The sequence below is a fragment of the Lagenorhynchus albirostris genome, chromosome 10 (assembly GCF_949774975.1).
Source record: "Lagenorhynchus albirostris chromosome 10, mLagAlb1.1, whole genome shotgun sequence".
NCBI classification, from domain to species: domain Eukaryota; kingdom Metazoa; phylum Chordata; class Mammalia; order Artiodactyla; family Delphinidae; genus Lagenorhynchus; species Lagenorhynchus albirostris.
Genome location: NC_083104.1, coordinates 63,201,096 through 63,270,746, shown reverse-complemented (window position 1 = coordinate 63,270,746; position 69,651 = coordinate 63,201,096). Strand labels below are relative to the sequence as shown.

Genomic DNA, 69,651 nt, shown 5'->3' with positions numbered 1-69,651 from the left:
TTTCTGCATCTATTGAGATGATCATGTGGTTTTTATTCTTCAATTTGTTAATATGGTGTATCACATTGATTGATTTGCATATACTGAAGAATCCTTGCATCCCTTGGATAAACCCCACTTGATCATGGTGTATGATCCCTTTAATGTGTTGTTGGATTCTGTTTGCTAGTATTTTCTTGAGGATTTTTGCATGTATATTCATGAGTGATATTGGTCTGTAATTTTCTTTTTTTGTAGTATCTTTGTCTGGTTTAGGTATCAGGGTGATGGTGGCCTTATAGAATGAGTTTGGGAGTGTTTCTTCCTCTGCAATTTTTTGGAAGAGTTTGAGAAGGATGGGTGTTAGCTCTTCTCTAAATGTCTGATAGAATTCACCTGTGCAGCCATCTGGTCCTGGACTTTTGTTTGTTGGAAGATTTTTAATCACAGTTTCAATTTCATTACTTGTGATTGGTCTGTTCATATTTTCTTTCTTTTTTTTTTTTTAAACATCTTTATTGGGGTATAATTGCTTTACAATGGTGTGTTAATTTCTGCTTTATAACAAAGTGAATCAGTTATACATATACATATGTTCCCGTATCTCTTCCCTCTTGTGTCTCCCTCCCTCCCACCCTCCCTATTGTTCATATTTTCTATTTCTTCCTGGTTCAGTCTTGGAAGGTTATACCTTTTTAAGAATTTGTCCATTTCTTCCAGGTTGTCCATTTTACTGGCATAGAGTTGCTTGTAGTAGTCTCTTAGAATGCTTTGTATTTCTGCAGTGTCTGTTGTAACTTCTCCTTTTTCATTTCTAATTTTATTGATTTGAGTCCTCTCCCTCTGTTTTTTCATGAGTCTGGCTAATGGTTTATCAATTTTATCTTCTCAAACAATCAGCTTTTAGTTTTATTGACATTGCTATTGTTTTCTTTGTTTCTATTTCATTTATTTCTGCTCTGATCTTTTTGATTTCTTTCCTTCTGCCAACTTTGGGTTTTGTTTGTTCTTCTTTGTCTAGTTCCTTTAGGTGTAAGATTACATTGTTTATTTGAGATTTTTCTAGTTTCTTGAGGTAGGCTTGTATAGCTATAAACTTCCCTCTTAGAACTGATTTAGCTGCATCCCATAGGTTTTGGATCGTCGTGTTTTCATTGTCATTTGTCTCTAGGCATTTTTTGATTTCCTCTTTGATTTCTTCAGTGATCTCTTGGCTATTTAGCAACGTATTGTTTAGCCTCCATGTGTTTGTGTTTTTTACTTTTTTTTCCCTGTGATTAATTTCTAATCTCATAGCATTGTGGTCGGAGAAGATGCTTGATATGATTTCAATTTTCTTAAATTAACTGAGGCTTGATTTGTGACCCAAGATGTGATCTATCCTGGAGAATGTTCCGTGCGCACTTGAGAAGAAAGTGTAATCTGCTGTTTTTGGATGGAATGTCCTATAAATATCAATTAAATCTATCTGGTCTATTGTGTCATTTAAAGCTTCTGTTTCCTTATTTATTTTCATTTTGGATGATCTGTCCATTGGTGTAACTGAGGTGTAAGCCCCCCAGCATTATTGTGTTACTGTCGTTTTCCTCTTTTATAGCTGTTAGCCGTTGCCTTATGTATTGAGGTGCTCCTATGTTGGGTGCATATATATTTGTAATTGTTATATCTTCTTGGATTGATCCCTTGATCATTATGTAGTGTCCTTCCTTGTCTCTTGTAACATTCTTTATTTTAAAGTCTATTTTATCTGATATGAGTATTGCTACTCCAGCTTTCTTTTGATTTCCATTTGCATGGAATATCTTTTTCCATTCCCTCACTTTCAGTCTGTATGTGTCCCTAGGTCTGAAGTGGGTCTCTTGTAGACAGCATATATATGGGGCTTGGTTTTGTATCCATTCAGCCAGCCTGTGTCTTTTGGTTGGAGCATTTAATCCATTCACATTTAAGGTAATTATCGATATGTATGTTCCTATGACCATTTTGTTAATTGTTTTGGGTTTGTTTTCGTTGGTCCTTTTCTCCTCTTGTGTTTCCCACTTAGAGAAGCTCCTTTAGCATTTGTTATAGAGCTGGTTTGGTGGTGCTGAGTTCTCTTAGCTTTTGTTTGTCTGTATAGCTTTTGATTTCTCCATCGAATCTGAATAAGATCCTTGCCAGGTAGAGTAATCTTGATTGTAGGTTCTTCCCTTTCATCACTTTAAGTATATCATGCCACTCCCTTCTGGCTTGTAGAGTTTCTGTTGAGAAATCAGCTGTTAACATTATGGGAGGTCCCTTGTATATTATTTGTTGTTTTTCCCTTGATGTTTTCAATAATTTTTCTTTGTCTTTAACTTTTGCCAATTTGATTACTATGTGTCTCGGCGTCTTTCTCCTTGGGTTTATCCTGTATGGGACTCTCTGCACTTCCTGGACTTGGGTGGCTATTTCCTTTCCCATGTTAGGGAAGTTTTCAACTATAATCTCTTCAAATATTTTCTCAGGTCCTTTCTGTCTCTCTTCTCCTTCTGGGACCCCTATAATGCAAATGTTGTTGCCTTTAATGTTGTCCCAGAGGTCTCTTAGGCTGTCTTCATTTCTTTTCATTCTTTTTTCTTTATTCTGTTACACAGCAGTGAATTCCACCATTCTGCCTTCCAGGTCACTTATCTGTTCTTCTGCTTCAGTTATTCTGCTATTGATTCCTTCTAGTGTAGTTTTCATTTCAGTTATTGTATTGTTCATCTCTGTTTGTTTGTTCTTTAATTCTTCTAGGGGTTTATCCTTTAATTCTTCTAGGTCTTTGTTAAACATTTCTTGTATCTTCTCGATCTTTGCCTCCATTCTTTTTCTGAGGTTCTGGATCATCTTCACTATCATTTTTCTGAATTCTTTTTCTGGAAGGTTGCCTATCTCCACTTCATGTAGTTGTTTTTCTGGGTTTTTTAATCTTGTCCTTCATCGGGTACAAAGTCCTCTGCATTTTCATTTTGTCTATATTTCTGTGAATGTGGTTTTCCTTTCACAGGCTGCAGAATGGTAGTTCTTGCTTCTGCTGTCTGCCCTCTGGTGGATGAGGCTATCTAAGAGTCTTGTGCAAGCTTCCTGATGGGAGGGACTTGTGGTGGGTAGAGCTGGGTGTTGCTCTGGTGGGCAGAGCTCAGTAAAACTTTAATCTGCTTGTCTGATGATGGGTGGGGCTGGGTTCCCTCCCTGTTGGTTGTTTGGCCTGAGGCAACCCAGCACTGGAGCCCACCTGGGCTCTTTTTTGGGGCTAATGACAGATTCTGGGAGGGCTCATGTCAAGGAGTACTTCCTAGAACTTCTGCTGCCAGTGTCCTTGTCTCCAAGGTGATTCACAGCCACCCCTGGCCTCTGCAGGCGACCCTCCAACACTAGCAGGTAGGTCTGGTTCAGTCTCTCCTGGGGTCACTGCTCCTTCCCATGGGTCCCAATGTGCACACTACTTTGTGTGTACCCTCCAAGAGTGGAGTCTCTGTTTCCCCCAGTCCTGTCAAAGTCCTGCAATCAAATCCCACTAGGTTTCAAAATCTGATTCTCTAGGAATTCTTCCTCCCATTGCCAGACCCCCAGGTTGGGAAGCCTGATGTGGGTCTCAGAAGCTTCACTCCAGTGGGTGGACTTCTTTGGTATAAGTGTTCTCCAGTCTGTGAGTCACCCACCCACCGTTATGGGATATGATTTTACTGTGATTGTGGCCCTCCTACCATCTCACTGTGGCTTCTCCTTTGTCTTTGGATGTGGGGTATATTTTTTGGTGAGTTCCAGTGTCTTCCTGTTGATGATTGTCCGGCAGCTAGTTGTGATTCTGGTGCTCTCACAAGAGGGAGTAAGAGCACGTCCTTCTACTCCGCCATCTTGGTTCCTACCAAGAGAGCTGTTGGAAGATATTTAATTACAGTTTCAATTTCATTACTTGTGATTGGTCTGTTCATATTTTCTATTTCTTCCTGGTTCAGCCTTAGAAAATTGTACCTTTCTAAGAATTTGTCCATTTCTTCCAGGTTGTCCATTTTATTGGCATACAGTTGCTTGTAGTAGTGTCTTATGATGCTTTGTATTTCTGCAGTGTCCGTTGTGACTTCTCCTTTTTCATTTTACTTTTACTGATTTGAGTCCTCTCCTTTTTCTTAATGAGTCTGGCTAAAGGTTTATCAATTTTGTTTATCTTTTCAAACAATCAGCTTTAGTTTTATTGACATTTCTATTGTTTTCTTTGTTTCTATTTCATTTATTTCTGCTCTGATCTTTTTGATTTCTTTCCTTCTACTAACTTTGGGTTTTTTTTGTTCTTCTTTTTCTAGTTCCTTCAGGTGTAAGGTTAAATTGTTTATTTGAGATTTTTCTTGTTTCTTGAGGTAGGCTTGTATTGCTATAAACTTCCCTTTTAGAACTGCTTTTGCTGCATCCCATAGGTTTGGATCATCATATTTTCGTTGTAATTTGTCTCTAGGTATTTTTTGATTTCCTCTTTGATTTCTTCAGTGATCTCTTGGTTATTTAGTAACGTATTGCTTAGTCTCCATGTGTTTGTGTTTTTTAACTTTTTTTTCCCTGTAATTTATTTCTAATCTCATAGCATTGTGGTCGGAAAAGATGCTTGATATGATTTCAATGTTCTTAAATTTACCGAGGCTTGATTTGTGACCCAAGATGTGATCTATCCTGGAGAATGTTCCATGTGCACTTGAGAAGAAAGTATAATCTGCTGTTTTTGGATGGAATGCCCTATAAATATCAATTAAATCAATTTGGTCTATTGTGTCATTTAAAGCTTGTGTTTCCTTATTAACTTTCTGTCCGGATGACCTGTCCATTGATGTAAGTGAGGTGTAAGTCCCCCAGTATTATTGTGTTACTGTCCATTTCCTCTTTTATAGCTGTTAGCCGTTGCCTTATGTATTGAGGTGCTCCTATGTTGTGTGCATATATATTTATAATTGTTATATCTTCTTGGATTGATCCCTTGATCATTATATAGTGTCCTTCCTTGTCTCTTGTAACATTCTTTATTTTAAAGTCTATTTTATCCGATATGAGTACTGCTACTCCAGCTTTCTTTTGATTTCCATTTGTATGGAATATCTTTTTCCATTCCCTCACTTTCAGTCTGTATGTGTCCCTAGGTCTGAAGTGGGTCTCTTGTAGACAGCATATATATGGGGCTTATTTTTGTATCCATTCAGCCAGCCTGTGTCTTTTGGTTGGAGCACTTAACCCATTCACGTTTAAGGTAATTACCGATATGTATGTTCCTATGACCATTTTGTTAATTGTTTTGGGTTTGTTTTTGTAGGTCCTTTTCTCCTCTTGTGTTTCCCACTTAGAGAAGTGATTTTAGCAGTTTTTGTAGAGCTGGTTTGGTGGTGCTGAATTCTCTTAGCTTTTGCTTGTCTGTAAAGCTTTTGATTTCCCCATCAAATCTGAATGAGATCCTTGCCAGGTAGAGTAATCTTGGTTGTAGGTTCTTCCCTTTCATCACTTAAATATATTGTGCCACTCCATTCTGGCTTGTAGAGTTTCTGCTGGGAAATCAGCTGTTAACTTTATGGGAGTTCCCTTGTATGTTGTTTTTCCCTTGATGCTTTCAATAATTTTTCTTTGTCTTTAATTTTTGCCAATTTGATTACTATGTGTCTTGGCATGCTTCTCCTTGGGTTTATCCTGCCTGGGACTCTCTGTGCTTCCTGGACTTGGGTGGCTATTTCCTTTCCCATGTTAGGGAAGTTTTCAACTATAATCTCTTCAAATATTTTCTCAGGTCCTTTCTGTCTCTCTTCTCCTTCTGGGACCCCTATAATGCAAATGTTGTTGCCTTTAATGTTGTCCCAGAGGTCTCTTAGGCTGTCTTCATTTCTTTTCATTCTTTTTTCTTTATTCTGTTACACAGCAGTGAATTCCACCATTCTGTCTTCCAGGTCACTTATCCGTTCTTCTGCTTCAGTTATTCTGCTATTGAATCCTTCTAGTGTAGTTTTCATTTCAGTTATTGTATTGTTCATCTCTGTTTGTTTGTTCTTTAATTCTTCTAGGGGTTTATTCTTTAATTCTTCTAGGTCTTTGTTAAACATTTCTTGTATCTTCTCGATCTTTGCCTCCATTCTTTTTCTGAGGTTCTGGATCATCTTCACTATCATTTTTCTGAATTCTTTTTCTGGAAGGTTGCCTATCTCCACTTCATTTAGTTGTTTTTCTGGTTTTTTTAATCTTGTTCCTTTATCAGGTACAAAGTCCTCTGCATTTTCATTTTGTCTATATTTCTGTGAATGTGGTTTTCCTTTCATAGTCTGCAGAATTGTAGTTCTTCTTGCTTCTGCTGTCTGCCCTCTGGTGGATGAGGCTATCTAAGAGTCTTGTGCAAGCTTCCTGATGGGAGGGACTTGTGGTGGGTAGAGCTGCATGTTGCTTTGGTGGGCACAGCCCAGTAAAACTTTAATCTGCTTGTCTGATGATGGGTGGGGCTGCGTTTCCTCCCTGTTGGTTGTTTGGCCTGATTTGACCCAGCACTGGAGCCTACCCGGATCTTTGTTGGGGCCAATGGTGGATGCAGCCTGCCCACCAGCCACTCCGTGACCCCGGCTTCCTGTTCCTCTGGACCCCGGGAGCAAGGGGGCAGCTGGTGGGGGTGGGGTGGGAGGATGACATCACGGGACTGTTTTTTAAAGAATGAGGCTGCCAATGATCAGGCCGAATGCCTTGGGTTCTAGGAGGAAGGTACTGATGAGGATGGGGTACCCAGGGCATCTTTCAGGGTAGCATTGGAGTAAATAAAATGGGAAGCTCATGGAAAATGTCCTGTGCCCATAAGGGGATTTTTTTTTTACTATTGAGTTGTATGAATTTTTGTATATATTTTGTATATTAACCCCTTTATCAGATACATGATTTGCAAATATTTCCTCCCATTCAGTAGGTTGCTTTTTCATTTTCTGAAGGCTGCAAAGGAATTTTTGTAGTTTGATGTAGTCCTACTTGTTTATTTTTACTTTTGTTGCTTTTGGTGTCAGATTCAAAAAATCATCAAGACCTATGTCAAGAAGCTTAACACCCTATGTTGTCTTCTAGGAGGCTATGGTTTCAGGTCTTACATTCAAGTCTTTAACCCATTTTAATTTTTGTGTACAATGTGAATATTGATAGTAGTCTAATTTCATTCTTTTGCATGTGGTTGTCCAGTTTTCCCAACACCATATATTGAAGAGACTGTCCTTTCCCCACTGTATATTGGCTCTTTTGTTGTAAATTAATTGACCAAGTATATGTGAGTTTATTTCTGGGCTCTCTATTCTGTTCCATTGATCTGTTCTTCCAAATTCCGTACGGATTTGATTACCACAGCTTTTTAATATGGTTTGAAATCAAAGCTGGAGGCACCATTACTCTTAATGCATTTTCCATAATTAACTTTATAATGTTTCATTTCATAAAATGTTAAGCATGAAAGGGGCTTTAGGGACTTCCCAGCCAATTTCAGCCACCACTTACCAAGAAAATGCAAATAGTCGGAGGAGTGTATCTTTCCCAGCCAAGGTCACCCACCAAGGCCTCCTCACATCCAGTCCAGACCTCATGAGTTTCCTTCCAATTTACACTTTCCTAAATATCACTTGGCATGTATGTTCCGAAGTTTTTACAGGGAATGTTAAATATTTACACAAAAGCATAATGGAGAGGAGAGAGCAGCTGGTAGATCTCAGTGGCTTATCTTCAGGGAAAGCCAGGGGGAGCCTTAACCTAAATGGAAAATTCATTAGCAGCAGCCCCAAGAACCTTGCAGTGACGCAGCCTATGTACAGTTCTGAAAGGGGCCCCTTCCTAGCCGAAAGCCTTGATGCCCAGGCATCCCAGGCACACATCGCACGTCCCTTCCCCCACGTCAGACACCACCAGCTGCTTGAAGGATACTGTCACATTTTGTTCTGCAAGATCCCCAAGAAACCTCCTGAGACATGGCCTCTCACCACATCCTGGGTTTCCACACTTTCCACTCTTAGTTAACTTTCATGTAGGTGGTTTAGAAGGCGGCGGCTAAGGCCAGCTCCCTCCACTGAGGGACAGAAGGCTCACAAACAGCCTCAGGGAGGAGCTGGTGGCAGGGGCAGAGGCAGCCTGGGACCAGGAGGAAACCGCTTGTTAATCCAGGAGACTGGATGGGTTAAGTTAGGGCCAGTTGTGTTCTAAGTGAGGGTCTGGGCTCAGCCGCAGCTATTTCCACCAAGGAAAAGGCCCTCTTTGCTTATCTCAGTGTTCATCGTTCTGTTCCCAAAGCCCTGAACCCTCAGCTGAGTTCAGGCAGGAAAGCTTATGAAAGGTGGTACTTTCTGTCTTGGATATAGATAGGGTGCCGTTATTTGGTTTTCAGATAAACACACATTCGAATTGAAGACCAGTGTCATTTGAGACTTAGAATTGATTTGTGTCTGAGGTACAGAAGTGATCTAAGTCCTTGTTACTTGACGTGGCCCACACACCAGCAGCGTCAGCATTACCTGGGGGCCTCTTAGAAATGCAGGAACGTGGGCCCCCATGTCAGGCCCACAGAGCCAGAGGTGCACTTCAGTAAGAGACATGTATGCAGATTAATTTGACAATGACCCTGCCCTAGGATCGTTCAGTTAAAAGTAGACAAGCAGATGAAGCTGAGAAAAGTGGGTGGACAAGATGAACTAGGGGTTGGGGGTAGTAGAGGGATGTGAGTCCAAAGACATGGGTTGGAAACAGTTCTCTGCAGGGCCTGCTGAGCCAGTCTGAGCAGGACAGCACCCCAGTGCGCACACAGCCCGATTTACCTGTAACTCACCATGTGACCACTGACTTGGCACAGCGACAGTTTGGAGTAGAAGAAAAATTCACTTCCAGTGGTCATTTCTCCTCTCCCCACAGGGGTTGACAGCTAGTAGGGAGGTGAGGCATCTGTTTTCATCACTATGAGTCTTTCTAGAAGGAGCTGAGGATCATGATGAAGAAATTATTTCCTGGCATATCTGGGCTAATTAAAAAAAAACCACCCTCACCACCATCCGTTTAGTTGTAGAACTCACACATTCAAGAGTTTTCACAATGCCAATTCCATTCTTTTATTTCCTCATACCACAAACACTTTACTGCCTTTTTACAAACTGAATTTACACAAGCAAATTGCAAAGGAAAACCAGGTGTTCTTTAATCCTCCAAAATGAATGTATGAAATATAGCACAAACCCTAGTATCTATACACAAACAGGTTTAGCTGAAGCTTATGGCCATTTCTTAAAATTAGCATGACAGTTTAGATATTTATGCCTGTAAAGTTTGCATAATCTACTATACATAGTTTTTTCAGAAGCAGTTTTAAGACTTTTAACTAATTGGGGAAAAAAAACTTCAACAAAAAGCTCTAACAATTCTGTGAAACTTAAATTATTTACAATTAAACATTTAGGGTCCTGATTCACAAAACTTAGTGCATATCATGATTAATTTATGAGTTTCACAGAGAAGGTAAGTAGTATGTAGAATAATCCCCAGGTAAAATCTAGAATGAATGGCTTTTAGAAGAATGTCTGTAATATGCTTACTGGAAACTAGAGAAAAAGTAGCAAAACAGAAACTTCAGCAGCTGCGTTTGATTTGAAAATTTAAGTAGATAGCCGCAATCAGAATAAACAGGTGACCACAACAGAAGGGCTGGTGGCATTTTTGACATTACTCTTGGTATGTACAAGAAGAAAAACAATTCTCCCCTTTTTCCATAAAAAAATTACCCCCAATAATCACTACACGTGAACTCAGAGTCTTTCTCCAGAGTTGTCTTCAAACTTGATGCCAAAATTAGCAAACGTCGACAGAAAGTACTGTCAGTTCAGTGGGTTCTGTTTAGTGGGAAAAGCTTGGGACAGGGTTACCGAGGGGTTAGCTATTCCAATTACAAAAGAATCGTCATGGATAAGGTGCCGGAAATCTAAGCTTCCCCTCAAAGCATTTTGGTGGATTCAATAGTGATTTCATGTATATGCCAAAGGAGATGACTCAAAGAAAATTAGCAGGACAAACTGTTTTCAAGGTGAAGTGATAGATTTCAGTGAATCAGGTCCAGGTAAAGTCTTTTAAAAAAACCCCCAAAATTTACAGTAAACATTTTAAACTCTGGAATGCAGATATAGTTATCAGTAAGTTACATTTACAAAACCGTTTCCACAGTAGTTGCTCCAGAGTCAGAACTGAAAAATGTACAAGCCAGCTCACAAATGACTTTAGATACAGTGTTATTAAAATACATTGTTAATCATAAAAATACTTTACTATGTACATGTACACTGTATAAACTCTAGATTTGCCTAAACCCACTTCTGCCGAGCAGCGCAAGAAACAGTGCAGTGCTATTATCTGGTCCTCACACCATGCACACGGGCTGATCCTGCGGTCAGTCCTTCACTAACACGGTGAAGCATTTCTCCTTCTGCAGGACGTCTAGTTGGAAGAGTCAGTTTTACTTCCACTGTACCTTACTTTCCTAAATGCTGGTCCAAGTAACTCTGGGCATTCACATAATTCATTTGCGATTTGGTTACACTTTAAAAGAAGGCTGTAGTTCATCTCGTCAGTTATTACACTGTCTTGCTTGTAGTCTGGATGGTTTGCAATGAACTCCCTCATCCATCTGGCAACTGTCATTAATTCTCCTGAAAAAAAATTTTTTTTTTGTAACAACTTAATGGTAGTGTTTTTTTTTTGTTTGTTTGGTCTTTTTCTTTCGTAAGTTGACATTTATTGGCCCACATAATACAATCCTGAAGAAGAATCAGTGTGGCCTTCTGGTGTAGCCACATGGCAGGGGCCAGGAACGAGCTGTATTACGTGGCTTCCTCCTGGGGAAGGGTTTCATGTTGTAGGCAGGCAGTGAGAACACACACATCCCACTGCTATGGGACCTGTTAGATGCCACCCACATGGTGATGCTGTCGGCTCTAAGACACGGGAGCCAATGTGTGTGGACTAGAGCCCGAGTTCTCCCATCTGGCCAAGTCCTGCCCATGCCGGTGTCACGAGACTGCCCCGGGACAGGAGGGCCCCCGAGTTCCCCAGAGCCATCTGATCAAAGAGGCGGAGAGAATAATGAGAAGTAGATGCATGAAGACAGAAACTGGCAGATACAGCATTTGGGGGGTGGGGTATATCCTTTGTGGATCTGGAAATTTTACAGAAGCCTCAAGCAAAATACAGATGCCACTGCTACTGTCCTCTTAGTCACGGCTGACAGCTCCCCAGCCACCATGATCTCAAAGCTGAGAAAGTGGGGTTCCAGGGCACCCCTGTAGGGAGGCAGGCTGGAGGGCCACCGTCTTAGCTGTGCTATCAGTTAACCTGAGGACTGGCTTAGACTCACTGTGCAAAGAGCCCAGGGTGCCTCACGACACACACAGTCGGGCATAAATGTCGAACAGGCAATCCAGATACTGTATTTCGTTGCCTAAGAGGTCATCGGCTTAAAGATGCAGCGTTATTGTATGAACCAGTAAGAACAAAAGCACTGCTAATCAAACCGCGACTGTCAAAGATTACAAGGTGCATCCAACCGCCGAGACGGTACAATGTGGGAAAGTTCATTGATTTAGGATACCATGTACTTTAATAAAAGACTGCTTTAAAAACTGAATATTGTAAGATTGTGAGGTTCTGCCTACGTTAAGAGATTTTTAAAAAAGCAAAGTGCAGAATGCCATACCGGATGCTCTCTTCTTAATCAGCTTCAGGTAGTTCAGAATACTGCATCTGGTGTCCACGTCCACCTCCATGTTTTCCAAGTAAGAGTTCAGGATGGGGATCAGCCCGGGGAACATGCCTTCCTGCAAGAAGCGGGGTGCGCTGTCAGCCGACTCCCCGGGGGCGGGGGGTGGGGTGGGGGAGGGGCGGGGTAGCTGGGGCGCGGGCCCTACCTTGCCGTTGATGATGGTGTCGATGGTCATGAGTGCGTACTCCTCGGCTGCTGGCTCGGTGCTGCCCGTGGTCTTGCTGCGGCCGTCCACCATGGCGTTGCCACCTGCCAGAGGGGCGCAGAGGGTGTTAGCGGCCCGTGTGGCCTACAGGGACGCTAAAAATGCAAGAGAAGGCAGTACCTTTGCAAATATCTTTTCTGAAATAAAACAATCCCTGCAGGACGGCATCTCGCTTCTGTGCTACTTTCATGTTCTCATCAACCTGAGGGAGGAAAACCATCGCAGCCAAGTGAGAACATTGCCAAAGTCAGGGCACTCCCGCTCCGGCGCATTTGGGGGCTGTGGTGCCTCGCTCACCTCGCGGTCTGGACCCATCTGGGAAGAAGCCTCCCACAGCCAGCGCTTGCTGGCGGCCAGATAAGACTTTGCACTGTCATGTGGGGCTGTGTCCCTCAACCCCAGACTGCTGGGATGTGCTTTTTAATAACAATGGGGCAATTCTAAGAGAAGCTTACCTTAAAAATCAATGCGAAACTTACACTCATGTAGGCCGCCCACATCTCGAGGTCCCTTGAGACACCCTGGGATGAATCTATGGCATTGGGAGGTCAGGGGCCTGGTCCCTCCTCACAGCCCAGACTCACGCTCCTGCCTCTCCTGCCACCTGGAGTTGAGGGCTGTGCCCTCCCTGCCTCTGGGGCTTTGCTGCCTCATAGGCGGGCTGTGGGATCTGGAATAAGGTGACCCCTCCCAGGGCAGGTCACCGATGCTGCCTGCCCACCTGCGGCTCTGCCGTGCCCACTCCCTCAGGAGACCCCAACCCCTATTTGTGAATTCTCCATTTCTCCAATGACTTTTTAAGACCCTCAAAGTAGAGCTTTTAAAACTTTTTAGTAGTAGTCCCTTATTTCTATAATGAAATCTTAGGGGACTCTCCATATTCAAAACAGACACAAGTCAGAGGTCATGTTGAAGAGGGATGGTCAGTACAGAGTCTTTGGTTACTTAGCTTTGCCCCCTCACACTGATCAATTCCTATCATTATTTTGTTTGTTTTAAGGCACATATGACCTTCGGATTAATCTAGATACAGGAACATATTCAAGCAATCTCAAATTCTATCATGGCTAGGAACATCTGGCTTCATTTCTAATAACGTTTGTATTTTTCTTAGTCTTGACAAAAACTCACAAAGATCATCAGTTTTAATTTCTGCTTTTATGAATTCCTTTTAAAAAGCTGTAATTTTACTACAGCTCTTTAGATTCTTATTTAGTTACTTAGGTTTATTTTTAATATTTCTGTTTATAGTACTTAAAGCTGTGATTTTCCCTTAGAAATTATCTTTGCTGGCATCATTTTCCTAAACAATCTATAATTCTAGTTTTTTAAAAAAAATTTTATTGAAGTATAGTTGATTTACAATATTGTGTTAATTTGTGCTGTACAGCAGTGACTTACTTATACACATATGTATTCTTTTCCATTCTGGTTTATCACAGGATACTGAATATAGTTCCCTGTGCTATACAGTAGGACCTTGTTGTTTACCCATTCTATATATACTAGTTTGCATCTATAATTCTAGTTTTGACTTAATCTAGAACCTACTAGGAAAACGATTTAAAATTTCCAATAGTTAAATGTTTCCTGAACATTTTCTTGTTCAACTTTGGTGGGAATGTATCCTATACAGTGTCTACTTCTGAGAAGTGAAAATTTTCCTTAATTAATTTTTGTTATTCTTCCTCAGGGCATTTAAAAAAGGTGTGCCATGGTATAAGATTTGTGATCAGGCGACACAACCAAGCTTATTAACTGTGTCATTTAATTCCCCTGTGGCCTTTCTCATCCTTTGATTATATGGCCTGTCAGTTACTGAGTAACACGCCAGAAACTCTGCTAAGTGACTTACTCCACGAACCCCACATGGCCTTACGACAGTCCGTGTCTCTGTTCTACACCTGCGGACTGGGGCACTGAGAGGACAACTAACTTGTCCAGGTGAAAAAGCTAGTAAGTAGTGCAAGTGATTTATGAATTGAGTGCTCACCCGGAAGCCACATCTTACCCACCGTACTACAGTGCCTTTAAATTCTTCTTATGCTGCTAAGAAATGTTTGCTACACTTTATGTTAAAAAAAAGAAAATGGCTCTAATGTTATCTTGAAAAGAGTATATAAAATTGTTTCCTGTATCTCATTTAAGACCTTCTCACATTTTGTCTGTTAAGACTTTGCCCTTCCTGAATTGTTAAAAGGTCATATGGAGCTCTTTACTGTCAACATCTGTCCTTCTTTTAAGTATATCTTATGCAAACAACATGGACCATTACATTGCTATTTTATATCACCCGTTTTAGCTTTTGAATAGGAGAATTTAGTCTATTCAAATTTGTTTTCATCTTATTTTACCACTGTATGTTCTCTGGACCATAATGTCTTATCACGCCCATGGCCCCAGACCCACTTTTGTGGTACCAGGAAGCTTTGTTTTTTTTCCCACCTCTTTAGCTAGGAGATTAGAGGCGACAAATCCTATTTCTACACTATTAGTGGTCTTTCTTACTTTTAGACAAGTAGTTTTGAAATTCTCTCTCCAAATGTTAAGCATTAAGAAGTATCTACCATTCCCCTCCTTCCACTATCCCCTTGCTAGATAAGATTTCTGGCTTAATTTAGCCCTAATTTGATCTTTTTTGTTAGAATCACTTGCAATTTAAAGACTAGTTTGGCTGGCATGGTTCTAATTCTTTACCCTTCGGATTCTGTAGACCTCTCGCCATCTCTTCTAGCGTTTAATGTTGTAGATGAGAAATGATATCAATTGACTTTCTTCTCCCTCTTGGCAGGAAGTTTAGGTATCCTAATTTCCTCTCCTGTCTGGACAACTGATCTTCTCTTTGAGATTCAGAAATTCCTAGACTTGGGTTCTTCTTTGAATAATTCTGTCTCATCCTCAGTGGACTCTCACTCAGGGGAAATTCTATTTCTTTATTTTCTTTATTGTATCTCACATCTCTTTTGTATAGACTGTTCTCTTCTTCTAAATTTTGATACAAACCCTGAACTTTCCAGAGAAATCCTCTCATCCTTTTTCCCATAATCTCTGTTTCTTTGCCATCCTGCTGGGATGAATCTCAGTTTGGTTCCCCTGAATCACAGACTTTGATCTTCAACCACACCTGCTTACTGGTAAGCATACTGAGTGTGGCTACCACGTCCCTTGTTTCTGAGAACTCTTACTTTCCAAATGTTCTTTGGTCCACAGGGCTTGTTTATTTAAGATGTGACCTTTCTCTAGAATTTCTTCGAGGGCACTAATGAGAATTTATTTTAAAATTCTTTCCAGTTTCTACATTAACTGTGTTTTGGGACTTCCCTGGCGGTCCAGGGGTTAAGACTCTGGACTTCCACTGCAGGGGGTGCGGGTTTGATCCCTGGTCAGGCAAGTAAGATCCCACATGCTACACGGCCAAAAAAAAAAAAAAAATTAACTGTATTTCACTGAGGATAATATACTCTGCAGGCCCATGGGCTCTTCTCTTTAAAAGTTTTCAATTTTATACTGACTTTCAGACATCTATATCTGACCCCAGAACAATGTGGGTCCACCTATATGAGGATTTTTCCAGCAGTAAATACTACAGTATTCCATGATCTGCTGCTGGTTGAATTCTCAGATACGGAGGAACTGACTATAAGTTACACGCATGTCAAGTGTATTTCATAAACTGGCAGATCACGTGAACCCTCCTTACGTGCGTTCATCTCCCCAGTGGCTGTGTGTGTGTGTTGGGACAGGGCAGCTCTGCTTCTCTTCCCTCCAGCCCTGAGCCCCGGCAGACCCTCACTCTGCCCGGCAGCCTTTCCCAGCCACTCTCTGTGCCAAGAGACCCACCGGCCAGGAACCAAAGGTCTCTATACTCACTTGGCTACTGCCCCGCGGCCCCCAGCCTTGCTGCCTCACAGCCTGGAACTGTTCCAAGGCTCTGCCGGGAAACTGCTTCCAGAAAGCTCCTTCTTGATTTTTGTTGGGCTGAGGCTGATTCAGATTTGTTTTTCCAGTAGTGCAGCGCCAACTATGTTCTTCAGAAACCTCTCCAGTTTGGTTCCATTCCCTGCACTACCAAAGTTACGCGTCCCTCCGTCCTGAGTCTAATATCGTGATCGGCCTGGGACTGGACAGGACAAAACCCATTTGTGGGAATCCCTCCCGCCATCATCTTGAGTCAAAAGCCTCTAGAAACTAGAGATTGTTCAAATGCAACCCTAAATGTCTTCCAAATGGGCTGAGTAAGGAGCTACTATTAACATTTTTTTCCAGGAGTCTCCACCAAAACGGTACCAAAATCTATAGCATAAACTTAGGTTTAAAAAGAAGAAAAAAAAAAAAAAAAGGGTGGAAGGAGAGCATTTTATTCTAAGGGAGGAACAATCATAAGTGAGGTCAGAGTTGAAACAATTATTATACATAAATGAGCAATGGATGATAACCTACAGACACCCAACCCTACACTGAAACTCGTCCTTACCTTTGACAGCGGGATGAGAAAGTCCAGTTTGTAGGAAAGGATCACCCTGGTAAGCAGCACCACGAACACCACGTACGCGGAGTTCTCGAAGTCTGTCAACTGAACCTGGACACGGGGCCCGAGACATTAGGGGCCCACCATGCAAACAGCTCCTCCCTGTGAGGCCCCTGAGGGTCATGTCTTTCCCAAGCATCTCCTAACCTCCCACCTGGGTCTGGAAGCCTCTGCCCACAATCTATTCTCAGAAGCAGTCCTCCCGAGCTGCTGCACTTGCATGTAACACGCACACATGTGATCTGTGCTGCCTTCCAAGTAACCCGAGCTTCTGACAAGGGTGCGGGTGGGTGGCAGGTGGCTGGGAACGGGTGCGTCCAAGTCGGTTCCTGCCGACGGGCTGCGTACCTCCATGGGCCGGAATTCCACTCTCCATCCAATGTCGGAGTTTGGAGGAGGAGGTTTAAATCGCATTGTCTGCCAATTTGTGGACTGAATATTCTGTATTCAAAAAGCAGAGAATAAAACCAATTTTCCAGTAAGGCATTAAGATGATTTGATATTTAATACGTGAAGCAGACTGTTTACTGTCCATACCAAATACTCTTCAATTTACAAATACAAAAAGGTACAATTTAAGATTTTCGTGGAGCGTGACCTGCTAGGGAGACAAAACAGCAAGTGCTTAACGGAAGTCAGGCGACACGACAGCAGTCCTGAAAGAAGCGGTCGTGTTATTTTCCTGTGCCGCATATTTGCATTTTTCATCGCTATGAAAATAAGAGAAAATACTGGATGAAAAATGCAGAACCGGAGAGTAAGAATCATAAAATAAGGGTACTTGAACCAATTTAAAGTCTTTGCTGCACTGGGTCATGGAGGTCATAGAAGGCTTCTACTGTCATCAACTCTTTGCCCCTCCAGACAACGGCCTCCACCCTGGATAGTGAAGTGCAACACCTTCAAAGCGGAGCAGATACCTCAAAATGGTCGGACTCGTTGGCATCGTCCAGGTGGATTTTCTCTTCAAACAGAGTCAGCGGGTCTCTAATGAAGAGATGAGCCACGTGCTGGGCCAGGAGATGATCGATGCCTGCAGAGAGAGGTCACACCACTCACATCAGAGCTGTTCTCCATGCCCAGAAAGACGGCAGGACAGCTCGGGAAGTCTGAAGAAAGGGCATCTAGAAGCTTAGGAAATGGCTGGGCTGTGCAGGATTCTCATGTCTCCCAGGATTTTATCCTATGGAGTGTGTTCGCTCCTTACACAACGCCCGTGGGGGCAGAGCTGTGGACCAAGGGACAGACCCCCAAAGTCAGCTCCTTTTGCTAAAAGTCAAGATCTCACAAGTATCTGGAACTTGAAACTTTAAGAACAAGCAGCCTCATGAGAAAAGTTAAGAGACTTCACACTAAAAATAGAAGCCAGGCCAGGAGTCAGCAAAGGAATTTAAAAGGGCTTTGAAGAACTAAAGGCTTACAATCAAATCTAGACAAAAGGAACAGAGGCTCACCTTCCTGCAACAGCTGTTCATAGATTTCTTTGTGTTTCGTCAGGTCGATGTCATTATATTTCTCACCGCACTCAGATAAGTAACTGTCTATTGAATCATATCGGGACTTACTGATCCTATAGTGGTTGTTCTTCAGCGGCTAAAATTGAAAAAAATACAAATGAATGCCATATAAAATGATGTGGAAACAAACTAACGCCCCAAATAATTATATTAAAAGCCTATATACTATATATGTAATTACATAAAACTGTCCAACCTGAACATGAGATCCCGAAAAAAAGCTAGTTAATCCTGAAAAGTATTAGAAAAATTATATTAAAAAAAAATCTGGAGACAATTTAAGTAGTCTGTTTTCTGACATGACTTAAATATATATATATTTCTTTTTCTTTTTTTAAAGTGGATCACCTTCATTCTCATCAAGATAGGAAAATGCCAATGTTGAAAGCAAAACTATAAAACTATAATGTAAAAAAAAGCTATTAAAATGATTTCTGCTTTAAAGTTTATTTCTACTTAGAAGGCATGTTCAACAATTTATGAACAATTACACAAAGAGCAGAGCATCAATAGGGCAGCCCAGTCGAGAACATCAGAATCACCTGTGAGGGCTCCTTTAGTAACATGTATGTCTAGGTCCCAGTTCTGGACATACTTACTCACTGGGCTAGGGTGGGCCTGGGTACTTATTTTTAAAGATCTCTATAGGTGGTTCTGAGGCACAGTCTTGGTTGGAGAGATGCAGTTCAACATGCAAACAAGAGGCACAAACCTACCTCATTAGGCAAACCTAACCCTCTGTAACAGGCCAAAGAACCTGACAACAGATGACACTTTCCACAACAGAGAGCACCACAGACAAAGCACTCACGTAGCACCAAAAAGCTTTCTGGTAAAAACAGCCATCAGCACTGACTCCCAAAATATAGAAAACTTGTACTACTAATTTTAGAAGGTAAAAACAAGTACTGGTTCCAACAAATGATGAAAATTAACTTGAACACCCCCCCCCCCCCCGCCAACCAAATCACATTTCCTACATTCTCACCCCAAACACACATTGTGGAGCCAAAGACAGGTTGATAACCTGTCAGCTTCTTCCCATGTGTGACTAACCCACTCAGGATAAAAATTTAAGGGTGACTTCAAAACTGTAAGCAGTGACAATATCCCCATTTTACCTGCTGGACTTAAAAGACTATTAAGGAAAATCACTCCCACCTCCAGTCCTCTCTCCTCCCGAGTTCTATCATCTACAGATGCAGAAATCACGCCCCAGCGACAATCAATGTCTGACACATAGCCTCGGTAAAAAGGAGACGCAGCGCTCAAAGCCATCTAAAAACAAACAGAAGTCAGCACCTGCAAGTTCAAAGTGTCATTTACATGCTGAAAAAAGCTTCATGCAGTTACCTCTGGTCTGGAAGAATCAGTTTATGCAACCCCTACAGATTTCTACTACATCTACTGCACCTGCCTTCTCATGGTGAAATACACCAGAAGTGACTCCAATCCTTGCCTCTGATTCTTTTAAATCATCTTCTCTATACCGTGAGGACAGGCGGGATGGGAGGGGGAAAACGGCTACGCTCAAGCTTGACACTTCAACACAAAAATGCCTTACTGGCAACGGTAAACTCTACAGCTTAGACTCTTATCCATTAGCTCTAAGTCTGCATATTATTCATGTTAGTTCAGTTCTAAATGAAGTCTTAACTGGACTTAAATAGTACATGGTCAGCAAATTTTGCACGTGCAGTCTTTATTTTATACAAAGAAGTAGTTAAAATTAGGTGTGATTTCTACTTACGACAATTGGGCAGATAGTGGCCAACTGATCATAAAGGTATCTGGCCTCAGATATGCTGCAGGCTTGGAACGTTACCTGTTTAAGAATCCCAAGTTATTAAACAACAAAACAAAATCAGTACCATCCTCCACAAGGAGCCAAGTCTGAGAAGGAAGGTGGTTGGTCATGGCATGTGATGGTCATTCCGTTGATGACAACATTGAACACAGGAGTTTTAAGAGCTGTCTCGGATGAATTTTGCTAGAAAATGGCTTTATTCCTGTTCACATCTACTATAAATAAGAACTAGATTAACAATGAAGTTCAGCCAGGCGTTTCCTCTTCCACTGACTTATTTCCTTCTACAGCTGCCCATCCACATCTGTGGGCTTGTATACATTTTGGTACAAAAGGGGGATCTGGAGATGCGAAGGATGGGTTTCAGAGTTCACTGGTGGCACAGTGGGAGATAGCTCGGAAGGGGGCAGGACTGGAGGAAGGAAGAGAGGGCAGTTAAAACACTGCAACTGTCCAGGAAAAAACTGAGGAAGTCTGGTGGGAAGAGGCACAGCAGGGCCAAAGCAGGCCTGGTGATCAGTGGGCACAGCGGAGTGAGGAGTGACCTGGGTTTTGGCCTGGGTGCTCCTCGGACAGATGGGAAGCAGCGGCGCCAAGACACAATGGGCTTATGAGGCCAAGGAAGAGCGGAACAGCCCTGTAAGCGGCTTGGTCTCCAGGGCTGGGGCCAGGAAGAAAAATCCGAGCTGGAGAAGTATTTGGGGAGTAGGCCCAGATGATGTACTAAGAAGGGCAGATTGCCCAGGAAGCCCGCACAAGACGGGTAAGTAGGACTTAAGAGTTAGGCAGAGAAGGAGATCACGTAATTGATTAGTGCAAATCCTCTTAAAGCAATTACCCAAAAGAAACCAAAAAAAAAAAAAAAAAAAAGTGCTGCCCTCTGCAGGGCTGGGGCAGCGGAAGGGGCAGGGAATGCAAATTGTGGTTGTGTTGGCACATTTGTAATAACTGCAAACTGGGAACAGTTCTCATGTTCTGCTGTTATTTAATAATGACAGTTTGGATTTTGTGTTGGTGCAGTAAATAATTTAAGTGCTTAATAGTTGAACTAGCAGCTGAGTGAATGTTTACTATTCTAATCGCAACCTGTTAGTTCCAGTAGTTTTAGCCAGGTCTCAACTTTGTTTTTTTTGTTTTGTTTTGGCTTTTGTTTAAATGGCAGAGGACTTCTGTTGGAGACTCAAGGGTCTAACCGCTGAATTCATGGCATTTCACGTCAGTGTGGTGACTGACTACAGAAAACGATGATTCAGACCATTTACTGTGTCCTGACTTTCCTACCATTTCTGTGTGAATTATTAAGTCAGTGCTATATTTTAATTAAAACATAATGATAGGTACCCAGCCATTACAAATTAATTCAACACACGGAGAAGAGCTGTGTCACAGGTGTAAAGGAGCAAGAATGTCAAAGGTGAAAACAGAAATTGAGAAGAACTGACAGGTCACTAATAACCCAAACCAGGGCAGTTTCTGCCAAGAGGTGGGAATGCAGAAATCAGCTTGTCTGTGGGTAAGAGTTAAATGAGAAGTGGGGGAGATGGCGAGCAGAGTATTTACAGGCTTATCTGCTGTGACCCCACCCCTAAAGTGTAAGCCCTAGGAGGGCAGGGGTCTGCCTTGCGGTTCTCTATCCCCAGTGTGTAGGACAGGGTCTGACACCCACTTAGTCCTTAATATTTATTAAGTGAATAGAGTATCTTGAAGGAAAGAGGGTGCTAAAAAGGAGAACACAGGAGCAAAGATAAGTTTTATTTTTATAAAATGGTGGGATACTTGAAAAGCTGACCCTATAGCCCAAACTTATATGGATTGAGATCAGGGATACCTAAATGTTCCCCCAAGTGTTTTGACTGCTGAATGCTTTTGAACATACATCTCTTAGTTTATTTAGGTCCTTTTTTGAGTTACTCTTAGCTATTTTAGAGTCTGTTATTTTTGTTTTTAAGAAGATCCTATGACAAGCATTTTTTCTTTTCAGGTTTTTGATTGGCTTCTCTTAGATGGCCTAGTATATACTAGACAATTCACAAGCAAATTCTGAAAAAGTCAACCCTAGAAAAATATGCTTAAGAAAACTGGCAATTGGAATTCAATAGCCGAGTTAGAACAGTGATACGACTTAGTTATTCTAAGTATATTTAGTAACTAGCTTCTTTACCCCAGGGCTGATTGAGCCATTGAGACATCACTGTGGTAAAGGCTTTAATGGGGGAAGAAAAAAAAGAGTTCTTAACACCTTAAAAAGATATGAATATATGAACGGTTTTGGATTCTGGTATCCTTTTAAAGTATCATATAAAGTATCATATATCCTTATAAAGTATCATATCATATAAAGAGAACCATATAATGGTTCTCTTTAGAAATATTTGGAATTAAGATAGGGAAGCAGATAAGGCAGTTAAAAGTCAACAGGTCTCTTTTTTATGAAGTGTGTCCATCTGGAAGGAAACTCATAGCCTAGGTTTGTTTGGAAGACACGCTTCATGCCACCTATATAACTCAGGGAAAGCAGGGGAAATGGTATCCTTGGCCATGGTTATTTGAACACACTTAGCATGTAAAAATCTGACTCTGGCATTCAATTTTGATTATACGTAGTTGTAAAATAAACACATCCAAGATACATGTGCAAGAAGGTGTGTGTCTGTGTGCAGCTGCCTGAAATGATGGGATGCTGGGTCCCCAGCCGTGTGGAGGGCAGGCAGACTGAGGGCTGGGGGTGGGCTGGGGGGTGCTCATGTGGGGTCAGACTTCACACTGCTCCAATCAGCAAATAATCAGAACTGGATAAAATCTCCTTGGATAATAACAAGAGGCCCTCTTTTTTTCTTTTGAAAGTTTCAGTTTGAAACTTCTAATTTTGTGCCACTTTTACTTCTGTTCTAACATGATTTTAAACAAAAGAAGCAATGTCACCAGGAAACTGATGAGGGAAAAAAAAAGAGAAAGTATGAAAAATTGATGTTAGAAACCTAAATATCTAAAATTTGTCCAGAACCCAGTGTCGAAGCCATAGGATTTTCTTGGGGGGCGGGGGGAAGCCTATCACAATATGCATGAACTTATTAAATGATTCCTGCAAAGTCCCCCACCAAGAGTCAAGAATTTGAATATAGTTGAAGTACTTTTTGTTCTGTACAGTAAGATGCTCAGTAACCTTAAAAAACAAACAAAAACTTTGAAACCATTTTTTTTTGCCTTATTGTAATAAGTAGTTTCTAGTGTTCCACTTAAGAGATAAAGCAGAGATTTCTGTGGTGATTGATGGAATTTGTCTCATTTACCATATACTTACATTATCTGTGCTAAAGACTTTTAAGTGGAGTATTGAAAGTGGGATGGCTGGACACACCACTGAGAAAAAGAAAACAACCTTAAACCCATGACAAAGCTTAAATTGGATGGAAAACTGTATCTACAAGCAATAAAAATGTAAACTACCTACCATTAGGACGTATTTATTTGTGTAAACACAGTGTTTCAAGGGAAAGACTATCCCTTTGGAATGGGGCAACTGTGCTGTCCATGGCAAAACACCCTGGTTTAATATTAAACCAAGAAAAAGAGGCAATCGGTCCTTCAAGAGCACTGATAGATTTTAAAGCTGTGCACTTTAAGTTCTAGAGCTTAATGGTTCTCTTTAGAAATATTTGGAATTAAGATAGGGAAGCAGATAAGGCAGTTAAAAGTCAACAGGTCTCTTTTTTATGAAGTGTGTCCATCTGGAAGGAAACTCATAGCCTAGGTTTGTTTGGAAGACACGCTTCATGCCACCTATATAACTCAGGGAAAGCAGGGGAAATGGTATCCTTGGCCATGGTTATTTGAACACACTTAGCATGTAAAAATCTGACTCTGGCATTCAATTTTGATTATACGTAGTTGTAAAATAAACACATCCAAGATACATGTGCAAGAAGGTGTGTGTCTGTGTGCAGCTGCCTGAAATGATGGGATGCTGGGTCCCCAGCCGTGTGGAGGGCAGGCAGACTGAGGGCTGGGGGTGGGCTGGGGGGTGCTCATGTGGGGTCAGACTTCACACTGCTCCAATCAGCAAATAATCAGAACTGGATAAAATCTCCTTGGATAATAACAAGAGGCCCTCTTTTTTTCTTTTGAAAGTTTCAGTTTGAAACTTCTAATTTTGTGCCACTTTTACTTCTGTTCTAACATGATTTTAAACAAATTAAAGGTTAAAACCAATACTGTTGTTAATAAAAACAATTAAAGAATATTAGCTCAGAGACAGACCTAGAAGCAGCCTTAATATAAATCCTTCTTTCAGCTGTTGAGAAAACCGAGACCAGAAGAAGGAGAGTTACCCAAATACCTGAGAAATCACAGCTAAAGCCCAGACACAGGCTTGTGGGCAGCCCGATGGGTTCCTGCTCCCCGCTCCAGGTCCCCTGTGTGGTGGGACACCATCCCTGCCACAGGTGCCAGTAATCTGATTAGATCCAGGGGAAGTTTTAACCAAGTCATTGAGAGAAAGGCTATTCTACAATACCTCCTGTGAAACTTAGCCAGGGGTAAGGCAAACATGGGCTGCGAAATATTTATTCTTTTTATAACACTAGATGGCCTTGCAGGAAAATAAAAATTTAAAGTCCAAATAATCCTTCCCTTGGATCACAAGCTCACTGGAGTGCATCCAGAATTCATTTTCAGAAATGATAAGATTTGAGCAATGTTTACAATCTCAAAGCTAGTCACTAGATGGCAGCAAAAATGAGGCACAGAGAGAACAGAGACAGTGACTGCGGAATATTTCACCTTTTAAGTTCATTAACAACTATGTCTTCGTAGTGAACTGTAGATTCCGTCCAGAGACAACTTCCAGTGAATTTACTAAGATAACTTCATTGGTTTTCAGAAAGAAGTACTAGCTACTATTTCAACCTGATTAAAATGTGATTTTTAAAAAGGAAACATGCACATATAAAAAAAAGAAGTTAATAAATAGAAACGGATGAGGACAGCTTGCCTCTCTGGATATTTGAAATGATACCTGCAGACAGCAATTGCCCATCCCAAAGCCCATAGCATCCATGTAAATGTGGTCGGGCTTAGAAGCCTTTGCTGCCTCATCATCCTCAGGAAATGTTTCTACAAATGGAGATGGTGTATTCTTGTCCTTAAATACTGCAGTATTAATTGAAAAAAGAAAAAAAAAAGAAAGAAAGAAAAGAGCAGGAAATGGGTGAGAGTCAAGGATTAACAACAATGGGGGGGGTCCCCTCCCACCCGCCACCTCTGTAGACTCACTTGGGACGTTGATGACAACCTTTTCTCCTCTTCTGTGCCGGATGTTCCTGGTGAGGGTACTAAAAAACAGACAACAAATGTCCTAAGTTGGTCACCTAAGAACCATCATGCAAAAGAAGAATTTGACAATATGCAAGTACATGGAATGAAATCCTCCCTCAAACTAATCCTCTAAGACATCCCTACCAAAAATTCATGTGGACCGAGAGACTGAGGGGATTTCCTGAAAGAAGGCTTTGCATTAATACCACGTCCTCTGGTTCTTGTTTGAGAATGTCATTCTCTCTCCTGCCCAAGCCCTGATCCCCGGCTCCGTGTGACTCACCAAACCAAGCTCAAGTGTCCAAGGTCTGCCGTGGTCTAGCCTCACCGTATGTTTCTAACATTTTCCATGCTAAGTCCAAAGACTTGAGCCAAACTGTGGTACTCATGTTCCCCGGGCATCTCTGGACCCCAGAACCTCATCACTCCCTCCACCCATCCTGCAGCATTAATACTATCCTCCAGCCTGCGATGTCTGATCCAGAAGCCCCTAGGCAAGCTGTGGCTGTGAGCACTGGACGTGCGGCCAGTCCTAATTAAAATGTGCTCTGAGGGTGAACACACAGCACATTCTGAAGACTTGGTACAGAAATAAAGTAAAACTTATTAATAATTAAAAAATACTGGTCACAAGTTGGATCTATAGAGTTAAATAAAATACACTATAAGTCCACCTTTTTCACTTTTTTAAGGTGGCTACAAAATTACTACTAAAATTACACGTGTGGCTTGCACTATGGTTTTACTGGGCAGTGGTGCTGTCAACGGTGTAAATGCCACCTCTCTCAGGAGGCCTGCTTTTGACCCCCTCAGTCAGAAGCACCTTCCTCTCTCTGGTGTTATCATCTTTGGACACCTGTCATAATCTACCTTTTCTTGCAGCTGAATATCTCCACCTTCCCCTTGGCACACTATAAACACTTGATGTCGGAAACTATGTTTATATGTCTTTATCTTCCCCACGGACTCTGCACGTAGCAGGTGTGCAGACCTGTTACAGGAATCAACACTGAGAAGTCACAGGTCCCTAACTCTAGGTCAGGAGCCCGGGTTCAGGATGACAGGTGAGACTCAAAGGTCCAAAGCTGAGATCAGACTGAAGCAACTTGAAACCCTAGAATTAAAACTACAGACCAACAGACTTAGGAGTTAGTGGAACAGAAGGTAGAGCGTGGCTACTATATACACAGGTATTGTACACATTTTACCTTATTGTCAAGGTATATGGAGTGGGATGAGAAGACCACAGATACTGGCGGTCATTTTCAGAGGAGGAAAAGGTAAAAATGATGACAAGAAAGCTTCTCCAAACAGGTGTTAACAGAACTAGGATTGAAATGCATCTGTGGCTAAGTGAACAACGTTAGGGTCACTTGGAAAACAGGCAGATCCAGCCTGGAAACAAGCAGCACCAACCGAGCAGCCTTGGGGGACCGAGAACAGGCGTAGCTGTGGGTCTGTGGGCTCCTCTGGTTAATTACCACAGGAGCTGGAGTTCAGGAACCGCTCAGTAATGACTCCGGGAGGGACACTGCACCCCCAAGGCAGGGATCCAGGGATCTGAGTCATCCACACACTTACCTGAAGCGCGGATGCTTGTTTATCGCTTCATCAGGAAAGAAGAGGGACTTGGAAGCTCCTCCTTCCACTGGGTTGGGCTTGAACTCGGGCAGTGTGAACCCAGGGCAGCCTAATCTACAAGAAATTGAAGAACTAAAGAGATAGAATCTGTCTTCAGGGATTAAAAACATGCATGTGTAACGTTGCCTTTTTCACGGGTCCGGCACACAGGTGTTCTGCAAACACTGTGCCCCTCGCAGCCACGCCTTTGCAGTCTGTCTTGCTCACCAAGCTCTTCTCTTGTGACTGCAGCCCTTTTGCCGATTTTATCAGAAGCCTCCATCCACTCAGGGTCTGCAGAGTGCTTACTTACGTCCTGGCTGCCTTGGCTGTTTCCCCCACGTGGTTTCTGAGGCATCTTCCTTTACCAGCTCTGACCCCTGCACACCACCACCTCCCCATCAGCTTGGTTCGACTTGGGACAGGCCTCCTGCTTCTTGCCTCTGCCAGGCACCTCATGATTCCGTCCAGATCAGGCAGGTTCTCTGCCGGTGCCCCTGTCCACCCCCAGGATCTCCCTCTGGAGGCTGAAACCCAACCCTATTATCTCACTTGACCTGAGGAAGAGCTTTAATTCCAACAGAGAAACAAAGCAGGGTGTAGATCGGCAGTGGGAAACTTCTGGCTTGGGGGCCAAGACTAGCCGGTGCCTTATTTTCAACCTCACCTTTTATAAAACTGGCCGCCCATGTTCGCCTTGTGAACAAAAACTGAACTTGCCGATCTTATCTGGAAAACAGCCCCAGCTATGATGGGGCTCCTCAGAGTTCCTGCAGCTCCGTACATTATTCACTGACAGCCTGCAGCCTTAGGAAAAGCCCTTGCAGAGAGTGACAAACTGAGATCTGGGGGTCTCTCTGCTGACCGGAATCAGGCTGGAGAAGCACGTGTGTACTTGGCAGGAAGCGGGCAGCCAGGACTCAGACCCGCACCCCCAGCCCCACTTTTCCTCCAGGCCAGCACCGTCCCACGGAACCTCTGCAGGGATGGAAATGCTCACGACCTGCACTGCTCAGGTGGGTACTGAGCAGGTGGAAGGAGGCGAATGAGACTGAGGAACTGAACTTCTCATTGTATACAAGTCGGATTGATTTAAATGTAAACAGTCACACGACCACTGTTTGGGTTGCTAGGCCACACTACAGTTGCACCTGTTTACGGAAAGAGAATCACCCTGTTTACACTGAAGAAACTGAGTCTTGCTCTCCCTCTTGATCCCGAAATAAAACTTCCCTTATCATTTAACTGTGGATGTGAGGTGAGGCTTCTACAAACAAATAATTTTTATCTTTGTTTTGTTTACAAATCCAAAAATACCCTCTCACCATAAAAGATATGGTTAGGCTTTTAAAAAAAAATTAGATTTTTAGAATAAAACTTATTCCTAGCTCAACTCTCTTCCCTTCATAATAACTTAAGAGAAGGAAAAAGATACTTCTCTAAATGTCTGATGAGTTGCTTAAATAAGGTTTCAACTATTTATATGTGACCATGGAGATTTTAAAAAACAAAATTCCCTTCAAGTGTCCTAAGACCAGTGGTGTGACTGTGAATGCCTATGTTCATCGTGGACATTTATCAGGAAAGAAAAAGAAAGCATAAAAATAGTTCAGAGTGTTCCAGGCCACGGATACCAATCCCCAAAGTGCTTTTGAACTTTGGGGAGGTAAGCATACTTTGCCACAGTCTGACAGATATCTAGCAGAGATAACCAGATTTACGATTTGTATGCAAGAATGCATACAGGTCCTATGTATAACTGTGTGATATTTACGTACCTCATACTAAGCTAAGGACAGAATTTCACTGTTCATATTTACCTTATATTTACTCTTATGAAATTTTAGCCATAACTAGATTTGATGACAAATCCTAAATCTTTTCAGCACAATCCAAACATGACCCAGTGACTCCCTTGTTCTTTGTTAATATGTATCAACAGACCCTGGGAGCGCTGATGCCATCCCCCCGTCGGGGGGCCCTCTGATCTGATCTGGGGGTAACGCACATCCTTCCTTGTGCACTGCTCCTTCCCCTCAGCCTGCGGAATCTGTGGCCCTCGGGTCCTTCCACAGTCCCCCCCGGCCACAATCACCACCGGCAGAGGCTGGCATATGACTCTGCCTGCAGCTCTAATGTTACAGATTCTACCAGACACAGTGTGATGAGGATGAACTGTCTGCAAAGCATGAGAGCTGTGGGGTCAAGTGCTGGGTTGTGATCTGCTCTCTTGATACCCGGATGCTCTGAAATGCCAGCCATGCACGTTGACACAGGGACTAACCTGGGAAACGAAGTGATTGTGCAGAGGGCCTGGTTTTCCCCCAGCAGAGATGTCGCTTCCTTGCGGCGCTTCCTCATGTTGTCCTCGACGGTGTTGAACTCAGACATGGTCCCTCCGTACGGCTGGCCAGGTGTCCCCTCGATCATGTAGCTCCCATACTCTGGTCTCCAAAGGGTAGGGTGGCTACAGAGGAGAAAAGGTTTCAGTCCATCTTATTCTTCGCTGCAGTCTGCTCCATTTTTAGTTTTGAAAAAGTTGCTTCCAAAAATTTAGAAACGACTGGGTATACAAGAAGCCAAGAACTCTTTACAATTCCCAGTGGCTGTTAATCTTCCACAGCTTTTCAACTACATAAGGGTTACAAGTGCTGGGTCTAAAATATTTATAAGTAACTGAGACACACACAGGGCATGCGCTGTCCAAGGCAAGCAAGCCTGTCCACTCTGCGGGGAAGGACGTGGGGATTTAAGGCCTCCTTCAGTTTAAGACTGGGTTCCAAATGCAAACCCAGCCTCCCAAAATGCAGTGGGTAGAAAAATGAACTGGAGGTACATGCCCCCTTCACCTCTGTCTACTGAAATAAAGAAATATTTAAAAAATATCCTGCCAGCCAAGCAAAACCCATCTGCAAGTTTTCTCTGACACCATGGTCTGTGATCTTGGTAACTGCCAATTTTTTAAAAAAATATTTAAATAGTAAACAAACTTTATATTGAGTTTACTCTTCTAAGTGCTTACTAACGTATTTCGAATGTCTACACCCTAAGAGGTAGGTATTATTATCCCTGATTTACAGTTGAGGAAACTGAGGCACAGAGAAGTTAAGTACCCCACCTAAGGGTACCCAGCTATTAAGCAGAGGAAGCAGGATTTGAACCCAGGCAACTGGGAACCAGAGCCAGAGCCCTAAACTGCTGTGCTCTCCTGTCTCCTGTATGTGGGAGGAGAGATGATATTCCAGTGGTTCTAACAGTTTCAGAAACTCTCAAAGAAGCCTTCAGTACATCAGCTTACTTTGGGTTTGTCCTTTCCCCCTTTTCTTGCAGAGTTTCAAGAAGTTCCTCTCCAGACAGTACCAGTTGGGCTTTTCTATTTTCATGATCAAAAGATACCAACATGTATTCCACCTATTGAAAATAAAGGAGAGAAAGATGAACATTCCTCCAGACTCGTGCTTGATGCGACCTTTAGGAAAAGTAGGGAAACGTGAAGGTTGGAAAGGATGACAGTGTCCTGAGGAGTCACATCTGCTTACACAACGGTGCTTACTGAGTGAGGTTCGCATAATGCAAAAACCTGGAGAGAATGGCCAACAGTGGCCTTGTGGGAGGACAAGGGCTCTTACGTGATTCCGTCTTCCCTCGTTCTACTTAACACCTTATAGGAAGGTCAGGATGCCCATTCTGACAAATTGTACTTCGAGAAAGAAGTATTTCAAAGCCAGGATTCTGTAAATCGCAGTTGCACGTAGTAGTCGCATTTTACAACGTATTTCCTCGGTGGGCTTACTGTAAGTTTATGAAAGGGGTTACCTGAGCGTTCTAATCAAGGTAGATTATCCTTCCTCACTGGTAGGTTATTTAATCATCCCACTATGAGCCTCACTACTGGACAGTTAAATCAAAATCAAATACACCAATGTAGAGGTATTAGTTTAGGAGTTTCGGCAATTTTGTTTTGGTTTTTCAGGAATAATTTAAGACCACTTCCCCACTCTGAACTCATACAGAATTTACAATGCAAGGTGCACTAGTGCATTCATAACAATACCTGGTGGAATTCTGATAAAAAATCAAGAGTGAAATACCAAAGTAAGACTTTTCTGGGCAGAGTACAAATAGAACCTGCATTTGTTTTCCCTGAAATCGCACGCTGTTAAGTCATGATAGTTGCTGTTAATAACGAAGATTGTGACTCACTATTCACGGTTAATATAGACACACATCATCCATAGGTAGGTGCAAAGACTGGAGCTGGATCAGTCAGGCAAACACTTGAGAGCACCCTTCGCACACGACCCCAAGACACGGATGGCAAACTTGTGGCACGTGGCAGACCAATCCCCAGAAAGTACATCGTTTGGCTTATTATAAAAGAGAAAGGCAACAATACATCCACTATCTACCTTATCTACCTGACATTTCACATGTAAATCCAGATCCCAGCCTTAAAAACAAATCAAAGCGCAGAAGCCCAGCAGGAGGCCTGGGTCCAGAGGGGCTGGGGCTGGGCAGCCCCCCTTTGAGGGGGGCTCTGGTCTGCAGACCCACCGTCGCAGGTGGAAGGCATCTGAGTCAGTCCTCCCTATCACAGAAATAGTACCATTCAAGAGACTGGTTTGCCCTTCAGTTAACAAATATAAAAGGGGGAAAAATGTTAGTAACCATAGGGAAATAGCCTGGCAGCTTAGATGACAACAAAAATAAACTTTTGATGAATTTTTATTAGTTGTTGTTATGGACTGAATGTTAGTGCCCCCCACACCATTCTTATGTTGAAGCCCTTAACCCCCAATGTGATGGTATTTAGAAGTGAGGCCTTGGGGGGGCAGGTAATTAGATCAGGAGAGTGGGGCCCTTGTGACGCGATTTGTGCCCTTATAAGAAGAGACGAGAAAGATGATTTCTCTCTACTGTGTGAGAACACAGCGAGAAGGCAGCCCTTTGTAAGCCAGGAAGAGGGACCCCACTTGGAAACCAAATCTACCAGCACCTCTGACCATGGACTTTCCAACCTCCAGAACTGTGAGAAGTAAATGTTTGTTGTTTAAGCCACCCAGTCTGTGGTATTTGTTACAGCAGTCTGAATAGACCGAGAGAGTTGTCTTACTGATGAGTTCAAGTCATCAGCGCTGAGGTGAAAACAGCACTTAATTTGGTAACAATCTAGTTCCATAAGACTCAGAAGCAGCTACAGGCAGTTCCCTATTTAGGGAGATTGTACTTTGAGAAAGCTCCTGTCAATTTCTGTGTACATTAGAAAAAAGGAATTTTCAAATTCCTTTGAAACAATGTTATACAAAGGTCTCTGGGTCACTTCTCTAAAGTATTTAACTTATCATGCGTCTGACCTCTGGAGACAGGGAACCCATCACTGCGTCCCTGTGGGACAGTGAGGTCCTACATTGCTTCCCAGGCACTGGGATGAAGACTCTGGCCTCCTTACACCCTGGAGAAGGGGTTGCAACCAGGTGGTCAGGCCGAGGAGGGGGAAGGTGTGGGGTAACTCAGCCCAGGAGGACTGGGCTGCAGGGCGGGGTCTGCAGCCACCCTAAAGAAATTCACAATTCAGGATTCAGGGCCAGCTCCTCCATTCCACCGGCCCAAGCAGTAAGCAGTCTTGACTTCGGATGGAACCACCCATTGCATCTAAGAGACCTGGTTTTCTCCTTACACCGACTCCTGAACAAGCCCACAGCCATCTTGTGATAAGGCTCTAACTAGCTGATGACCCATCAGTGCTGAAACACAGCGTCCTGCTGCCTCCACACCCTCTGTCCTTCCACCCAAAGTCCTGTGGTCGGCAGGTGCTGGGAGCACTGTACAGAGCCAGGTGGATGTGGCTCCTGCTGTCAAGCTCACAGGTGGCTGAAATGACAGCCAGTAACTCAAGGGAGCTAAATGGCCTGGGGCACGTGTAACAGGAGGGTCTGGTCCCACCTGGGGTATCAGAAGGTTTCCCGGGAGGAGGGTGGCCAGGCAAAGGAGAGGGTTGTCATAAATACAGCCCCCACTCCTGACCCCTGTGCTTCCCCTGACCACCACCCTGACTGCAGCGTAATCACCTGGTTGGCTGCCCAGAGATGCAGATAAACTGGGCCCACCCCTGGAGACCATGTCACAGTAGTCCCGCCTCTAGACTGTAAACTGTTTTAAAGCTAGTGACTGTGCCTTCTGCCCAGAAGATGGTTTCCTCACACAGCCAAATACTAATGACCAGTATTTTTGAGCACTTTCAACCATCCAGTTGGATGGTACCCATTTCCGCATCTAGCAAGATACTCAAGCCTGGAGCACCCAAAGGGGTCCTAGAACCAATGGTGATGCTACTTGGTTTCAAAATCACTTGTAGTGATTTAGGGAAGACCTGCGTGGCAAGACCAGAAGAGCAGCTGTGCCTGAAACAGTGGGTGAACTTGAGGTGACCACCACAGGTCCAGGAACCCTTTGTATATGGTGACATTTTAGACTATAACTGTTGAAATGTTATTTTAAACTGCTCTTTTTTCCCCAAAAGGAAACGTTTTCGTAGTTTACTCTAAAGTTACATCAGGGAACTATACTCAATATTTTGTGATAACCCATAAGGGAAAAGAATCTGAAAAAGAATATATATATGTGTATACATATATATGTATGTGTATATATATGTATGTATAACTGAATCACTTTGTTGTACACCTGAAACACAACATTGTAAATCAACTATACTTCAAAAAAAAAAAAAAAAGAAACACACAGGCCAAAAATAAAGTTACATCAAATTCTTATAATATCTGCTATATTCTGACTTTTCCCCCACTATGAAATGCCATTTCATACCACAGAATAACACAGGGTGCACACCAGGGAAGTTTACACAAAATAAATGTGGCCTTGCCCTGGCCTGGTCTTCCTCCAGTGTCCTAGACCAGGACTTCAGCTAACAGAGCAGGAGGTTTTTATGCATAATACATCAATCTCAATTTTAACACTGCGTAAAATGATGAATTTCCTATACGATTACGTAAAGTAACTTCCTTGAATCATTACCAAAACAAATTCTTCACATGCCAAGATTAGTAATATGAAGCCTCAGTGAAAAATTTTAAGATTCAGGAGACAGCAGGGAAAATTGTGATGAATCTCATAAAGGGGACAATGACACCTTTCAATAAAGGAAAGGAAAAAAAAACACCCTCTCCTTTATGGTAGACACTAGGCACGTGTGACCTTTTTAGATTTAAAATTAAAGTAGGGTTTCCCTGGTGTTGCAGTGGTTAAGAATCTGCCTGCCAATGCAGGGGACACGGGTTGGAGCCCTGGTCCAAGAAGTTGCCATGGAGGAACTAATAAGCCCGTGTGCCACAACTACTGAGCTTGCACTCTAGAGCCCGTGAGTCACAATTACTGAGCCCATGTGCCACATCTACTGAACCCGTGCACCTAGAGCCCGTACTCCGCAACAAGAGAAGCCACCCAATGAGAAGCCTGTGCACCGCCATGAAGAGTAGCTCCCGGCTCGCTGCAACTAGAGAAAACAGCAACGAAGACCCAATGCAGACAAAAATAAAATAAATAAATTTATAAAAAATAAAATAAAATAAAAGTAAAATAAAAATTTCAGTTCCCAAGTCCCTAACGATACCGCAAACAATTCAATTACTGCAGGAAGTTGTACTGGACAGCACTGGACTTAAACCTGAGAGAAATCACCTCTTGGAATTATATCTGGACACACTTACTGATGCATTACTGCTGGTGCAAAGGAAAGCCCCGCATGCCAATCTGCTCTTTCATGTCCTACAAATGGTGTGAGACATTTACTTTCTGGGCCTCTGAATTGACACTGGCTGATTTTTTTTAACCATGCCACTATACTTCAGGCGTGTGTCAGTTTTCATTTTCTGATGGTTACAAAGACCAGGCTAAGTCACTCCTACCTTATTTCTGAACCAAAGTAGAACCCAACCAGTCTGCTCCCACAAATTAACCTCACAAAAGAGAGCACATCACGTGAAGTTACCAAAGGAGATGTTTGCTGTGGCCACCAACACGGGCACTCTGCAACTTAGAAACCTAAGCCAGAAGACACGTCCTCCTAAAGAAATAATACTGTAAATATAAATAGTTCTTATTTACCTCAAAACACCTGCAGGTTAGTACTATAGCTTCTGGGTTCTGAGGACAAGTGAATTCTTTGCTTCTTTCCTGAGAACAGGGTCCTGGTCACCGCGCGGCTGACAAGAGAGGGTGTCTTGGACCAACTGCTCTGCAGCGCTTAGGTGGGGAGGGGGCGGTGAGGGAGTGAGAGGTCAGGGCCCCTGAAGGACTCCCACGAGGTAAAGGAGAACTCAGGGCTTCAGCAGGGCTGGCTCAGGGCCCCAGGCACTCCTGGAGCAGGTGACTGACAAAGCAAGCTAGGTCCCTGTAAGTGTGTTTAGAGATGAAGTTGGTCCAAATTCAGGGACCACCATCGAGAGATAAGAAATTCAGGGCTTTAGTTCTTAGGAACTGGTGATAGATTAACCCACCCAACAAAGGGAGGGTGATGCTTTCTAAAGAGACCTAGATCCAGTGCCGAAACAGGACGTGCAACTCCTAAGTCACTGCTGTGCTCAGAGGGGCCCTTGGGCCCCCAGGGGCAGGTGACAGCGATTTCAGACCTCCAAGTCCAATGCCATTCCACCACAGTGAGGGTCTCCTTCATAACCGCATCTGAGGGTGCCTGGATGCTGAGGCAGGTCCCACCAAGAGAGCAATTCTGACCTGCTGAAGACAGGGTCTGCAGGATGCAAGACGTGCTAAGACAAACCCCTTCCTGCCATACCTGGAATTCACGGGAAAGGATTACAATTCACGGGAAAGGATTACAATCTCTGTTTGAGATAAACCAGAGCTCCTGACTTGGGGCTCTGATGCTGGCCCACTACCTGCGGCCCGGGACAAGGTCCGCCTGGCAGCATAGCTATCAAGTGAGGTCAGCCTCATCCCCACAGAGGCTCATCCTTGTCTGCCCTTTCACAGGGCTAGGCTGCCAGCAGAAGATTAGCTGGAGAGGCCGCAGGCACATTGCTAAACCTGTTAGCATTTGCCCTGCGGACCGAGAAACTGACCACCCATCCTCGACTTTTCAGATCTGAAAGTGTAGCTGGCATTTCACTAGGAGGGAACCACTGATCATCTGGTAACCCAAAACACCGAAGCTTGCACTTGTTGCTCGAGACCTTTATCAAAGCAGCCCACCTGCCTTGTTACCCCACCCCACACTCTACTCCTTTCCCTTCCACCTCCAGCCTCGCCTCGGGTTGGAGCCTAGTTTGAATCTTAGTAACATCTGTGTTTTTTTCTTTTATAAAATGAGGATAACGCCTACCTCAAGGGGCCACTGGGGAGGAGCACACAAAGTAATGTGTCAAGTGCCTAAAGTGGTAGTTGAGTACACATATCCTCAAGTGTTAGTGATGATTTTCTAGCTCTCGGGCAGGGACACACGTATTGAGGCAGAACAGTGTCTTTTAAGTGTTCTTATGGGTCCATGGTGGCCTGTAATCAACATTACCAAAAGACGTTGAAATGAGTAGAATACATACCAGAATATGTCATTCATGGAAAAGAAGTACTATTTCACCCAAATACTGTTTCGCGCTGTGTTTGTTTCAGGCACTCGTGGTCTCAGTAAAAGGAAAGACTTCATGCAGAACACCGCCAGCTCTGCAACAGTGGGCACAGGTCAAGTCACCCCCCCTCCCGGACACTTTCAAATGGCTCAAACTCAGCACATCTTAGCACCCTCACCACGTGTGCCGCCCCTCCACTCCAGCCCCGCCCCCCAGGCTGCACCCATACAGGCCTTCCTTCTGCTTCTCCGCCAGTCAACCACTCCAGGGCCTGGACAGCACCGCTGTTCTCTGCTTGGAAAGCTCTGACCGCAGCCCCTCAAGTAGCTGGCTCCTGATGGGCTCTAGTCACGTGCTACCTCTTCAGAGCAACCTTGGCTAACCCCCAACACTAGGACCTCTCTTGTCCCATGCCCAGGAGTGCCACCCACACTAGTGCCTTGTGGAGTTGTGGAAGTGGTTACCCAGGCCAGAGCAGTCTTAATTTCCCCTCTCTCCTCACAAATATTACAATTATGGACATTTGGAACATGTCCTAATCTAACAAAGTGTCCCTTCCAACCCTAAACTACTATGTCATTAAACTCTTCCAGAAGTTCTTGTGGTATAAAACCATCCATTTTTCTTTCCCTCTCAAAGATAAGACAGTACACACACTGCATTGCCAGGAAGGGAAGTTTTTTCAAATGCATCGTCTTGCTACCTAAAGCTCACCCCTTCTAAGCACATGATCTCTTAAATTGTATGCATACATCAGTGGAAATCTTTCTAAAATTGATTACATCCTCTTCTGCTACAATAGGAAGATACTAAACATACTTCCACTTTTTTATTAAGGCTTCAGACTCGGGGCAATTTCATTTCTTTAACAGTGCCTGGGAGGCACAGGCTGCCGTGTCGAGATCTGCTTTTCCAAGCTGCTCTCCGACTTGGTCTCTGATTGCTGCCTCGACTGATTTTTTGTAGTTCATCCTGAACCGTGGAAGGAAATGACCAGCTTGCAGGAATTGTGGACAAAGTGAGCAATCTCCGGGTGAGGGCTTGAGACAGGCTTCCAGGAGTAAAGTGCATGCACTCTGTACCGAGAGGGCTTTTGCCTGCTTCCTAGTTCTCGCTGTCTGTGTTTTGGGGCCGGCAGCTCCTGAGCCCTGGACACCACTCACACAGCCATGGAGGGAGGACCACAGGCAGGGCTGCTGCCGCATGGTGTGTTGGACGATATGCCTTCCAAGTGCCCGACTTGCGTAAATACGTGAACGCTTTAGCGGGAAATGAGGGAAGCGCTCCCAAATAACCTCTTTAACGTTCCTCTGAGGCTTACAGTGCTCAGTGTATCCTTTCAAGCGAAAAAACTTTTTAAATTAAAAAATGTAAACTTTCATGGAGGCTCTTGCCTTCAGGGTTTGTTTTAACTCTGCTAAATCATCATCCAGTACAAAAAAAGGGAGGTGTTAACTAAATCCAAAGGACTGAAAAAAGGGCCTGGGGGATGGGAGACAAGACAGTGGGTTTGTGTGAACATTTATGTAATCAGGAACATCTGGTTTGGGGGTTCTTTTGTAATCTTGTTGTGGAAATAAGTTTAATTACTAAATCCTGATCATAACAGACGCAAACATCTAAGAACACAGCAAGCTCTCCAAACAGTGTCCAACAGAGTAGAGCCGTGGCCATATGAATGCTGCAAAAATATACCAACCTAGATAACCAAGTTTTCTGGACACCTATAAAAGATGTGCTCTTTTGGCTAGAAGTCTGACGCTTATTTATGTTTCCTTAACTTCTGAAACATCTGAAACAATGTCTGAGAAACCCAGCCCTTAAGTGGAGGAGATGCAGGGTCATCATTCTAAATTACTCAGTCCTTTATGATCAGTTTCAGTATACAATCCCCGCGGCTACTAAGTAACCAAAATGCATATGCTTTCCCAATTCAATTCTGTTTCTTTCTGAAAATCGTACCAAGATTTCAAGGACCCTACAAGCTGTGAAAACATGCATGGGCTTTGAGCCATTTATTTTGGCTGGAAACCAATTTTTGCTCTTTTCCCAAGTTCTAGTATGTTCAAGATAGGTTGCTGCCAAAGCCTACAGTCCCCTAACCGGCCAACTCCGGCTTCACTTCCGTTCCCATCCTTGCACTCCTCTCGAAAGCCTGACATCCTTCCTGCCCCCAGGGCAGTCCTACTGCCCCCATTGGTCCTTCTCCAGATCCCACACACGTCCAGGTCCTTCTGTGTGTATCACCAGGGTTCGGAGGGGATGGCCATGCTTCCTCTCTGGGTTAGTCATCTCGCTCTCCTCCTTGGTTTTAACCCCATCTTCAGGCCCGTGGCTGCCCTGCCACACACACAGCCAGCTCAGATGTTGCTCCAGCTCCCTCTGCACTGTCTACCCCGCATCTCCACTGTATGAGCACTGGGCTCCTTCACCTAGGAGGTCCCAAACCAGAAGATCCAAGCAGTTCCCCAGGAACTATCCCCACAGGCTACACTCTCTCCCCTCCCTCAGTATCGAGGTAACCTCTGCAGTGGGAGCTGCCAGCCTCTAGTTACCCTCCCAGCCCGTTTTCCCCACCACCGCCGAAGACACCCAGGATTAGTCTCCCGGTACGATTCCTGGACTGACAATACCACGTCTCCTGGCATGGTCCATTACAAAGGACCTTGACATATATACACTAATATGTATAAAATGGATAACTAATAAGAACCTGCTGTATAAAAAAATAAAATTCAAAAATTCTAAAAAAAGATATATGTATAACTGAATCAATTTGTCGTACATCTAAAACTAACAATATTGTAAATCAACTATAGTCCAATATAAAAAAATTAATTACAAAAACAAAAAAACCCCCAAAAACAAAGGACCTTCGACAGCCTCAGCCTCTAGCCACTCCCCTTGCCCTGCTCTGGTCCCACACCACGGCAGTGATCCTCAACTTCAGGCACTTCACAGTAGCACGTCTGCACACACCCTTCCCTTGCGCTGTCTCCCTTTGAGATCCTCCCAGAAGGTCCCCCACTCCGCCCCCCATCTCTAAGACTCCCAGGATCTCCAGGCAGAGAGTAAACTCCTCCCCTCCTCTCTCCAGCCTGTCCCCTGACCCTGCCATGCCACTGGAGTTCTTCAAGGGCAGGGAGCTTCTCCCTTTTCTTGGTTTCTCTCTTCAACCCCATTACCTACCACAGGAAGTCCTTGATAAACAGGAGTCACTCAATAAATACTTAAAAGTCATCCATCATGGAAATAAAGCCTTTAGTGTTTGCCACACGTAAGTGAAGCTTAAGTCTCAGTTTTTCTGAAGGAAACAGTCTGCGATAATATCTTGTTTTTATTTTTTTTTAATAGAAACATTATGGGGTTCAAACAGGTTTACTTAGGAAGTTAAGGAAAAGGTTTTAGAAACCTAATATCTATGGGTTTGTAATTAGATTACTTTTTCAGTAGCCAGTAAAGTACGTTCTCTTTGAAAAATCCTAAAACCCAAAAGGTGACGGGATAAGGAAACGGATTCTACTGTCTCTTGTACACATTTCCTGATTTTTGTAAGTTGTGTGGCATTTAAAGCATTCTGAAACAGTCAAATTGTTAAAAGATACAATTAGAAACATATAAAAGCATGCAATTCAAAACCAAATGATAGAATTTTTTGATTATTCTTGCAGATGAGGAAATTGTGGTCCAAAGAATTTAAGTTCTGTATCTAAGATCACACGACCGTTTGGAGGAAGACTTGCGGCTGCACTCCCATCTTCAAGTTAGTCCATTCTTAAACATGTATGCAAACTTCAAAATAATTGTGTTTTCACCAAATACCCAGTCATAGGATGATAACAGTGGTACTAAGTGATGAACATTATAGCATAAAGGCAAAGAAAATCCTGACTTAAAAAACTTGGCTATATCTAGGCTGCTGGAGATATAACCATGAGGATAGCTAGCCTTTGGACAAAGTTTACAGACAAAGGAGAGCAGAGCTCAGAGAAAAGGTAGAAAGACTTCCACTTCTGTTCAAGATGGAGTAATAGCGATCAATTTCACACCCCCCACCCTGAAAAAAAAAAAGAGAAAGAGAGAAAATATATAAAAGAATTTTCAAGACACTGGACACCAGATAACAAAGGGCAGAGATCCCCGTGACAGGAGGGACAATTTTAAAGTGAGTGAGCCCTGCAAATGCCCCAGCTTCCTGCCTGGCGAGAGGCACTAGACCATGGGCAGGGAGGTGAAGCAGAGCCCACAGTGGGAGTGGGGGTTTGGTGGGGGGAAGGACTCCCTGAATTGAAGAGATAAGAGCTGAGTATCTGAGGAAACCAAGTAATTTTGAGGTCACAGGACCAAGTACCAAAGAGAAGAGAGCTGCACAGACAATTCCGGAGATCTGCAGAGGGTCCCCCCTTAAGGACTCGGTAGTAAATCGACCCACACGTGAGAGGTGAGGACCCAAAGCTGGGACAGGGTGCCTTCCCCCTCCAAGAATGGAATAACTCCTAGTTCAGGGCATTGAGGAAGGTACCCCTGAAGGCCTTGCCTTGGCAGAAGAGAATAATTAGCCCTAAAGTGACACTCTTCCGGACCTGCTGAATAAATTGTAAAAGCAAGACCTGAAAGGATCAAACCATCTCCAAATAACTATATTCCAGAACAAAGCTTAAGAATACGTTTAGGAAAACGCAAACATCAAGCACCCAACGAGGTAAAATTCACAATGTCTGGCATCCAATCAAAGACTACCAGGCATGTAAAGAAGCAGAGAAACCTACTCAAAATGTAGACAAAAAGTCAAGTGAACCTGACTTTAAATGACAGCGATGATAGAATTAGCAAAGACATTAAAACAGTTACTAGAACTGTATTCCCTATGTTCAAAAGCAGTATAGTAAGGTTGCAGGATACAAGATAAATACACAAAATCAATTTTATTTTAATATATTAGCAACAACAATCAGAAATTATAACTTAAAGAATAATACCATATACAATAAAAAAATATGAAACACTCAGTGATACATCTGACAAAAGACATGAAAGACTTGTCCACTGAAAACTACAAAACACTGATGAGAGAAATTAAACAAGTGGAGAGATATACTTGTTCATGGGCTGGAAGCATCGTTAAGATGTCAATTCTCCCCAAACAATCTACAGATTCAACGCAACCACGGTCAACATCCCGCTAGGGTTTGTTTTGGGTAGAAACTGCCAAGATGTTCTAAAATTCATGTGTAAATTCAAAGGACCTAAAAGAGTCAAAATGAGTTGAAAAAGAGCAAAGTTGGAGAGGTAAGACTACCTGATCTCACAGTTTATTATAAATTATAGCAATAAAAAGTGTGGTATTGGCATAAGGACAAATAGAGCAATGGAACAGTACAAAGAGTCCAGAAATGAAACCACACATAGACAACTGATATTAGACAAATGTGCAAGGGCCTTCGGCAGTGGAGAAAAGATAGTCTTTTCAACAAGTGGTGCTGGGGCACTGTGCAAAAGCAACCAAACCCCAAAATCCATACCCTGCATCATATACAAAAGTGAACTCCAAAAGGATCATAGACCTAAATGTAAACCTAAGACCATAAAACTTCTAGAGGAAAACACAGGAGAAAACCTTAGATAATGAAAGATTTCCTAGACAGAAACACAAATTCTATGTTAGAGGCTCAGATAATATTCTGACATCTTTTCTCAAGATATGGGGCCTTACACTGAACATTACCTAGGTTTCTCCTTCAGAATGAAGCTACAGAGTTCTATTTAGTACATTTGCTAACACCACTGCTAGACATTCCTAGAAGTGGTACCTTTAGAAGTGATATCCTGGACATTCCTCTTCACAAAGAAGAATTCAACAGTGATGTGGTGGGGTCACAGTAACTTGTTCAGGAGTCCAGAAACATGTTCTTAGGGGAGCCACGTGTGCAGAAGGAATAAACATTTTCCTCCCATTGTGTTTTCGCCATATTTAAAGTACATCAAAACCTCTACGTATCCAAAGACCTCTACAAACTAATCCTACCTGTTCACCGCACTGACAACACCACCAGACACAGAACGCTCACACACCAATGCTATTTCTCACCTTTCTGCCTTTATTACACTGTTCACTTGCCTGGAATCCTTCCCTTCTCTTTCCTTCTCTTCATATAAATAACGACCCTAATTCTCTAGGGCAGCTTCCCAAAGATGGTGTCTGAAGCATCACAATCACCTGGGGTGCTGTGTGTCTCACACGTCTGCAAAGGGCACAAGGGAACATCTGGAGGTGATGGAAGTGTCATATGTACACAGATGTTTCCTATTTCTTTGTTTTGACTGTGGTTGCAGATATCTGGTTGTATACACTTGTTAGGAGTCATTGAGCTCTATGTTTAAAATGGGTGCATATTATTGTATGTAAATTATAATTCAATGAAATTGGTTTAAAAAGAAAGCCCACATAAAACTATATAACACGAAATGAACGGGGGAAAAAATCCCAAACTGAGGTGGACACCAGAAGTGATAGTCAAGCTCACATTTAAGCCAAGCTTAAATTCTTAGCCTCAATTCCTAATACACAGTTGACCCTTGAACAATGAGAGGGTTAGGGATGCTGACTCTCCCCACAGCCAAATATCTGCATATAAATTTTATGGTCTGGATCATGTGGTACTCTAGTACGTTATTTATTGAAAAAAAATCCATGTATAAGTGGACAAGTGCAGCTCGAATCCATGTTATTTAAAGCTCAACTGTACACACAGTCAGTTTTCTGGTTCCCTAACCTTCAAAAATGAACCTCTTGGTTATAAAAGGTAATTTTGAAAAAAAAAGAAAATCACCAGAAAGCTCTAACCATATTTCACTCTTTTTCCTCGATTTCACCACCGTGCTTTAGACACATCAGTAAATGCGGATAAACTGATGCCCACAGTGACAGCAAGAGACAGAAAGATGCAGCAACTGTGCTTCGTGTGCAGAGAGCACACAATGACCTACGGAATCTTCATGAATTCTCAGAGTAATTTTTGCTCAGTACCTTATTCTAAGAAGTCATTGTCAAATAATGCATTTTAAGAACACAATTTAGATTCTGAAATGCAGTTTAGAAATACCATAAACAATTACTAAGCTAATGGAATACAATTATATCTGAATGGGCAAATTTCAGTTAAAAACCGGCAAACATGGAATGCCTCATTCCCCAATAACCATGGCTATTTAAATGATATATTTTAAATGAGATATCCTGGGTATTTAAACATTCCCAAGTGAACATTTATGAGTCTTACTTAAAAGACTAGGCACTTACTTGTAAACCATTCCAACAACATTATCTCATTTAATCTTACTAACTCTATAAGGAAGGTATTACTCTCCCCATTTTACAGATGACAAAACTGAGATAAGCACTTCGTCCAAAGCTACACAGAACCTTCAATTAGACTCAAATGACTATGCTTTTGTCCATTCTAGATTTATAGCTCAGGATGTTATTTTTGCTATAGGATCATAAGCTTACTGATTAACAAGCTATGCATTTTCTAATTAGTCATGTAAGCATTCTTAACCTACACAGGTAATTTGAAGTTCAAACTATGAATGATATGCCAGCCCTTTATAAATCCCATCTCAGTTCTTATTGGTTTTACACATGATAATAACACACTTATAAATATTAAAGATGAATATTTCTCTCAAAGTTCTCATAGATTTATCTGCTCATTAGAGCACAATTGACTTTCTTGCCTTTGAAAGCCAAAAAAGAAAAATCAGAAAAAATGTTTCCTTTAAAATGTTTTTCTGACACCTCTGTAACCTGGAGAGTTTGAACTCTGTAAAAAGAGATTTGATGAAATCTCATACATTGTAAATATTCCAAAATCTGGTGTAATGTATTTAAGAAGTGGACCGTGGAGTCAGACAGATTTCAATTGTGATAATGCCTCTGCCACTAAGTAGCTGAAGAGCCTGGCAGGTAGCTGACACTAGAGGGATATTAGGAAGCATTCAAGAGTCGAATTTACTGCCACATTTGCAGTGTTTATAAACTTCCTAGGTTTGTCTTTTAATGTGCATACTCCAACTTACAAAATCTGTACCTAAAAAGTTGTGTGTGGGCTGTGAAGAGAGAAGTGCTTACCTTTTTGCATAAAAGAACGCTTAGCAGGAATCAGGGCCCCCAGGAACACCCACCTCACCTCCCCCTCACCCCCATCTGGGGCAGCATGAAATATCTTCCCAGTACCTGGGAGTTAGAACTTCGACTACCCACAGTTAACAGCATGATCAATGGGTTGGGACCAGCCACACTAAAGGCGAAACTCGCATTTGTAAGCTGACCTGGGAATCTGCCTGTTTCTAAGGTTCTCACAGGAAAATACTTCTGAATTCCAAAAAGCCAGCAGACACACACTTGTACAATACAACCATTTTTACCACAGTGACTGGTGGCAGCCTTCTCTTCACTCAGCAGTCTAAAGATGATCCCAGGCGAGTTTCAAAGAGGAACAACCCTCTCATTTTCCAAAGGAGGAAACTGAGGTTCACAACCACCAAGGTGGTTGGCAAGCCTTGGAATACAATACAAGTGCAACTCCAAATCCAAGTTCTTCCTGATAAATACCACCAGAGACAAATACTGTCCTAGCGCCAAGCATTTCCAAAGTGGCAGGCTCTCCTTCCAACCAGATCTACAATGATAGGTTTAGGCTGCTTTTTTTCCTTTTTTAATCCGAGTCCATGGTCCTGTAAGCGCAACATCAAAACTTCCACAAAGAGCAGTATTTTGGTATCACGCTGACCCAGCCCAACATATCACGTCCCAAACACCCCTTTCTGTCTGGTGGGGCCATCCTTCATCTCCAGGGCCACGGCACCCACCACACCCTTCTCCACTTTTATCGGCCCAGCCTGATTCTTGGTTGTTTCCTAGGCTTCTGCATCCAAACAAGCTCACTTGCAGGCTGATTCTGCCTGCAGACTTTTACTCAGTAGACGTGACAGGGAGTTCCCACTACGCGCAAGGATCAATGCTAAGAGTGTTAACGGCCTGCTCTTTCTCAGAGGCTCACCTCGTCAGGGAGGCCTGCCATGATAAATGTGGGACTCTGACTTTCAAACCCCGTAACTGCAACCACAGTAAGAAATAATTTACATGCACCCAATATACCACCCCTACACACACTCTCAAATAACTCTAGTTTGACATAATATTCTCACTACGTGTGATAAACCAATACTCTTCATCCTACCCCATTTCCATTTTTAAAGTCTCGGAGAGAAAAAAATCTAGGGGGAGAGGAGAGATCATAAAATACACACAATGCACAAATAATACACAGTAGTCCCTCGGTATCCACAAGGGACTGGTGCCAGGACCCGCCAGAGACACCAAAATCCGCAGAGGCTCAAGTCCCATAGTTGGCCTTCCATTCAGCATCTGTGGATTCAGCCAACTGTGGATCAGGCTGTATTCACTATCCGACAAAAAAACCTCGTATAAGTAAACCTGAGCAGTTCAGACTCTAGTTTTTCAAGGGTCAAAATGTCAGATGCTGTAAAGAAACAACGAATTTCAGACTTCTAAAATCTTCTAAATTTATTTCTCAACCCACTAATGGATCATGATCTCCAGTTTGAAAAGTAATTTTCTGTAACATAAGAGTGATTACCTTTACATGATGCTGGAGGAACAGAAGCATCAGCAAATGCTTAGATGTGAGACAACCCCCGTTCCCCCACCCAAGTCACATCGCTGTCCAGAGATGTAGAGGTACCACAACGGAGAGTTAGCCCCTGTTTGATTTACAGAATCAAACTGGGGGAGACCAAGCTTTCAATGAAGTCCTATTCCAGGAGTAGGAAGAGTGGGGCTTTTTCCTTAACCACCGGGGAAGTCTTCACAATCTCAATTCTTCCCCTTGGGTCATGCTGCTTATTTCCAAGAGGACTGTCAATACTGGCAGGCAGGAATTTTATTCTTTTTGAAAATCTTACACTCTACCCAGACATGACTGAAGCAGAATTTAAAGTAATAATAAATAATCAGTGGGTTATTTTTTAAATCTAAGATAACTTTTCTACTCCATGGTTTCTGTTAAACAGTAAACTCCCCATTCCAAAGGACACGGGTTTGTTAGCGGAAAAAAAGGAAAGGGAGGTGTGGGAGAGAAAAAAACATCTAGAGGGAACAGAGGATAGATCATAAAATAAACACAATACACGAATATATAAAATGTCGGATGCTGTAAAAAAAAAAAGTTTTAGTCTAAAACTGAAGAATCATCACCAAACATACTGTACCCCTCTTCTGTCCAATAAAGTATGGCAAACCACTTACGATAGAAATGTGAATTACTAGTCATGATACTTTTCTAGCTTACAAGAGCACAATTCCTTCAAATGACAGGCAGAATTATTTTCCAATCATAGAAAAACTAACTTTTTGCAAGGAGAGAGATTCGGCACTGGTGTAGCAGCACCTTGACACTTAGGTAAAGAGTGATAACACTGACAAGGAGATAAATTATTTACACCTGAGCAAGCCATGGAAGGCAAAAGGTAAAAACACGAAAAATATAAACGAACCTTTCCAGAAGTCATTTGATTATTTGAACTGTATATACACGTCTTTTTTAAAAAAACAGGAAGGAAAGGCATAAAACGCTTTGGCAGAAAAGACTTTAAAACTAACAGGAGGCAGTGCTTTCCAAATCATTCCAATAAACAATGGTTCAATATTGAGAATCTAGAGGCATTTCACCTCGAAGCAGCACACATGTGGAAGCACAGATTCGGAAAGTTTATATACTAGATCTGGGCCATGGAAAGACACTAACAAATCCTAATTTTGAAGCTCTCAGAGTTCCCAGTTAGAATTAAACCAAGCCATGATTTTTAAAATTTATATCTATAAAGTGGTGGTCGTGGGGTGGTTGATGAGGAGAAGCTGGAGGTTTAAAAGGCACCAGGATGAGGTGGGGCGGAAGCGAAATCCTGAAGACCTGATTCCTAACAGCAACCGGCCTTCTAGGACAACTTTAGTCCCTTTCACGTTAATGGCATTTTGAGACGGGACCGTGGGTCGATAGGCGGCGGGCAGACACCCCAGCCTGAAAACTCCTCCAGGCACCCAGTGTCACACTTTTGCACGCTCACGCCCTCCCAGCGCCTACTCCGCACTTGCTGAACGGAAACGAACCTCGAATGAATGAATGGGAGAGAGAAGTCCGGCCAAAGGCTCGGAGCACGGCCCTGGACAGCGCTGGACGCCCGCGGGCTCGGCGGGGACCCTCGGGGGCGCGGCGGGGACCCTCAGGGCAGCGCAGGGCGCGGACCGAGGGCGCAGGGGCCTCGCCGAACAAAGGGGCGCGGGGCGGCGGGGGCCGGGCGCTCACCTCGTCGCCCCACTTGAGCACGTCCTTGTGCCGGTCCTTGACGGCGTGGTAGATGTGCAGGAACTGGAGGATCCCGTGCAGCCGCACGTGGTCGGCGTGGCGCTGGGTCTCCTCCCAGCTCAGTGGCGAGCCCTGGGACAGTAGCCCCATGGCCGCCCCCTCTCCTCGCCCTCTGGGCCGGCGGCGGCCGCTCCGGGCTCCCGGCGCGCGGCGCGGGCCGGACACTCAGCTCCCTGCGGAAGGCGGCGGCGGCTCAGCCCCGAGGGGGCGCCCTCGGGCCGCAGCCGGCGGAGGAAGGGTCCGGTCCGCTCCGGCTCCCCCGCGCGAGTTCCTCGCCGCCCGGGGGACCGACCCAGGGGCTGGGTGTACCGCGCGGACGGAGGCTGCGGACCGGGGGGGCGGGCTGGACGGCCCTCTGCCCGACGGCCTGGCCCCTCGCCCGCTCCGGCTCCCGCCCCGTTCCTGCTGCGAGGCGGCGGCGGCGGTCCCCACAGCCCCGGCGCAGCGGTGGCTCCCGCTTCTCTTTGCCGGTGTCCTGCACTACCTCCTTCCTACTTGTGACCAAAACCTGCGCCGCTGAGCATGCCCAGTGCTCCCAACCGCTCGCCGCTCCCCAGGTTGATCCGCCGCTCCGGATTTTATACACTGCGGGCTTGGGGCGGGGAAAGGAGGCGGTGCGGCCGAGAAGGCGTGGCCGAGCACCCGCAGAGACTCAGAGGATGTGGGGTAGGCGTGCGCAGGCGTGGTTAGGGCGGAGTCCAAGGGGAGGGCCTCACCAGGCCGGGGTCGGCCTCGCTTTAAGCAAACGCGATGTGTAAAAATCCGTTTTCTCTAATCCAAAGAGAGAAACTCTGCGTTGGGGAAGAAGTTTGATTATTCGAATAAATGAAGAATCCACTATATTATTTTTTATGGAGAGAAGCGCCTCACACTTATAAAACCAGGGTGAGAGCAGCAGGGTGTGGCAAGAAAATTTGTCTACAGGTTTTTAGACGTGTACATATTATAAGTATTTGTGTAGTCTCTAACTATTTATTTGATGACATATGTTCTTTGGATGGCACAGACACCGTTCACTGCAACCAAAGGAGCTTTGTCAACATTTCCATAAGGATCGTTAGACGGAATCATCTCCAAAGTATATCCCCCATCCAAACCTAGGATTCAACCATCAAGTGATTAAAATGATGCTCATGTGAGCTTACCACGGGGTGGGTTTTAGAAACAGCTGGGGTTAGCCTTATCCTGGCAGGAAAGGGAAGGAACGAAGTACCTCGCCCCCAAGTAGTTGTTCAAAAAATATGTCAAAAGAGCAATGAGATGACAGATCAGGGGAAAAGTGACAGCAACTAAATCATATGTATACTGAGACCAGAAAGTGTGTACTTACTGTGCCCTCTTCCCTCACACCACAAAGTTAACATTTAGTGACCACTTAATGACTGACAAATGGGTACATGATCGTAGAAGTCTCTTCTCCCACACCCTTCATGTTGGCTGTGCCCATCTCAGGGCTTGGGGACATGGATACCCAAGGTCTGGCTGTAATGTCCACAGGGGTGTATGCGTATGTGTCTGGAGTGTGGGTGGGGATGTGAGGGGGTTTGAAGCTCAGTAGATGGGGTTTCAATCATCTGTTTCAACAGCCAGGATAAAAAACAAGCCTCATTCTACTTTGTCCACAGCCCCCTCTTCCTTGTACCCTCCCCACCAACCTCACTAGACCTGTGCGGTCCTGGCTTTCTGCTGTTTTTTCTGCTTGGAATTCTTCACCTGACACAATCCTGTTCATTCTTTGAGTCCCAGTTACTCCTCTCTGTCTTTTGGTTGCACTTGTTCATGTCACTATTTCTACGTTATGATAGAATCATTTAAAAAATATTTCCACACTAGGTAGTGACTTCCTCTGGGATAGAGATGATTCACGCCTTTTGTATCTTTAAATCTAGAAAAGTGCTTTGTATAAATGGAAAGAGGCAGTGTGGAGGTGGGGAGGGAGGGATAGTATTGGTCACTGTTTCACGAGGCATTCACGTCCAGGCGAGGCATCCAAAGGATCATTTTGTAATTCTCATAATCTCATCTCACATCTGCATACCCTGGCATTGTTCAATACAATAGCCATCAGCCACATGTGGTTGACCATTTGAAATGTGGCTAATTTGAGAAAGTGAATTTTACTTTTGTTTTAATCCAGTAAAATAGGAATTGTAAAATTGATGTTCCATTTGGCTACTGGAAAGCTTCTAAGTAAATCTGGAACAGATTGGGAATGTGGAATCCACTTTTTCATCTGTAAATTTTATGAACTCTAAATACGGATCAAGTATTTCCAAAGAAAAGTTATTGGACTGGAAATGAGCTGAGTGTAATACACACACCAGATTCAAAGACTTAGTACACACACACAAAGAATGTAAATATCTCATTAGTAATTTTATATTGATTACATGTTTCTATACTAGTATTTTGGATATGTTATAGTATATTACTTAAATTAATTGACCTCCAGGGTGACTTGTAATTGCTGTTACAAGGGGAAAAAACAACTACAGATCAACAGACGTCATATTTAACAAGTCATTCCCCTCTATTTGACAGTGTTTTGCATTTTCTTTGGTTTACTTCTCGATTTCATTCTGTAGATTGCACCCAAGACTGGGTTTCGACTTGTGGGAGAGGGTTTTCTGCAGACAGCCCCGCAGAGAACGTTTAAGACCTTAATGATGGCTAAAGCGAAAAGAAGGCGCGCATATCGTGCAGAATCAGCGTTGACCAAAGGTGGATTCCCGGACAGTTCTTCTGCAGAAAACAGCAAGACCCACTGGGCCGGAACCCAGCGACAGTACAAACACCGCATCCTGCGCTCGGGGTATCCAGGGAGGCCGAAAGCTCCGCCCCCAGGGCCGCCCGGAAAATCCGGGCGGTGGAGCCGAGGGGCGGGGAGCAGGCGCCGCTCTGAGCATGCTCGGAGAGCCGGCGGTTCGCGCGAGGAAGCGGTGCGGCCGCGGGCGCTGCACGCCGAGACGGTGTTGTGGTCCAGCCCCCGACACGTGACTGCGCGGGTCCGGCCCCCGCGCAGAGCGCCGCCTCGCCGTGACTCAGCATTCTGTGCCGGCTCAGAGGTAGAAATCAATCCCGGAGAGGCTGGCCAAGTTGGAAGTGTGGTCCTGCACTCCTGCCTCCGGGGCTGCTGCTGCTGATGTTGCGGCAGCCATTTCAGTCTCGTCGGTTTTCGGGCCTTCGGTCAAAGAGGAAAAAAATATGTTTCCCTGTGGCCACGCCGCTCCCAGTTTCCCCTGAGTCAGCGGCTCCGCGGAGAACCCGGAGCTGGCCTTTCACAGGGCGAATGAGGACAGCAGAGGGGCTGTGCCTAGGGCTCTCTGAGGTTCAGGCTACTTGCGGTCACCCGCACCAGCCTTTACTGCTCCGTTTGGCCTGAGCATCCCCTAGATGGTCTCTTAGGTGGTGTCAGTACCTTACTCTTTATGGCGTACCTGCTTAATGCCACGCTCTTTGATTTGGAAATCTGTGAGGCAGTCCTGGTTGTTGTCTCGTTTTATGGACGAGGCAACTGAGATCCAGTAATAGCGACAGGTAGTTGCTACACAGGGACTTGAACTCCAGTGTGATTTCAAAGCCTGCGCACTTTCTGCTGCACTTCACATCCTGCGTGAAGCTGATGGCCTCCTGCAGTGGGACTCTTGGTTCTTCCTGCCCTACAGCCTTCCTCTTTTGACACACCCTTCCCCCAAAAGACCTCTGGTCTGCTAGTGAGGGGCTTAAGACTTTCTTTTTATTTTCATTAATTGGTAGAAAGACAGTTAACTTGAGTGTATGTAATACAAAATCCAAAAGCTGTGGAAAGGTGTTTCTCCCTACAATTTCACTGTACTTTGAATCTGAATTGATTATACTAAAGAAGGCCTCCAGGACCTTATGATAGAAGAGCAGTAGCCGAGAGATTGGGGTCTTCATGTTAGCTCAGAGGGTAAGCATCTGGGTGGAGCTAAGCAACGTTGTGTGTATCATAGGGGACCCCTACCTCTTCACCTGTTCCAATGAGAATCTGGAAGAAATGTGGTTTCTCTTCCAACCTAAACGTTCTCTGATGTTAATACTACTAGATTAGTTAAAAAAGTGCAAACCTTTTTGTATTGTGTAGTATTTCTAACGCATGATGCTGAGACGCGCAATTGCTATTTTAAGTAAAAAGAAAACAAAACCTTTTTTTTTGGCCGCACTGTGCTGTATGCGGGGTCTTAGTTCCCTGACCAGGGATCCAGCCCACACCCGCTGCAGTGGAAGCGCAGAGTCCTAACCACCAGACTGCCATGGAAGTCCCAAGAAACACCTCTTTTAACTTAGTTTCTAAAAGCCAATTTTTAGTTTATATGGATTTAAAAAGTATAAACATGTTCATTTTCATGTAGAGTTACTAAAGATGTGCTTGTCAAGGGAAGCCCTTTATTAAGCTGGGGAAGCGAGAGTGTGTAAAGAAAACGGGTAGGAGACAGCTGGGGATGAGGTTAAAGATGTGGGAGTGAGAAAGGATGCCTTAGAGGCAAGATCTCTCAGGAGACATGACTTGATGGGATCCAGAGCACACGTAAAGAGGTGAGCTTCTTTTCTTTTTTAAATAGTAATATCGTCTTCCTGTGAGATGCTAGGGAAGATGTATTGGGATGGGCAATGTGGTAGCTGAGTTCCATAGACTCACTCTTTTCACTGGAGTATAGTTAAAGAAACACAGCTTTTTTTTTTTTTTTTTTTTTTTTTTGCGGTACGCGGGCCTCTCACTGTTGTGGTCTCTCCCGTTGCAGAGCACAGGCTCTGGACGCGCAGGCGCAGCGGCCGTGGCTCACGGGCCCAGCTGCTCCGCGGCGTGTGGGATCCTCCCGGACCGGGGCACGAACCCGTGTCCCCTGCATCGGCAGGCAGACTCTCAACCACTGCACCACCAGGGAAGCCCAAAACACAGCTTTTTTTGATGGACATTTCCAAACAAGCACAGAAGTAGGGAGAACATAGTGTAACATACCTTTTACCCATGTTCAGTATCACTGCATGGCTAATCTTGTTTTGGGTATTCACCCCCCCTTATTAGTGTAGAGCAAATCTTACTGAGTATGATCTCAAGTGGTTAGCTCTAAATGAGTGCTAAAGAAAAAAAGAGGAACGTAGGGATGAGGGGCGATCCAGGAAGACAGGAAGGAATGAGCAGTAGGCTAATCCCTTACTGGAAATCAGTGTCCTTCATGCAGAAATTGGAGACGCTTGACGTTATCCAGTGGTTTTTATTCCAAATGTTCTAGCTATTGTTATAAATTATGGGACCTTGCATTTAAAAACAAAGCCAAAAACAAAACCAAAAACTGTGCTTGTCACATGTAGTATAAACTGTTTCACAATAGCTGGCATGGATAATTATTATGGTCAAAGTAGGCCCACTGTCAAAAGGAGAATAAGGATTTTCAAGCATGTATTTACCCTTTTAAAGATCCCTAATGTTAGTCTACACCCCTTCCCTCCCATTTCGCTTACACTGGTTCACACAGACATATGTAAACTTCATTGTAGATTAGATAGCATCAAATAATTCACCTTTGGCACACAGCAGCCCATCATTTGTGGATGATGAGATGTGAAAAGGTGCTAACTGTAGTTACATATACTTGAAAAGGCAATTGTACTAAATATTGAGCAATTTTGCTTTGATAAGATCAGTTCCTAAAAGAAAAAAAAAAAGGAATAATGTAATTTTACTTCCTGAAGGTATTTTTCCACACACAATACCCCTGCCATTTATTTTAGTACTTAGGCTGAAATGTAATAGGTACCTCTGGGGGAAAAAAATCAACTCATCTAAAATGCAACTTATCCTACATGCAACTTATCCTACAATCCACATGAAGAATCATCCATCTCAGAATGTCAGCAGCGCCAAGGGTGAGAAATCTTGGTCTACATGGATCAGGATTGATTCTAAGTATTATGTGGGTGCCTTTCCTTAAATCCTTGCAAGGGTTTCTAAGATCATCAGAATGATTAGTTGAGACGAACTGGATATATACAATGGTTAGTATCACTTTATTTGCAGTTACCATGAACACAAATATATACAGCTGTCTAGTACACTCAGTCTGTAGTACGCTTCTGGAGCTTATGATAGGAGGGTGAGGTTAGGGCCCCTACTTTATCCTGTTTTTCTTTTCCTCGTGTTCTCTTAGTCATCCAATCCCCGTCTCCTCTCCATAGCATCTTATTTCCTGTCCATGTGAGGCTAGTTATATATTTGTACCAATATTAATATTAAACTGCAGAGTTCTTAGTCCCCTGTCTAGATTTCTTAAAAATTCAGTTTAAGGAATGAAAACTCATTAGCTTTCTTAAAAGCTCTTTTCCTACCGGACAGGGAATATGTCATATGTATGATCAGGGCATCCAAGATGGCTATTCTCTTGTTCCCTGTACATCCCCTGCTCGACCAATACCTGCTTCACCTACACCTACTCCCGTGACTGACCTTCCTATTGATACATACTTGGCCCTGCCCCAGCTAGTGATTGTTTTAACTTTAGATAAGAACATCTCTACCATGATACTTATCAAAGGGGTGGTGAGAGGTGCCCCTCTGCTAGTTTCCCTGGTAATCCATGGCCAAGCTGACGTCAGTTCCCCCTGTAACTGGTAACCTGCCCCCAGCACACATAATCCTCCTACCCCCCACCCCCCAGCCCCAGCAAAGACTGCCACATAGTGGGGTGTTGCTCTAGGACCTTGCTTCTGGTGCGTAAGCTCCCCAATCCATTAAGCCACTGATGTCTCTGTTGCTGACTCCGGGCTCTTTTTTCGGTCTTGAAGCTGGGCAAACTGCGGGGTGCAGCCCGACAGCATACTGCAAGAAGGCTTGGGTGCTAATTTGCTGAGTAGTTGTAAAGATTGAAAATAACCTGCAGAGCAGCTGATACATAGTGGGGCTCATGAAACGGTACTTCTTTTGCATCAGTCAAGGCAGGGTAGGAATTTCAGGAGTAACAAACAGTACTACACTCAAATAGCAGTGAGCTCGCGAAGCATCTTCCAGCCATGGCTGGAATGGTAAGAAGTTTTAGATTTTTCTGGAATGACACTCCCTTGTTACTCAAAAGCTCAGTACCTGTAAAAGCTGGGGTTAAAACTCCCCCCTGGCCACTGAAAACTGCCTCTCTGGGACTTTCATTTTTAAGGTTTTGTGACTTCTGCCAGTGTCTTTTCTGGAAGTGTCATTCAGGCAAATCTCTATGGGTTTTCTACCTTATTTCTCCCCAAGAAGTAGCCTGGACAAAGTAGAGAACAGCTTGCTACACAGCAGCTGCCCCATGGCCTCAGGTAGGGGCGTTGTAGGGGCTTCAAGGAGGACAGGCCACAGCTCACATGGCACGTGAGCCAGTGAGTTCACAAAGAGAGTCGCCACAAAGCATCACATTGGGATGGGTAGCCCTGCCCTGGTACAGCCCACCGTTGCCCTTCCGAGGAGTGTTCAGCCAGAGAGATGTGCGTCAGCCAAGTAGGTTGCTCCATTTGTCCTTGATCTAGGGAAGGAAAGGGATCTAAGAAATCGTGCTACATCTGTTATGACCAGGAAGGCTCACATTTATTCCTCTCCACAAACCAAATAAAGCAGCACCTGATCTGGGTGATCACTGCCACCTGGTATGGTCACATCTCACTGTGGGCAGCAACATTCTTTGCAGTAAAAATATTCTCCTTTTCAAGGTGTGCAATATTATGGAAAAGTTTGGGAAAGACTTCTGTGAGGTATGAGCCCATTTTACAGAAGAGGAAGCTGAGGCTCACAGATTATTCCATCCTCAAAGGCCACACTTAGAAACAGCAAGTGAACAGCAAAACCAGGATTTGATACCAGGCCTGTTTGCCTTCAAAGTCCAAGTTCATTCCACCTTCTTCACACTGCTAAAAACCAAACCAAACCATATAAACAGTAATACCTAAATTTTGATTAGGCTTTTATGGCCTACCAAGTGCTTTGACAGAAGAAAGGGAGAATTAAGAGGGGAGGGAACGAACATTTCTCATATACCTACACTGCATCTGGTGCTTTCCATCAACCATTTTATTTAATCTTCTTAACAGTGTGAATTTCTGATTCACAAAACTTATAGTAGATGGTCTTGGTTTATTTTACAAATTTAAGTTGCCCTTTCATTATTTTCTCTCTGTACCTCACGAGTTCTAAGAACAAGCACACTAATAACTCATATTTGTGTATGAGAGTGTAGCTTTCACATAGTTTATCTCATTTGATTCTTATAACACACGTGTGGAGTAGGGCAATTTTACAGGGAGGAAACTGAGGCTGAGAGGTTACCTATCTTGCCCCAAAGTGGCACCACTAGCATAAGGCCAGGCTGGGATTAGAACACACATTATTTCTCCAACCCTGCCAGCACCTGGCCGTGGGCATTGATTCATGAGTATTTCATCACCAACCCAGTTCTTCAAGAGTTGAAGTTTAGCACATAGGTTTTCCTCCCCTCTTTTTCAAAATATTCCCGATCAACAGGAAAAAAAAAAAAAAAAAAAGAAAACAGAACAAAAAACACAAAAGCAAACCAAACAAACAAAATGTCCCCAATCAGTTGTCTTTTCAGAGCTAATACAAAAAGAAGGCTGGCCCAGGAAATGGCTTTCTTCTCTGGATAAAGGAGCCGCTGGCCTGGGGCAGGTAGTAAGGTCAGTGTCTCTCTTCATCCGGGTGATAGCTTGACCACCCAGGTTCACTCCATCTTTTCCCAAAGTCTTTCCTCCTAGTACCCTCACCTGACTCCTGCCTGCAGGCTGCCTTTACACATAGGCTGCCTTAATATAACATATAATACGCTGCCTTAATATATACGCCCCCCCTTTCACAACTGGTTTATATAATCTTGTAGAGTTTTACTATGACTTCATTTTAGAGATGGGGAAACTGAGCTGGAGAAAAGTTGAATGATAGAACCTACACTTAAACCCGGGTCTTCTGACAGAAAAATCAGGACCCTCCTTGCCCTAATTACGATGGTGTCATTTCATTCGGTACAGACTTTCGGAATCAGACAATCATCCTTGCTGGCTCAAGACTGTACAAAAGAAATTCTTAAGCTTGATTTTTTTCTTTTTATAAATTTCTGTTTCTTTCTCTATGCCTTTTAATTTCTTTGTCCAGAACTTTGGGGCATTAGAATAATTACCTAAGTCATGTGCTGATGGAAGAAGATAGAAAGGCTGGATGACCTTGAGAAGACCCTCAAGAAATGATTTCTTTCTAAAGGAAAATCTTCAATAACTACACTCCTTAAAGTAAACCCATAGATGTAAAACAGGCTACTCCTTTTCAGTATCATTCACTAAAACTCATGGTATTGAAAATAAAATTCTCTGCCCAGAGATGTCTCTCAAGCACATAGCACAGCCCTTTTTCCTGCCCAGGAAAACCGTATGTAACTTTTGTGAGAGCTCACGAACCATTTTGGGGAAATTCAGTGGGTTTTCTGAGTCATAATTAAATTGCAAGGGTGATAGCTAAAACCTTGAATGTGAGAATTTGTCCTTGAAGTTAAGATTATTACTGAAGTAGATTTAGGCACTATCTTCTTGTTTTCACTTTGCAAAACAAATAACTAAGAAATCTTTTACAGATGTCTTTTAATATTTAAGAACATGGATTAAATAAGCCCATAAACTGGCTATGAAATGAGTACCAATGTTGATCTGGGCTACAAAGAACTTTTGGAAATTTAGTCAATACATAAAGTTCCATGATTATATAATGAAGGCAATTCTCTGCCAGTCGGATTAAATGTGTGCTTGTTTATTTAACAAATATTTGCTAGGTACCCACTCTATGTGGGTCCTGTTCTTGGTACTGGGGACTTGGGGTGAATGGGAAGGACAACATTTCTGTTCTCATGAGCTTTCCTTCTAGAGGGAGAAGACAAAAAATAAACAAGTGAATAAGCACAGTGATTTTAGGTGCCATTTTGAAGAAAGTAATAGAGAGAAGTTATTACTATTTGATGATTTGCGTATGTCAGACCTTCTTCTGGTTAGTTTTGCTAATGATTTAACTACTAGAGCTGTGATTCTGCAGCCCCAAAAAGCTACCAGCTCTAGAGTATTTTCCTTTGCTCCTGCTGGGGATAAAAATCTATTAGTTGAAGTAGAGATTTTTTTCCTTCTTTTCCTTCAGGTAGGGCATATAGCTTCCTTCCTAAAATCCTTCCAAATGAGATAATCATTGTAATTGTTATTGAAAGACATGCTTTAGTTACCTTTGATAGTTTGTTATGCATCTCTAGATCTTAGAAACAACATTTAACAACTTCTAAAACCTCAAGTATTTAAGAAAGATTTATGATGGGATTTATTCAGTAAGTCAAAATAGTGTCAAAATGTCAAAGAATATTTGATTTGATGTTCATTAAATTGACTTGACATGTTACTTGGGTCAGGGTTTTTTTTTTCCAAAATTTACTTGGATTGAAAATGATAATTAGTGATATTGCCTTTGCTAACATTAGACTCTGCTCTTCTGCATGGAGACCACATTGATAGAAAGTTCCTAACACGGGGTGGGGAAGGGCATCTAGAATGTAAAACCAGAGGGAAAAAGTGCAAATTGTCCCATTTTTCAGATATTTGACTTCATTTTAGAGATGGGGAAACTGAAATTTGGTACATTAGATGAGGTCAAATTTGTAAGAAATAAATATTTTAATCCATATTATATTACACCCAAGGTTGTTTATAAATCCTGTTATTTTTTCCTCTCCTCATAAAAGACAAACATAAATTCTGCTTCAAGATGGAACCCTAGCAAGAGTTTTCTCTTTTATCCATTTTTGTATTTTCTAGTTGTAAAATGGAGATTCAGGTCATCCCATTTTAACTAGGGTAATATGTTCTGAGGTTTCTGAGTTTTCATTTTCAAGTTATGGCCAGTTTATATAGTTTTAGCGCTGTTTTATATTCGGATGGTTATAGGGTAGTTTATTTAAAAGGCAAAAAGAAGTGCCAATGTAAGCCTGCAAATATTTATTTCGACTTTTAAAAGTCTGTTAACAGCTCAATTCAGGTAACATGTTGCATGATTAATGAAAGCTGGGTTTCTTTTAACTGAGAAAGAAGACTGTTGAAATAATTTTAAAAAAAAGACTATTGTGTTTTGTTTTCTCTGAGGCTTGCAGTTTAGTAATCGCATTAGTATTGCATTCCAGACTCCCAGAGGAAGGGCATGAAAACTGGTGTAGATTATGAGGGGTTACTGGAAAAAGGGAGAGGAGGAAAGAATTGAGGGGAAAATGAAAGAAAGAAGAAAGGGAGAAAGAGAAGAAAAAAAAAACCAGGGACAGCCTGGAGCAGTGTCTTTGGTTCCTTACGGACCAACTCATTCTTTCAGATATTAGTGTGCTAGTGACAGGACTCTGGGCAAATACATTAACATCTTAGCCTGGGTTCTGGGGGCAAAAAAACAAGATTAAGAAAAAACATAAGAAAAGAAATTGAAAATGATAATTCCAGCCACAGAGTTATTGTGAGGTTTAAACAGCATAACATATGAAAGTGCTTCGAAAAACTTCTCTACAGAAGAAAGTTCTCTGCAGATACTACAGGCAGACCTCAGAGTCTGCGGTTCAGACCACCACAATAAAGCAAATGTCAATAAAGTGAGTCACGTGAATTTTCTGGTTTCCCAGTACATATAAAAGTTATGTTTACATTATACTGTAGTCTAGTACTATGTCTTAAAAAATGTAACTTTTTAATTAAAAAAATACTTTATTGCCAAAAAATTGTTAACCATCATCTGAGCCTTAAGCGAGTCCTAGTAATAACATCAAAGATCACTGATCACACGCAAGAGGGAAGAGATATGGGAACATATGTATATGTATAACTGATTCACTTTGTTATAAAGCAGAAACTAAAACACCATTGTAAAGCAATTATACCCCAATAAAGATGTTAAAAAAAAAGATCACTGATCACAGATCACTGTAATAAATATAATGATAATGAAAAAGTGTAAACTGTTGAGAGAATGACCAGACTGTGACACAGAGGCACAAAGTGAGCAAATGCTATTGAACAAACGGCATGAATAAGCTTGCTTGATGCGGGGTTGCCACAAACCTTCAATCTGTAAAAAATGCAATGTCTTCAAAGTGCAATAAAACGAGGTGTGCCTGTATTAATAAAAGGTACAGGCCCATTTACCATCTTATTTCTAAAACTATATTTGAGGTATTTCGAGGGGCCTCCAAGCCAGGCTCAGGCACAGAGAGTAAGATGAACATCCTTTATCTTGTGAGGAAACTTGCAGTGTCTCAATACTCAAGTGGGTGCATGTGGGTGCAGGAGGAACAGAACAGTATCTCTTTGATTAGTGCCTATTGTAAAAAACAAACAAAAAACCCCAAACCCCCCCGAACAAAACAAAACAAAGAAACCAAAAGATACTGTGTAGGTGATTCATTCTACAAGACAGGAAAAGGTGAAGGAAACTGATTCATCCAATTCAAGGCCAGGATCCAATAATTATGGAGGCTGTGTTCCATTCACTGAGGCCATAGTATGTGTCCGTCACTGTGTTCAAACTCTTAAGCATACTCTCATTTAATTCTCACAACCACTCTATGGGGCCAGCAATGGCAACTGGCCACAGCTCCACATGGCAGCTGAAAAAAGCAACCTTCAAGGATTTAAGCATATTTACAAGTTACATATCTAGTAAACGTCAGAGTTCGATTCCAAGTCCAGGTGTTCACCACCTTGCTTCTCCACTTCAGCTCTCCAAGCATACCTGTGACACCTGCTCTTCCCCAGTGTGTAGGGGCTCAAAGGCCAGGGGCCCAGGGCTCTCCTGCAAAGTCTGCTGTTGGCCCTGTGGAATCAGAGACCTTTTTCCCCTACCCGTCCCCCTTTCCTGTAGCATTTCCGGAGGGTGTCTGTGTTCCTTATCCCCTCTTGGGGTGGCGGCACCATCCTTGAGGGCATCCATGGCTTGCTTCTCAGTGATGTTCTCCTAGTTCCAGAGGTTGGTGAATACTTTTCAGGGGTTAATGGAGGAACTGGGAAGTGTCAGGGTTCAAAAACGGGAAAGAGGGATAAATTAGGAATTTGGGAGTAACATACATACTACTGTATATAAATTATATGGGAAAAGAATCTGAAAAAGAATATATATATATATATGTAACTGAATCACTTTGCTCTACAGCTGAAACTAACACAACATTGTAAATCAACTATACTTCAATAAAAAATAATTTTTTAAAAAAGGGAAAAGAGGCAGGAAAAGGAGTAAAGTAAGGGTACTAGGGAAATATGAAGAGATCTAATGAGTAGTAGTTAATTGCCTACTAGGTGCCCAATACTGTGGTAGGTGCTGGGACAAAGATGTGAACAAAAGGCAGACTAGTTCTTTCTCTGTTTACAGCCAGGTTGGGTAGAAAGAAAGTGGTGTTAAATAAAGAGATGTGTGAATTAATGCATAACTTTAAGTTATGATGTCTTAGGACAGTAGAAGAGTGCTATGGAAAGAAATAAGGAGAGGAGGATACAGTTTTTTTTTTTATTTTTAATTTTTAAAAAAACTTTTTAGATTTTTTTTAACATCTTTATTGGAGTATAATTGCTTTACAATGGTGTGTTAGTTTCTGCTTTATAACAAAGTGAACCAGCTAGACATATACATATATCCCCATATGGGAGATAGTTTCAGAAAAGGCCCTTCTGAGAAAGTGATATTGAAAACATGTTTATAGACTGTTTGATACTGAAATACTTGTATATTGATGATTCTAGAATAATGTAACTATTAACCTTTGATGGAAGTTATGCGTAATAGTAGGAAATGCATTTATTTTTATTACATAGGCAGACTATAGTTTTTGAAAGTAAATTTCAGCTGTAAGTGAATATTTCTATATCTGCTATAATTATAAATTTTAAGGAACTATTATTATCTTTGTATTACCTGGAATAAGACATAATAATCATTGATTTTTACAGATAAAATATCAATTGTTTTGTGAAGAGATTTCTCTTTTCCTCATATCCCCCAATTAACCAAAGTTTAACTCCTTCTATACATATAATAGAAATTATCTTCTCACCATTTAATATATCTGTTTTAATGTTAATATTCTACAGTATGTGGGCTACATCTCATTTTTAAGTCTTATTTATATAACCACATAGCGTTTTGTTTCCAGTAAAATGTTACTTAAATATTTGGTTTAGGATACATCTACATTTTCATAGAGAATAAACTGATAAAATTTTAGTAACAGTTAATGGCCAAATAAAACATTTAGAAAGCTTTTCCAAAAAAAAATACAATAAAATATGTACTTTCACCCTACCTTTTTATTTTTAGGATATTTGTCTTTCTCTTACCTATTTATTTATTTTTGGCTGCACTGGTTCTTCTTTGCTGCGCGTGGGCTTTCTCTAGTTGTGGCGGGTGGGGGCTACTCTTCTTTGTGGTGCGTGGCCTTCTCATTGTGGTGGTTTCTCTTGTTGCAGAGCACGGGCTCTAGGCACACGGGCTTCAGTAGTTGTGGCACATGGGCTCAGTAGTTGTGGCTCGTGGGCTCAGTAGTTGTGGCTCGTGGGCTCTAGAGCACAGGCTCAGGAGTTGTGATGCACAGGCTTTGTTGCTCTGCAGCATGTGGGCTCTTCCTGGAGCAGGGCTCAAACTCATGTCCCCTGCATCAGCAGGAGGATTTTGAACCACTGCACCACCAGGGAAGTCACTCACCCTTCCTTTTGAGTATGAATTATCACCTTATGGCCTATTGAAAGTTACTCCTTAAATATTTTACATTAAAGATAAAGTTATCTTAATTAGTGGGAAGAAATATTGATCAAAATCTTCTATATTTCATCCTACCTCTGTGCAAAACCTTCATGTAAAACGGTGTATGTATATTTCAAAGTGTAAAAGTAATGTGTGTGAGAAATTTTACAATTATCAAACCATTAAAAGCACTGTTAATTTTTTAACTGTTAATACTGCTGAATAACAGTAAAGCTTGTTAAATGGTAAAAATATATTTCCTCAGTTCTGATTCTTCTTTGTTACAGTCTGAAGTCGCGATTTGTTTTATGATCATTGTTTATGATTAGCATTATGGCTGGGTAAAATAAATTTTTTCCCCCAACCCTTCTTATTTAAATTGATGGTGCAGCTGACAATTACAGTTGACCCTCGAACAACAAGGGGTTTAACTGCTGGATCCACTTATATGGATTTGTTTCAGTAGTAAATACTGCAGTATTACAAGAATCCTTTGTTGGTTGAATCCTGGGGTATGGAGGGTCCACTATACACGGATTTTCAGCTGTGAAACTGTGAAGAGGGTCAGCACCCCTAACCCCTTCCTTATTCAAGGGTCAAATGTAATGGATCTTGGAATTGGCAAAATATGGCATGATGTACGTAGTGATTTCAGCAGCAAGTCTTGCTTTCCTCCACCTGGGGTATAAAATGAAATGTCATTAATTTTTACAAAATTTTATTGGAGTACAGTTGATTTATAATGTTGTGTTAGTTTCAGGTGTACAGCAAAGTGAATCAGTTATACATATACATATATCCACTCTTTTTAAAGATTCTTTTCCCATATAGGTCATTACAGAGTATTGAGTAGAGTTCCCTGTGCTATACAGTAGGTCCTTATTCCTTATCTATTTTATATAATAGTAGTGTGTGAATATCATTAATTTTTAATATCCAATTTACCCTGGTTCTTCTCCCCAGAATGCGATTGATTGACCTGAGCCCCTGCCCCCATCCCTCACTTTCCCACATTTCCCACTAGGTATTTCTGCGAGTCCTGGAAGGGGTGCCTTGCACCAGGCTTATAAGCCCCGCCTCTCCTGTCATCACGATGGACCCACATGCTCTCTCTCCCGCTCTGTCTGGGCCACACCCACTGCACTTCCGGTGCCTCAAGGACGGTCTCTTCAGACATCCCAGGTCTGTATAGACAGGGAAGTCCCCGGATGCTGCCTCCACCTGTGTACAGTCGTCAGAATCTCAGCGGCTTCAGAGTGCCGGGAGAGATGTCTCCAGGGCTGAACTGCACTTGGTTTGGAGGCGGCTCTGCTGGAAGCCAGATGGTCTCCAAGCCTCCGAGGGACGCTTCTGTGGCACCTCCTTACCTCATTGCCGCCTGGATCCCCCATCCCTCCTTTTGCCCACCTTCCTTTCAGAGACTAGTCTCCTTAAGAGTGTCCTGGCGCTTCCAACCCATTCCCCTCTGAACAAGGAAACTGCAGCGGCCTCCTTTTCCCCCAAAAGGCATCAAGTCATTTAAAAGAAAATTCAGAAAAGGCAGTCAGCAAGAACAATGGAGACTACAATAGCTGTTGCCCCATTTTAAAATTAAGAGACTCAGCAGAGAAGATTTGAGGTTGAATGATTTGTCCAAGGTCCCAGAACTAGGAAAACCACGGACAGGCGGAGAACCCAGAACTCTCTATGCCACTGCCCATAAGAAGACTGAGTTTTCTTTGTCCTCCTGGCTTTTTTCTTTTTGCCTCTTGCTGAGCCTATCAGCCGAGGGAGGTGGAGTAAGAAGTGGGAAGCACATCTCTCCTCCAAGTGCAACTGGTTTAACCCCCACCCCACCCCACCCCTTTCATGTTGCTGCCATTGTTTCAGGCATAAAGCAGGGACAGTGTCCTAACAAAAAGGCTTCTGAACATGTGTTTCAGCTTTTACCTTGCATTTTTCTTTTTTAATCCCGTTTGATATATGCACTTATATGCTTAAAAAAAAAAAAAAAGCTCCAGACAGCTGAGAAGAAATAGTTACAAAAGTGATGACATCTTTTGTTATGAAATCGTTCTTATGATTTTAAGTGAGTTTGGCTTTTTTTTTTGTGATCAGTTTTCTCCCTTGAAAGAACCAGTGAATTGAAATGCAGTTCATTCATTCATTCCAACCTTTTAATTCCCTCCCTCCCACCTTTCTTTCTTCTTCCTTCATTGATCATTTAGGAGACACTTGCAATATTTGAGACAGTGCTAATGGGATACAGAGATGAATATAGCTGGTACGTTTCCTAGGATACTACATTGCAAAGAACTGGATCTTGAGAACGACGGTAAATACCAAAAAAACTTTAGTGCAAATTAGAAAAGGATAATTATTTAAGCAAAATTCTGATGAAGTGCTAGTTTTTTTTTTTTTTTTTTTTTTTTTTTCGGTATGCGGGCCTCTCACTGTCGTGGCCTCTCCCGTTGCGGAGCATAGGCTCCGGACGCGCAGGATCAGCGGCCATGGCTCACGGGCCCAGCCGCTCCGCGGCATGTGGGATCCTCCCGGACCGCGGCATGAACCCGTATCCTCTGCATCAACAGGTGGACTCTCAACCACTGCGCCACCAGGGAAGCCCTCTGTTTTGTTTTGTACATAGATTTCTCTCCACTGGAAGAGAAGGGCACTATGGAGGCATCAGTGAGAGGTGATACATGGGCTAGACTTTGAAGGACAAGTGAAAAGTTGTTATGTAGAGATTGGGACATGGACACAGAGTTTTGGGCAGTAGGACCATTAGGAACTACATCATGGAATCAGAGGACATAATCCACAGTGAATATTCTATTTTGATGGAATGTTAGATTTTCAAGGTGAATGATAAAAAATGTTTTAAAAGGTAGATCCAAATCTAGAAGACATAAAATGGCAATCTAAAGACTTGGGACTTTGTTTTGTTTTGTCCTATATTGTGCTAAAAGTTAAGCCAATGGTACCCCTCAGTTTATAGCAAAGTTTGGCCATTAGTCTGTGCTAGACTCTTCTGTTTCATTCATTCATTCATTTTTATTTCCTTTTATTTCCCACTCCCAGCAATTGCAACCTTGCTAATGCACTTGATAGTCATAATTTTTTTGTATGTGTTTTTATTATATAAGTACGGTTGTGTGCATGCTTTTTAAAATACCCTTCATTGTGGAAAATTTCAAAAGTAAATGAACTACGCATCATCCACTTGTAATAATGATCAATTCCTGTCAAATCTTATTTTATCTATAGTCCCACCTACTTTAGCAATCCCTCTGGTCAGATTACTTTGAAAAAATCATAGACATTATATTATTTCATCTGTAACTATTTCAGCCTGAATCCTTAAGGGATGAGAACTTTTTTTGGGGGAAACATAACTTCAATGCTATTATCTTGCTTAAAAAATTAGTGAAAATTCCTTAATTATTTCTTCAATAAGTGGTGTTTGTATTTCCCTAATATTTCTGTAGAATATTAGAGGAGATGGAAATTTTTAAAATCTGTAAATTTGGAGGAGGAGCCCTGCAGAGCGGGACTAACAGTTCTGAGGAGGTGGCGTTGCTCTCAGTGGATCATGTTGAGGCTGGCTGGGGGTATGTCGGAAACCCTGAAAACCAGGCTCAACGGTTGCTACTGGCACGGACTCCACTGTTGGGGAAAGGAAGGCTTGAGGGGTGGTAATGGTTCCCTTTTTGATTTTCCAGTTCTTTGCAACCTGTCTAGCAGTTCCTTAATTATGTTCAATACTCACTGTTAACAGTGGCTGCGTGTTTCCGCCTCCCAAGTGGACTCCAACTGAGAGACGTCATCTCATCTTCCTTTGGCTTCTCCTCTCCACCGCTGTGTTGATATTATCTAGAGTTTTAATTCTAGATTATTATAAATATGTATTTTTATTTTTCCTTCTTTTATTTGCTCATTTTTTAAAAATAAAAAATTGGGGTTTGTATTTCATCTATCTTTTTTTTTTAAGTTTGTTGATTTTGAATATTTATTTATTTATTTAGGCTGTGCTGGGTCTTAGTTGTGGCATGCAGCATCCTTTGTTGCAATATGCGAGATCTTTAGTTGTGGCATGTGGACTCTTAGTTGCAGCATGTGGGCTTTTTAGTTGCGGCATGTGGACTCTTAGTTGAGGCATGCATGTGGGATCTAATTCCTTGACCAGGGATCAAACCCGGACCCCCTGCATTGGGAATGCGGAGTCTCACCCACTGGACCACCAGGAAAGTCCCTCATCTATTTTTTTCAGACCAATTTTATTTTTCTGGTAACTTTAATTTTTTTTCATTTTAACAGCTTGATCAAGGTATAATTGACATACAGGAAACTGCACATATTTAAAGTGTACATTTTGATAAGTCTTGGCACATGTATACACTCTTAAAAATCATTACTGTAATCATAATATCACTATAATGAACGTATTCATGCCCCCCAAAAGTTTTCTCCTGCTGTTTTATAACCCTGCTCCCACCCCTCCCTACCCTTCTTCCCCATCCCCAGGCAACCACTTACCTGCTTTTTGTCGCTGTAGATTAGGTTGCATTTTCTAGAATTTACTATAAATCGATCAAACACTATGAACTCGTTTCTGTTTTTCTTGTTTAGCATAAGTATTTTCAGGTTCATTTATGTTACTGCATGTATCAATAGTTCATTCCTTTGTATTGCTCAGTACTATTCCATTATATAAATGTATGGCAGATTGTTTATCCATTCACTTGTTAATGGACATTTGGATTGTTTCCGGTTTTGGCTATTACCAGTAAATTTGCTGTGAACACTCGTATAAGTCTTTGTATGGACATATATATACTTTCTTTTTCCTTGGATAATTCATTGGAGTGGAATGGCTGGGTCAGATGGGAGGTGTATGTTGAAATTTTCTTTTTTTCCACATCTTTATTGGAGTATAAATGCTTTACAATGTGTTAGTTTCTGCTGTACAACAAAGTGAATCAGCTATACATATACATATATCCCCATATCCCCTCCCTCTACAGCCTCCCTCGTACTCTCCCTATCCCATCCCTCTAGGTCATTACAAAGCATCGAGTTGATCTCCTTGTGCTATGTGGCTGCTTCCCACTAACCATCCACTTTACATTTGGTAGTGTATATATGTCAATGCTACTCTCATTTCATCCCAGCTTCCCCATCTCCCCCGTGCCCTCAAGTCCGTTCTCTACGTCTGCATCTTTATTCCTGCCCTGCCACTAAGTTCATCAGTGCCACTTTTTAAAATTCCATATATATGTGTTAGCATACGGTATTTGCTTTTCTCTTTCTGATTTACTTCACTCTGTATGACAGATTCTAGGTTCATCAGCCTCACTACAAATAACTCAATTTTGTTCCTTTTTATGGCTGAGTAATATTTTATTGTATACGTGTGCCACATCTTCTTTATCCATTCATCGGTGGATGGACATTTAGGTTGCTTCCACGTCCTGGCTATTGTAAAGAGTGCTGCTATGAACATTGTGGTACGTGTCTCATTTTGAATTATGGTTTGTTCAGCGTATACACCCAGTAGTGGGATTGCTGCGTCATATGGTAGTTCTATTTTCAGTTTTTTTTTAGGAACCTCCATACTCTTCTCCATAGTGGCTGTATCAATTTACATTCCCACAAACAGTGCAGGAGGGTTCCCTTTGCTCCACACCCTCTCCAGCATTTATTGTTTGTAGATTTTTTTTTAACATCTTTATTGGAGTATAATTGCTTTACAATGGTGTGTTAGTTTCTGCTTTACAACAAAATGAATCAGTTATATATATACATGTGTTCCCATATCTCTTCCCTCTTGCATCTCCCTCCCTCCCACCCTCCCTATCCCACCCCTCCAGGCGATCACAAGCCCTGAGCTGAATTACCTGTGCTATGCGGCTGCTTCCCACTAGCTATCATTTGGTAGTGTATATATGTCCATGCCTCTCTCTCGCTTTGTCACAGCTTACCCTTCCCCCTCCTCAAGTCCATTCTCTAGTAGGTCTGTGTCTTTATTCCTGTCTTACTCCTAGGTTCTTCATGACATTTTTTTTCTTAAATTCCATATATATGTGTTAGCATACGGTATTTGTCTCTCATTCTGACTTACTTCACTCTGTATGACAGACTCTAGGTCTATCCACCTCATTACAAATAGCTCAGTTTAGTTTCTTTTTATGGCTGAGTAATATTCCATTGTATATATGTGCCACATCTTCTTTATCCATTCATCCAATGATGGACACTTAGGTTGTTTCCATCTCCGGGCTATTGTAAATAGAGCTGTAATGAACATTTTGGTACATGACTCTGTTTGAATTATGGTTTTCTCAGGGTATATGCCCAGTAGTGGGATTGCTGTGTCATATGGTAGTTCTATTTGTAGTTTGGAGAATCTCCATACTGTTCTCCACAGTGGCTGTATCAATTTACATTCCCACCAACAGTGTAGGAGGGTTCCCTTTTCTCCACATCCTCTCCAGCATTTATTGTTTCTAGATATTTTGATGATGGCCATTCTGACTGGTGTGAGACGATATCTCATTGTAGTTTTGATTTGCATTTCTCTAATGATTAGTGATGTTGAGCATTCTTTCATGTGTTTGTTGGCAGTCTGTATATCTTCTTTGGAGAAATGTCTATTTAGGTCTTCTGCCCATTTTTGGATTGGGTTGTTTGTTTTTTTGTTATTAAGCTGCATGAGCTGCTTATAAATTTTGGAGATTAATCCTTTGTCCGTTGCTTCATTTGCAAATATTTTCTCCCATTCTGAGGGTTGTCTTTTCGTCTTGTTTATGGTTTCCTTAGTTGTGCAAAAGGTTTTTAAGTTTCATTAGGTCCCATTTGTTTATTTTTGTTTTTATTTCCATTTCTCTAGGAGGTGGGTCAAAAAGGATCTTGCTGTGATTTATGTCATAGAGTGTTCTGCCTATGTTTTCCTCTAAGAGTTTGATAGTGTCTGGCCTTACATTTAGGTCTTTAATCCATCTTGAGTATATTTTTGTGTGTGGTGTTAGGGAGTGTTCTAATTTCATTCTTTTACATGTAGCTGTCCAGTTTTCCCAGCACCACTTATTGAAGAGGC

The 69,651-nt window shown here is 42.6% G+C and overlaps 1 protein-coding gene across 3 annotated transcripts; it reads right to left on the bottom strand.

Annotated features, from left to right (window-relative positions):
- Nucleotides 1-9,034: 9,034 nt before the first annotated feature.
- GCLC (glutamate-cysteine ligase catalytic subunit) lies at nt 9,035-48,344 on the bottom strand. Of its 3 annotated transcripts, XM_060162540.1 has the most exons (16): nt 47,732-48,344; nt 30,041-30,153; nt 29,027-29,209; nt 26,704-26,817; nt 25,081-25,139; nt 24,824-24,957; nt 19,753-19,827; nt 19,164-19,280; nt 17,940-18,078; nt 17,406-17,518; nt 16,834-16,926; nt 16,432-16,536; nt 12,078-12,159; nt 11,898-12,001; nt 11,687-11,807; nt 9,035-10,643 (listed from the first exon to the last, which is right to left on the bottom strand). In XM_060162540.1, exons 1-16 carry the CDS (start codon nt 47,879-47,881, stop codon nt 10,432-10,434), a joined length of 1,914 nt encoding a protein of 637 aa, XP_060018523.1. In that variant the 5' UTR covers nt 47,882-48,344; the 3' UTR covers nt 9,035-10,431. The 3 variants fall into 3 exon arrangements, with proteins under 3 accessions (XP_060018523.1, XP_060018524.1, XP_060018525.1); XM_060162541.1 differs by lacking the exon at nt 19,164-19,280; XM_060162542.1 differs by lacking the exons at nt 19,164-19,280; nt 19,753-19,827.
- Nucleotides 48,345-69,651: the final 21,307 nt, after the last annotated feature.

Bases quoted from the DNA above. Each gene is read 5' to 3' on its own strand.
- GCLC (XM_060162540.1), bottom strand. From the start codon at position 47,881: ATGGGGCTACTGTCCCAGGGCTCGCCACTGAGCTGGGAGGAGACCCAG. The intron at 30,154-47,731 runs GTGAGCGCCCGG...TATTTTCAATAG, and splicing joins TGCTCAAGTGGGGCGACGAG to GTGGAATACATGTTGGTATC. The intron at 11,808-11,897 runs GTAGGGCCCGCG...CGCTTCTTGCAG, and splicing joins ACACCATCATCAACGGCAAG to GAAGGCATGTTCCCCGGGCT.